General features: G+C 43.1%; 1 protein-coding gene across 1 annotated transcript; it reads left to right on the top strand.

Moving 5' to 3' along the window:
- The first annotated feature begins 5,233 nt into the window (after positions 1–5,233).
- On the top strand, positions 5,234–43,295 carry tgfb2 (transforming growth factor, beta 2). Its single transcript, XM_060922258.1, has 7 exons — positions 5,234–6,310; positions 21,528–21,691; positions 34,065–34,197; positions 35,251–35,361; positions 35,674–35,809; positions 35,916–36,069; positions 40,945–43,295. The coding sequence occupies exons 1-7, from the start codon at positions 5,965–5,967 to the stop codon at positions 41,101–41,103; spliced, it is 1,203 nt and encodes a 400-aa protein (XP_060778241.1). The 5' UTR covers positions 5,234–5,964; the 3' UTR covers positions 41,104–43,295.
- The last annotated feature ends 28,794 nt before the right edge of the window (positions 43,296–72,089 follow it).

The raw sequence follows: 72,089 nt of genomic DNA on the forward strand, positions 1-72,089 counted from the left end.
ACATGATTGTACCTTTAGAGGTACAGCAGCTTGTCACTGGGGCAGTACCCTGGAAGGTTCTTATCTGTACTCTTTATATACTGCTTGGGAACATGTATGTACCTTTTTGGCCCCACAACTGTCCAATAATGAGCCTGAGGGGGTACATTATACCTTGGGGCACAGAAATGGACTCCTGCTGTACCTCTATTTCTGACAGTGTATACTTTGTCCAAAATGTACATGTATGAAGGTTAAATTATATTGTGCGTGTGTCATAATTACCTTTTATATAAATATAGGAATATTGTTTGGAAAAACCTGAAGTACAAGTTGCTGTATCACTGTACGAATGAATTATTTTATAATTATATAAATTATATATTGTGCTGCTGGAAAAATGAGAGCTGTACTATTTTCAAAACGGAAATGCATCATATCTCGGTGGATATGATGCTTGACTTCTGATGAACATTTCAAATCCCAGCACCACCAAGCTGCCACTGCTGGGCCCTTAAGGCCTTTAACCCTCAACTCATCCTCATCTCATTATCTCTAGCCGCTTTATCCTTCTACAGGGTCGCAGGCAAGCTGGAGCCTATCCCAGCTGACTACGGGCGAAAGGCGGGGTACACCCTGGACAAGTCGCCAGGTCATCACAGGGCTGACACATAGACACAGACAACCATTCACACTCACATTCACACCTACGCTCAATTTAGAGTCACCAGTTAACCTAACCTGCATGTCTTTGGACTGTGGGGGAAACTGGAGCACCCGGAGAAAACCCACGCGGACACAGGGAGAACATGCAAACTCCACACAGAAAGGCCGTCGCCGACCCCGGGGCTCGAACCCAGGACCTTCTTGCTGTGAGGCAACAGCGCTAACCACTACACCACCGTGCCGCCCTTAACCCTCAACTGTTCAGTTGTATTAAAAAAAAAAAAGAGAGAGAGAGGGGAAAGAAAGAGATAAATCAAAGTTGCTCTGTATAAGGGTGTCTGCCAAATGCCATAAACATAAATGGAAATCGTCACACTCGATGTAAGTAGCCCATTGAGACCAGATACAGTCAATAGCTAAAGCCTTACTCAAGCACCCACAAGTGGCTCTCTGACCATTTTCAGATGACTAAGTCAAGCCTGAGAGATAACACGAATGAAGCCGGTAAACAAGATTAAATTGGACAAAGGGATTAACTGGAGCTTTTTCTTTCTAATGTATCCTCATGTATCTTGGTAGTTGTTAAAGCTGTCATAAATCAGTGTTATAAAATAATTATAAACTCAACTGCACCATAAATAATTGGAATGTGATGGCTCAGTGGTTAAGACTGAGCTAGTAACTGGAAAGTTATGAATTCAAATCTTGCCAGGGAATCACTGTTGGCCAATCAAGTGAGCTGCTTAGTCCTTTGAGAAATGATACAACGTGTAAGTCATTTGGGAGGAAAGTGCCTGCTGGACTATTACATGAGTGAATGAATAGTCTTGCATATGAGAGGAATAAGGGCGGCACGGTGGTGTAGTGGTTAGCACTGTCGCCTCACAGCAAGAAGGATCTGGGTTTGAGCCCAATGGCTGACGAGGGCCTTTCTGTGTGGAGTTTGCATGTTCTCCCCGTGTTCACGTGGGTTTCCTCCGGGTGCTCCGGTTTCCCCCACAGTCCAAAGACATGCAGGTTAGACTAATTGGTGGCTCTAAATTGACCGTAGGTGTGAATGGTTGTGTGTCTCTATGTGTCAGGCCTGCGATGACCTGGCAACTTGTCCAGGGTGTACCCCACCTCTCGCCCGTAGTCAGCTGGGATAGGCTCCAGCTTGCCTGCGACACTGTAGAGCAGGATAAAGCGGCTACAGACGATGGATGGATGGATAAGATGATTGTCTACTGTAGGTTAGCATTGTCGCCTCACAGCAGTGAGCCCAATGACTGACGATTGTGAAGTTTGCATGTTCTTCCCTGTGCCGGTTTCCCCTACAGTCCAAAGACATGCAGGTTAGACTAATTGGTGGCTCTAAATTGACCGTAGGTGTGAATGGTTGTGTGTCTCTATGTGTCAGGCCTGCGATGACCTGGCGACTTGTCCAGGGTATACCCCACCTCTTGCCCATAGTCAGCTGGGATTGGCTCGAGCTTGCCTGCGACCCTGTAGAACAGGATAAAGTGGCTAGAGATAATGGATGGATAAGATGATTGTCTAGGTTAGCATTGTCACCTCACAGCAGTGAGCCCAGGGACTGACTATTGTGGAGTTTGCATGTTCTTCCCCATGCCTGTGCCGGTTTCCCCTACAGTCCAAAGACATGCAGGTTAGACTAATTGGTGGCTAAATTGACCGTAGGTGTGAATGTGAGTGTGAATGGTTGTTTGTCTCTGTGTCAGGCCTACGATGACCTGGTGACTTGTCCAGGGTGTACCCCACCTCTCACCCATAGTCAGCTGGGATCGGCTCGAGCTTGCCTGCGACCCTGTAGAGCGGGATAAAGCGGCTACAGATAATGGATGAATAAGATGATTGTCTAGGTTAGCACTGTCGCCTCACAGCAGTGAGCCCAGTGACTGACGATTGTGGTGTTTGCATGTTCTTCCCCGTGCCTGCGCCGGTTTCCCCTACAGTCCAAAGACATGCAGGTTAGGCTAACTGGTGGCTCTACTGTAAACTGACCGTAGGTGTGAATGTGAGTGTGAATGGTTGTTTGTCTCTATGTCAGGCCTGCGATGACCTGGTGACTTGTCCAGGGTGTATCCCACCTCTCACCCGTAGTCAGCTAGGATCGGCTTGAGCTTGCCTGCGACCCTGTAGAACAGGATAAAGCGGCTACAGACAATGGATGGATGGATGGATGGATGGATGGATGGATAAGATGATTGTCTACTGTAGGTTAGCATTGTCGCCTCACAGCAGTGAGCCCAGTGACTGACGATTGTGAAGGTTGCATGTTCTTCCCCGTGCCTGTGCCGGTTTCCCGTACAGTCCAAAGACATGCAGGTTAGGCTAACTGGTGGCTCTAAATTGACCATAGGTGTGAATGTGAGTGTGAATGGTTGTTTGTCTCTGGATCATGCCTGTGATGACCTGGCGACTTGTCCAGGGTGTATCCTGTCTCTTGCCCATAGTCAGTTGGGATCGGCTCGAGCTTGCCTGCGACCCTGTAGAACAGGATAAAGTGGCTACAGACGATGGATGGATGGATGGATGGATGGATGGATGGATAAGATGATTGTCTACTGTAGGTTAGCATTGTCGCCTCACAGCAGTGAGCCCAGTGACTGATGATTGTGGTGTTTGCATGTTCTTCCCCGTGCCTGCGCCGGTTTCCCCTACAGTCCAAAGACATGCAGGTTAGGCTAACTGGTGGCTCTACTGTAAATTGACCGTAGGTGTGAATGGTTGTGTGTTTCTATGTGTCAGCCCTGCGATGACCTGGCGACTTGTCCAGGGTGTACCCCACCTCTTGCCCATAGTCAGCTGGGATTGGCTCGAGCTTGCCTGCGACCCTGTAGAACAGGATAAAGCGGCTACAGATAATGGATGAAAAGATGATTGCCTAGGTTAGCACTGTCGCCTCACAGCAGTGAGCCCAGTGACTGACGATTGTGAAGTTTGCATGTTCTTCCCCGTGCCTGCGCCGGTTTCCCCCACAGTCCAAAGACATGCAGGTTAGACTAATTGGTGGCTCTAAATTGACCGTAGGTGTGAATGGTTGTGTGTTTCTGTGTCAGCCCTGTGATGACCTGGCGACTTGTCCAGGGTGTACCCTGCCTCTCGCCCATAGTCAGCTGGGATTGGCTCGAGCTTGCCTGCGACCCTGTAGAACAGGATAAAGCGGCTACAGATCTCATCTCATCTCATTATCTCTAGCTGCTTTATCCTGTTCTACAGGGTCGCAGGCGAGCTGGAGCCTATCCCAGCTGACTACGGGCGAAAGGCGGGGTACACCCTGGACAAGTCGCCAGGTCATCACAGGGCTGACACATAGACACAGACAACCATTCACACTCAAATCTACGGTCAATTTAGAGTCACCAGTTAACCTAACCTGCATGTCTTTGGACTGTGGGGGAAACCGGAGCACCCGGAGGAAACCCACGTGGACACGGGGAGAACATGCAAACTCCGCACAGAAAGGCCGTCGCCGGCCCCGGGGCTTGAACCCGGACCTTCTTGCTGTGAGGCGACAGCGTTAACCACTACACCACCGTGCCGCCGCGGCTACAGATAATGGATGAAAAGATGATTGCCTAGGTTAGCACTGTCGCCTCACAGCAGTGAGCCCAGTGACTGACGATTGTGAAGTTTGCATGTTCTTCCCCGTGCCTGCGCCGGTTTCCCCCACAGTCCAAAGACATGCAGGTTAGACTAATTGGTGGCTCTAAATTGACCGTAGGTGTGAATGTGAGTGTGAATGGTTGTTTGTCTCTGTATCAGGCCTGTGATGACCTGGCGACTTGTCGAGGGTGTACCCTGTCTCTCGCCCATAGTCAGTTGGGATCGGCTCGAGCTTGCCTGCGACCCTGTAGAACAGGATAAAGCGGCTAGAGATAATGGATGGATAAGATTGTCTAGGTTAGCATTGTCGCCTCACAGCAGTGAGCCCAGTGACTGACGATTGTGAAGTTTGTATGTTCTTCCCCGTGCCTGCGCCGGTTTCCCGTACAGTCCAAAGACATGCAGGTTAGACTAACTGGTGGCTCTACTGTAAATTGACCGTAGGTGTGAATGGTTGTGTGTTTCTATGTGTCAGCCCTGCGATGACCTGGCGACTTGTCCAGGGTGTACCCTGCCTCTCGCCCATAGTCAGCTGGGATTGGCTCGAGCTTGCCTGCGACCCTGTAGAACAGGATAAAGTGGCTACAGACGATGGATGGATGGATGGATAAGATGATTGTCTACTGTAGGTTAGCACTGTCGCCTCACAGCAGTGAGCCCAGTGACTGACTATTGTGGAGTTTGCATGTTCTTCCCCGTGCCTGCGCCGGTTTCCCGTACAGTCCAAAGACATGCAGGTTAGGCTAACTGGTGGCTCTACTGTAAACTGACCGTAGGAGTGAATGGATGAGAGGAATAAGATAAAGATTAGACATCCTGTGACTGGTGTCATGAAGTATAAAGAACTAGAAATAAAGTGCGTTTGGTGCACTTCATCCAGCCGGCATTAGGACCTTGTGGCTTTTGGTTTTCTCTCTTTTTGCACCATGTCAACACGCGCTGAAATATGGATAATAAGACGCCGTGTGCGCGTGGGCTGGACTGCAGTGCTGTCGGTCTGAAGGCGATGACCACAAGCTCGGTGTGAAAGCGCGCGAGAGCACGTGGTGAGGCGCGTCCCCTTTATAAAGCTCGGTTTCTGTCCAGCCAGCCGCCAGGAGATGGTGCGCGCTGGCACGCGGCACTGCCGTTTTCCACAAGAGGGGATGGAGAAGCGCGTTAACGCTCTTTCCGTCGCGCCGGAGGGAAAATAACTTCTTTTACGTTCCGTAACGTTCCGGTCTCTCTGCGTCTTTCGTGTTTGCGCGAGCGCTCGGACTCAGCAGGCGGTGCAGTGGAGATGCGCGGCGGCGCGCGAGCGGTCCGTGCCTAGACTTAAAGCGCTGCGCGTGCGGCGCGTGCACTGGGTTTGGGGCGCTCGGATGCCTTGGATGCGCGCGCACCCGTTTATCGCAGAATTAAACTTCCCATGGCCGTCACTGCGACTCTGCGGCGCTTCTAAGGAGTTCTTGTTTTTTTTTTCCTTTCCCCCTCTTTTTATTAACAACTTCTCACGCCAAATGGATCTCCAGACGCAAAAACGTTCCATGACTAATGATGCTAGTATAGAATAAACTTTTTTTTTTTTTGGTTTGGCTGCAAAATGTATTTATCATCTCACTTTCTGTAAAAGTCCACGTGTGCTTTAATTAAAAAAAAAAAAGCTTATAATATAGCTCAAAAACCATTAAAAAAAAAACTGTGGAGGAACATAGACATCCTGCCCTGAAAATGAACCTCTTCGTGGTGAGCCTGGTCCTCAGCCTGGATCTCGTGGCCGTGACGCTCGGCTTGTCCACGTGCAGCACTTTAGACATGGACCAGTTCATGAAGAAGCGCATCGAGGCGATCCGCGGTCAGATCCTGAGCAAGCTGAAGCTCAGCAAGCCGCCGGAGGAGTTCCCGGAGCCTGAGGACGTGTCCCGGGATATCATCGCCATCTACAACAGCACCCGCGACCTGCTGCAGGAGAAAGCCAACGAGCGTGCGGCCACCTGTGAGCGCCAGCGCAGTGAGGAGGAGTACTACGCCAAGGAGGTGCACAAAATCGACATGCAGCCCTTCTACCCCACCGAGAGTGAGTGATGCACCATGGCATACCGGCTACTGAGTATGTTAATGTTCTCCAGTAGCCTCATTGAATGATGTAGGCTAGTTTTCCACATCCATCCATCCATCATATCTCTAGAGCTGACTCTGGGCGAGAAGCGGGGTACACCCTGGACAAGTCGCCAGGTTATCACAGGCATGACACAACCAACCATTCACACTCACATCCACACCAATTAACCTAACCTGCATGTCTTTGGACTGTGTAGGAAACCCGCCCAGAGAACATGGGCTGCTGGGCTTGAACCCAGGACCTTCTTGCTATGAGGCTACACCACCGTACCGCCCTGCCCTGCCCTGCCCGCCCCGCCCCGCATAAGAACCTGTCGGACACAAATGGTCAGATGATTCAAGAATCCAGGGCAGCACGGTGGTGTAGTGGTTAGCGCTGTCGCCTCACAGCAAGAAGGTCCGGGTTCAAGCCTGGTGGCCGGTGAGGGCCTTTCTGTGCGGAGTTTGCATGTTCTCCGCGTGGGTTTCCTCCGGGTGCTCCGGTTTCCCCCACATTCCAAAGACATGCAGGTTAGGTTAACTGGTGACTCTAAATTGAGCGTAGGTGTGAATGTGAGTGTGAATGGTTGTCTGTGTCTATGTGTCAGCCCCGTGATGACCTGGCGACTTGTCCAGGGTGTACCCCGCCTTTCGCCCGTAGTCAGCTGGGATAGGCTCCAGCTTGCCTGCGACCCTGTAGAAGGATAAAGCGGCTACAGATAATGAGATGAATGAGATTCAAGTGCACAATCCTAGCTGGGCTTTTTATTTTATTAATATATGTAAGTAGGCGGGCGGCACGGTGGTGTAGTGGTTAGCACTGTCGCCTCACAGCAAGAAGGTCCTAGGTTTGAGCCCAGTGGCTGACAAGAGCCTTTCTGTGCAGAGTTTGCATGTTCTACTCGTGCCTGCATGGGTTTCGTCCGGGTGCTCTGGTTTCCCCTACAGTCCAAAGACATGCAGGTTAGACTAATTGGTGGGTCTAAATTGACCGTGAGTGTGAATGGTTGTTTGTCTCTATGTGTCAGGCCTGCAATAACTTGGCAACTTGTCCAGGGTGTATCCCACCTCTCGCCCATAGTCAGCTGGGATAGGATGTAGCACAGGATGAGCGGCAACAGATAATGGATGGATGGATGGATGGATGGATGGATGGTTGGAAGTAGGCCTACATACTGTGTTTAGTTTTACAGCCTTATCTAAGATGAGTGGAATAACTTCACACTCAGTAAGCACTAGCATTTTAACCAACTCTTGTCTCAGTTACGGGCCTTTTGTGGCATCTGGTCTGATTTGAAGAATGCATGCAATGATCTTTGGCAAGAATGAAACTAAATCAAAGCCTATTCCAAAAGGCTTCTTAGTCCCTACGTACATATTCTGAGCACTTCTCAGCTGCAAGTTTTTATATAGATTACTTCTTCATGTTGCCGGAAATGCTGGCAAGTGCAAATGGTTTCTGCTTTCGAGAACGACATAGCTGAAATGTTAGCATATGCTCATGCATCAATACATTGATCGAAAAATAAGCTCGAAAGAGAGTGTAGGTGTAGCCTGTGTGTGTTACTTTTAATCCCCAGCATGAAGCCACTTTCATGTGCTGGATTACCTTTTTTTTTTTTTTACACAGGCCATTTCCACAACAATGTTTCAGTAAGTTCGTACTAATTTCATTAGACCCCTCCTTCATCTGCTGGAATAATATGCCACTGTGCACCTACACAGGCCTACTGTGCACGTTGGTGTTTACAAAGTCATGACTGTGTAAGCAAAATAATAATATTCAATGGACTTATTGTGCCATTAATTCCAAAATGGTTTTTACCCTCACAGATCAAATGTGAGGCTATACGTAACACAGATGGGAAAATATAGTTACGAGATATTTTATATTCCCCATGGTATAGTTTGCATTAAATATTATTCTTGGCCCTGTCCGTTGTACAAATACCCTAAATATGAATAGATCTGGCTTAGTGCCAGCCCCAGTCTGGAAGGTATTCATGGGATATAAATAATACTGTGTCAACACAGAGAAGAGAGGCAGGTTATTTTAGAATTCATCCGTTATTAATCTCTACTTCTGAGTGTGCTGATTTGGGAGAGTTGATTCTAAGCTCGCCTAAATGCACAGATTTATCAGCCTAATTTGGTTGGGCACCAGGAAGTCCGCACAGGCAGCACTGCGGGGCACAACGGTACTGGAAGCCACACAAAAATGCAGAGATCAGGAAGGGAGGGAACTGAAAGAGAGAGAGAGAGCTAGCAAGGGATGAGCTGTGCAGAGGAACGGAGCAGGCAAAACCCATGAAACACTCCTGGAGCACAGTAGAGGTAGCGTGCATATATGCTGGTCTGTGCCACATGCTCCATGGAAAATTCCAGCCAGAGACCCGCTGTTGCTGGGGTGTGGAGTGTGCTAGTCACCAGAGAGGCTTTCCCTTTCCTATACCCCTCTCCCCTCTTTACAAGTTGTCCAGACTCGCTCAGGCCTCTGTGCCCCACACACCTCCCTCTCTCCTCTCAATACACCTCCTTTCTAACCTGACGTACACTTTTGTATAACATAGATTCTCTCTCTTCCGTTTGTGTGCTAGTAATTTTCTAAAACTAAATATTTCCAATAGCAGCTATTTTTATGCTGAGTATTTTATTAGGCACACTCAGCACGACCCTTTTCCCAGCATTCGGAATATTTGCCTTATTAGTAAGCACACTGTGGCTATATCAGCAGTTCCAAATGTACTTGATGTCTCTTACAGGCTCCACATTTTGATACATGGTTTATTCTGCCACGTATTTTTGACAAAAAGTGGCAAGGTCAGGTATCCACACAGAAATAGTCGCGTCCCAAAGGAGCCGCCATTAACTCTAATGTAGCATACGCTTGGTCAGTTTTGTTTTCCCTGCACATACTGTACGCTGAGCTATTAAATGTCCATGCGTGCATAAACTTTAGCGTACCAATGCCTTGTCTGCGTGTTCGTAAATGCACGTCCTGCAGCCAGGTATAGAGCTGCCTTGTGGCTAAGTGCAGATGAACACAAGGCTTCTACTGTGTGCATACACGGAGTTAGGGCTCGGAAATATTGTAGTTACAGTCGTTTTATGGGGTTGCGCATGTCAGTGTGTGCAGTTTGTTATTGTGTGCACTAATAAGTTGTTTAATAGGGATTGCCGAAAGGAAGTGATTTCAAATTTGATTACACAGAAATGATATACTTCTGGTCTGGGAAAGTGCAACCAAATGAATGTGACCATTTATGATTGTAATTTGTTTTAATAAAGAGGTAAAAGTGGGCCCTTGAATGCATTGCCAGCTGTCAGGGGTACCTCTAAGTGGGATGTCAAACATTTACAAAATATTATACTTGAACCACTTAATAGGCATAAAGCACTCACATATTTGTGGTTGTGCTAAGTGGTACCCGAATTTTTCAAAACCCAAATTTGAGTGGTTGTTAAGAGAATTTTAATAGAGGTTTAAGGTCAGTTATTAACATAATAAAAAAAAATGTCATCTTAAGGCTTCTATTGTAAGTTCAGGTAACCAGAAACCAAATGGAGTAATTAGATTTTATTTACTGTTATTTTGAATTACGCTCCTTTTCTTTATGCAATACTTTTCCATTACATTATGTTCAGTAATAGCCATGTCCTGCATAATACGTTGTTTTAGCGCTGTCTAAATCTTTGCAAATAAATGTGAGGCCAGACGTAATGAAAAAAGCTCAGGTGGATTGTTAATTCTGTAAAGACTATATAACTATGTTGGCGTGTATAATGATAAGTTAGGTACTGTAGTATAAAGATGAATTACTCAAGGTGAACAACCTTATTAGGCGCTGTTAATCATATGTCTATAATAACTACTAGAAGGTATTATAAGTCACTGTAATAGATAATTTATGCAACCACACTATGAACATATTTCAGCAATGACAACATGTGTTTCTTGTACTTGTCATGTCTAACCTAAAGGGACTCGCTGGAACTGGAATCGCTATAGTGGTCTGAACAGTGTTTAAATTCATTGCATGTGTATAAATACAACTCGGTTGTGTAGGTCATATAGATTTACTGTGAAGTCAATGTATCTTGCTTCGTTTTTATGCATATTGTATGTATGAATTTATGGCGCTTGTTAGTGTTACAAATAACATCTGACTGATTTAAAACAGCACATCTCCTTTAACATCACCATTTGTATAGCCAAATCTAAATGCTACCAAACTAACGTATGTCCAGTGCACTGTCTATAAACATTCCTGATGCCTACTTAGGCCCGGTTTATAATTCTATGCCTGTGTGTTTGTGAACATGTGAGGGCAGCATTGTGGGTAGCCACATAGGTTTCGTGCTTTCGGACATAACATAAGCATGAAAATTTTTTTTTTTTTTGGGGGGGGGATGGCAAAATGGGAGTCTTGTGTTTCACCACAGAGAGAATGGAGAGAAGAAGCAGATCAATACTAGTTATTTTGTGGTTCTCACAGACGTATCACAGATACTGCATTACAGTTGACCTTTTAGGGAACTGTTTTGGATGTTTCTGATTTTCTGTGAAGAAATGGATGAACAAAAATGAGCATGCATTTTTGCATATTAAAGGAAATGTAGGAAATGTATATTAAGGGTCGACTGCATACCATTTTACTAACAAACTTTGAGCAAACGTTTGTCACCTACCCCAATATGTTTAGTTCGCTAACTAACCTCAACTGAAACACTATTTTAGTTCTACTAGTGCAGCTCGAAAAAATTAGAATATCGTGAAAATGTTCTTTTTTTCATAATTTAATTCAAAAATGTAAACTTTCGTGCATTCTATAGTCATTACAAGTAAAGTGAAATATTTCAAGCCTTTTTTTGTTTGTTATAATTTTGATGATTATGGCTTATAGCTCATGAAAATCAGAAATCCAGTATCTCAAATTATTAGAACATTTCCTGAGATCAATCAAAAAAATGATTTACAATACAGAAATGTCCAACTTCTGAAAAGTATGTTCATTTATACACTAAATACTTGGTTGGGGCTCCTTTACCACAAATTACTGCATGAATGCGGCATGGCATGGATGCAGTCAGCCTGTGGCACTGCTGAGGTGTTATTAAAGCCCAGGTTGCTTCAATGGCGGCTTTCAGCTCGTCTGTATTTTGGGGTCGGATGTTTCTCATCTTCCTCTTGACAATACCCCATAGATTCTCTGTGGGGTTCAGGTCAGGTGAGTTGGCTGGCCAGTCAAGCACAGTAATATCATGGTCAGCAAACCATTTGGTAGTAGTTTTGGCACTGTGGGCAGATACTAAGTCCTGCTGGAAAGGGAAATCAGCATCTCCATAAAGCTTGGCAGCAGATGGAAGCATGAAGTGCTTGAAAATCTCTTGGGCTACTTTGACTTTAGACTTGATAAAACACAGTGGACCAACACTAGTAGATGACTTGGTACCCCAAATCATCACAGATTGTGGAAACTTCACACCGGACTTCAAACACCTTGGATTCTGTGCCTCTGCACTCTTCCTCCAGACTCTAGGACCTTGATTTCCAAATGAAATGCAAAATTTGCTTTCATATGAAAAGAAGACTTTGGATCACTGAGCAACAGTCCAGTTCTTTCTCTCCTTAACCCAGGTAAGACGCTTCTGACATTGTCTCTGGTTCTGGAGTGGCTTGATATTAAGAATGCGATAGTTGTAGCCCCTTTCCTGAAGACATCTGTGCGTGGTGGCTCTCGATGCATTGACACCAGCCTCAGTTCACTCCTTATGAAGCTCTCCCAGGTTTTTGAATCGACTTTTCTTGATGATCCTCTCAAGGCTGCAGTCACCCCTGTTGTTTGTGCACCTTTTCCAGCCAGCCTTTTCAGCAATGACCTTCTGTGGCTTACTCTCCTTGTGGAGGGTGTCGATGATCGTCTTCTGGACAACTGTCAAGTCAGCAGTCTTCCCCATGATTGTGGTTGCGTGTACTGAATTAGACCGAGAGATACACTCTATTTATACTGTTTGAATAGTAATTTACTCAAAATGAGAGATTCTAATAATTTGAGATACTGGATTTCTGATTTTCATGCGCTATGTCATAATAATCAAAATAAAAAAAAGGCTTGAAATATTTCACTTTACATGTAATGAATATAAAATATGACAGTTTACCTTTTTGAATTAAATTACCCAAAAAATAACTCTCTCACATTTTTCAAATTTTTTGAGATGCACTAATATATGCTAATAATTACTTTGTATAAATAAAATGTAGTTTCATCAGAGCATGCATTTCATGCCCACAATATCTTACTGGTCATCAGTACTTTGAGCACATTATGCAGGATTTGCAGTCAGATTAAAGAATTACAGTGTATGGCCAAAAGTTTGTGGACACCTGACTATCACACCCATGTGGTTTTTCCCCAAACTGTTACAACAAACTTAGAAGTACCGGTGGCGGTGGCTGTCCATCGCTAGCGATGATGACTGCTTCATTAGGATGCGTAGAAACGCAGATGGGCCGCGAGGCCCGCACCAGAGTGACAGAGTCGCCCGCAGCGGCGGCACGAATGGCCCAGCCGAGCTGTCATAAAATGTGTGGCCTTGTGAGATTTCGCATACTCTTCTCCTCTCCTAATGAAGCACCTTGCACAGTACTGTAAGACAAATTATGTCGTGTCCCCATTGTGTTGTCTATCTGGACCTCCAGACCTGATGCCAAGTGGTGCACAAAAGTGCCACAGACCTGACGGGTATGGAAGTTGCCCTGCAGTGACCATTGACTTGCCGATTGATGCCATCCGTTGGCCATTTGAGTGGCTGTTCCGCATGCCATCAGGTGGTGTGCCATTGACCCTGTTGGGTTCATCTGCCACATTGCGCCGAAAAGCGCCCTGCTGCCAGCGCCTTATTGGTAATGTACTGTTTAACCCATAGCTGGAACCCAGGCAGGTGCTACCACTCCGGGTCAGAGCAGACCTGGGAGCAATGGTGATTAAGGGGTAACTCCAGTTTCCCCAATACTCAAGTCCTCACCACTGGTTGCAATTTAAAGTCATACAAAGGACTAAACTTATAAGCACACAATTGTATTGAATGTCTGTATGCTGTATCGTTACAATTTCTTTTCGCTGGATCTAAGGGGCCCGAATGTGTTCCAGCATGACCGTGCCCCTGTGCACAAAGCAAGCTCCATAAAGACATGGTTTGCCAAGATTGGAGTGCAAGAACTGCACAGAGCCCTGACCTCAATCCCACTGAACACCTTTGGGATGAACTCAAATACAAAGCGCACCCCAGGTCTTCTCCCCAGCGTCAGTACCTGACCTTACCAATGCTCTTGTGGCTGAATGAGCACAAATCCCCACAGCCAGCCTCCAAAATCTAGTGGAAAGCCTTCCCAGAAGAGTGGAGGTTATTATTATAGCAAAGGGGAACTCGATCTATAACGGTTTATGGGTGTGATGGTCAGGTGTCCACAAACTTTTGGCCATATAGTGATATAGACAATATTATTCTAATAGTCTTTTAATAAAACGTACAGAAGTGGGGTCACAACATTTCAAGACCGTGTTTCTGGGTATGTAGTGAAACATACCTGCCTGCCTGACGTGAAGTCAATGCAGATTCTTGTAATGCAGTGCATCATATTTACCCTTCTCCGCTTTGCAACAAAAATACATTTCAACACAGAAGTTTAAACCAGCAGTTAGGGCATCACAGGGTGCTGCTGGAGTTGGCGTTTCTCGGTTAGTGTTAATGCATTAATGGCAGTGTTCCTCCAGCAAGAACACACTGCTCACCCTGCCCATGAGCACTGAGAGAAACATTTGTCTAAATTTTCCTGCTTAAACTTTAATTAGCGCTTAATGGAAGAATTAGTCATGTTGGAAAGCTTAAATGCCTTCTTACTCTCATGTGCAATCATGGACATTTGAATTTTGACAAATCTTAATAGACAAAGTGAGAATAACTGTATTTAATGGATAACATGTTTATTAAAATGTCAATCTGTTGTCACTGTATCTTTTAACAATAGCGAGACCAGCTATTAATATCTTTATGAACGCACACTGTGATGTTCATTACTTGTGATGACTGTGTACAGTATACATACTATCATTAGAAAGAAAAACAGCTCAAAAGAGGCTGAGCGAGGTAGTGAGAGGCTGAAGTGTGTCAGTGTTTGTGCAGCTTAGAGAGAAGCCTAGTGCGTGTGCATGACAGATTATGTTTAGTGACTGCAAGAGAACACTCGAGCCCCTCTTCCCTCCTGCACTGTAAATAAACACTGTGGTGTGGAGGGGCTCTCCCAAAATCAACCCTGCACGCAGAGGCCTCCACATCCCTGCACAAGACTGCGTAAGGGGAAGCCTTCTCTGCTGCGCAACCCATCTGTGTGATATCAGCGGAAACAAATAGAGTTTGATCTCCAGCAACCCGCAAGGAGCGAACATGCATGTGATAACACTTTATTAACACAGGCCTGGAGAGCATAATCAGGGGGATGTGTGGCCAGCAACTGCATTCAATCTGTGGTTCTGTGCTTCGTGAGCTGCTGCTCTTCTTTTCCGAGTAATATGTTGCACATTGAAATCTGTGACTCTGATTTGATCTTCCAGCCTCTTTTCTATAGCTCGGTTTTGATTGTGTGGGCGTGGGTGTGTTTCTGTTTGTGTGGCTGATGAGCATTTCAGTGAAATGTGCCAAATCTGGACAATTTTCAAGGGCTAGTTTAGCCCATTACATACAGATGTTTAGTTTCCTGTGTTCTAAATCAAATAGGAAATCTTTCTTCTACTCGGTGAAGGTAAGAAATTAGTCCATGGGCACGCTGTGCATGGTGGAGTTGTTGTGAAAAGAGGGGCTCAGTAATCTTACGCAAGACCTGGACGCACTGCCGCTTTTCCAGCGGCCAAAGTCGATTGCGTAACTGGGGAGAGAGTAACGGGGGGGGGGAGCGCAAAAGAATAACAACTTTTCCTCCAACACTTTCATACTGTTTACAGCAAGAGCACAGGTCCTGCGTAATACGATATTCTAACACAAGTAAATCCTAGTGTGGGAAAGAGATCTGGAGCCCATCTATCTCTCATGGGTCTGTAGGAGTGAGGGATGCACTGGGCCTGGGAAGGCGTGTGGAGTATTGCCGAAGATTAATTAAGTCAAATGTCGAGGAGGCGGTGTGTGTGCAAGAGAATCTGCCAACTGTCACCCCCATTATTGTTTATCTGTATTGTGATTTCACAGTTCTGCAATTGGCAGTGGAGCACGCAGGATGTGACACTGTACGGACTCTGTTTTTCCAGCAGTGTTTCTTCACAAATGATCTGTGAGACCATGGCAACCACGCAGCAATTCTGAAATTTGATAAAGGAGTAAGCTTTGTCTATCTGGGCTGGTTTTAGCAGGGTCATTGGGAACACTCTTCTTTGCAGTTGCTTGTTTTCTGGTTGCCATACAACAGTTGAAGGGAAGCCTGGACAGAGTGCCAGCAGGACAACAGTCCCTTCCACATCAGCTATCTCTTACCTTCTTTCCCCATCATTGTTGTGTGTGTGTGTGTGTGTGTGTGTGTGTGTGTTGATTGGGCTGTTGCTGGGAAGGAACTGTGTGCAGACTGACAGGAGTTTATGCACGGCTCTTCAAAGCTTTGGGTATTTTTAGTTCCCAGGGATTATGCGCAGAGTTGTTTTCAATTTGCTATTGGCAGGTGAGCGACTGGGCGGAGGCATCTGCATGAAATGGCATAGGCAGGACAGAATTTGAGATTCTGTCTCGAATTCTTTCTCTTTTGTCAGTCTCTCTGTCTCCCCACCTTTCTCCAGTTCCTTCCTTGCACTAACCATTGCTTCTCATCTCTCTTCTCCTACTCCCACTCCTCCACCGTTTTCCTGCTCTCTTTGCTAAGACTGGATTCGGTTCCAGTTCTCCAGGCCTTGACTCAGCCAGTAGTGTTCTTAGACTCTGCAGTCTTGCCACGTAACAAAAGGAAGGATAGTCTGACCTCAGAGCAGTGCTCTACCTCTCAGTCTGTTCTCTCTTCAAAAGATCAGTGCTTTTATCTTGTCTTTTTCTGGCTGTGAGAAGGAGAGAACAGTGTGTCCTTCTGCAGAGGAAGCAGGGGGAATCCGACAGCATATCTGACAGAAGTGAGAAATGCTCAAAAGTAGGTCAGATACTTTCCCCTCTACTCGCCCTGAAACTTTTTTTCGCCCTGCCATACCAATGTTTGTTCTGAGTTTCCAATTTCAAGTGGTTAAAAAAAAACACCCTGAAATGTCTTTCAATTTGAACAAACTCTGATATTTTACTCATAAATCAAAGCTTGTTGAATTATGAATATTTAATAAAATTGGAATAAGACTTAATTTCCATTTTGTGGGTCCTTCCTCAGGAATGTGCTTTATAAAATAAAATCTATACCTCTTTACTTTAAAAACTGCAATAGCGGGAAAAAAATGATTTTCCTTTTATTTGTATGGTTATGGTTGGGTACATTTGAAGAGTCTGTGTGTATGTTTATGTTGGGGATCTATACGTGTGTAACTTTTTATCTTTATCTCTACTCTCCATTAAACAACCATAAAACTGTGCGTGTCCTCTGTGACTTTTATATAAAGAGTGGTTGATTGCCTGCTCAGCAACAACAGTTATATATGCACACTATATTGGAGAGAATCCATTGCACACGAAACAAATCTGGGGTCAGCAAACAAGTAAAGGACATCAGGAACGAATTCCTGGCACAGGTCTGCTGATCAGTGAGAAGACACACTGGCGCATATTGGAAGCTTGGCTCCAGTGTGCCGGAACAAATATCTACTTAATGTAATACCCCAAGATGCAAATCCTGGTTAGCATAAACAGATCTGAGCTTCTCTAGTATGCATATTATGTGCAGGGAAGCACAGATTACATCCTCTGTTTGCGTGTGTGTGTGTGGATGTGCATTTCTATGAGGGTGAATGAGGTGAGGCTTATGTGTTTTGGGTGGTGCAGAGATGTGTTGGCTTCGAGCCGGTTGAGTGCAGGCTGAGCAGTGGTGGCTGATTATCAACAGACCAAGAGAGGATCATCTACTGCTGTAGCACAGGCCTTCAGGCCAAGCAGGAAGAGGAGGGAAAGGCATCTGCATGAGTGTTCTCCTTCAGGAAGGAAGCTCTTGCTTGATGGTTTTAAGAGTTCACGTTTCCTCCTGTTCAGGTCTAGTACTCCTCACTCAGGAAGCCATTCAGGATCTATTAACCAAATGTTTGTAATGGCCCGAGATAGAGAGGCTTATGATGGAGAGAATGAAGACAAGGCATGTGCAAATGCTGATATTCAGTGTTGTAGCAACTTTTGTAATTGTAGGTTTTACTGGCTTATATAAAATTTGTATTACAGTATATTTCATTCATTCAGCTAAAGTAACTGCTTTATTCTGGTCATGGGCATGGTGGAGCTGGTGCCTTGGACGGGAACACTGGGTGTGAAGTGGAAAACCCTGGATGGGATGCCTGTCCTTCGCAAGGCATCATGCACACACACTTCGGGGAAACTTAACATAGCCAGTCTGCTTACTAGCACGTTTCTGGGAGGTAGGAGGGAACCAGATAAGCTGGAGGAATCCCATATAGACACAGATACCCCTTTTCCACCAAATCAGTTCCAGGGCTGGTTCGGGGCCAGTGCTGGTGCTGGTTCACAACTCGTTCAACTTGCGAGCCAGCTGAGAACCAGTTTGCTTTTCCATAGCTCACGGTGCTAAGGGAAGCCACGTCATTATGTCGCTGTATACGTCAGTTACGTCGTTGTATACGTCAGTTACGCCGCTGTATGCGTCAGTTACGTCGCTACGTTTGCATAAACCTTGGCGCGAATATCGAAGCAAAAACAACACGGAAGAATGAGCAGCAGCAACAACAACAATAATAATGGATGACTTCGCGTTTGTACAGTTGCTGCTTCTCGTCGCTTAAAAATGGCGATCTTGTTATTGTTGTTGGTCTTAACAACTCCGCCCCCCCGGTTCTTTCCTCTGGCCCAGCAGAGAGTTGGTGCTAGCCTGGAACCGGTTTTTCTGGCCCCAGAGCCAGTTCTTTGTCAGTGGAAACAGAAAACCCGGTTCCAAACTAAGCACTGGCCCCGAACCAGCCCTGGAACTGCTTTGGTGGAAAAGGGGCAAGAGAGAACAGTAAGCCAGAGACCATGGAGCCATGTTATGCCACCATGCTGCCCTCATTGTCTGTCTGTCTGTCTGTCTGTCTCTCTGTCTATATCTCTTGATGATCTGAAAATCATGGTTCACCCTTATTGTGAGTGGTGCATACCTTTACAATAATCTAGTGATCCATTACCCACAGTCTTCTAATAATAATCATCTGCTAGATCAAAGAAAGATCTCAGCATTTCGTCACGGGGTCTTCAATCTTAAAAGAGTGCTGGTGTGACTGCAGGTTCTCACTGCAGCCAAATACAGGAATATACTACTTGTATAATCGACTCTCGAATAAATACTCGGGTGATTTATAGGAAATCGCGCAGGCTTATTGCTTGAGAAATTCAGACTATTTCTCAATAATCACCTCGAGCGACTCGGCAAAATGGCGGCCAAGCGCTTTGTCACCATAAGTGAGAGAGAATTACAAATGATGAAAGAAAATACTGCCTAAAAGCGCTAAAGATGCTATGAAGTTTGGTCTAAAACTATCCAAAGGTAAAGTGGAATTGTGATTTATTTTATCTATTTCAAAACAAAGTAGCTTCTGTGACTTAGCATAGATAAGTGACACAAATCTGCGTCGCGCCATTATTACATTTGCATGCCGCTTTTAAAGTTTGAAATACATTATTTTTTAAATACATTTAAAAAAATGTTTTTTTGAAATACTCACCTGTGTATTTATACCGAAACAATATCCACCTCAGGCTCAGTGAATATCGGTGAATAATAACCTCGACTTCATCTCAGTTATTATTCACTGATAATTCACTTTGCCTTTGGCGAATAATTGTTCAATAAAGTGTACAGGAAGCGCACTTTATAGGTGATTGGACACCAATATGAACTAACTGAGCAAGTGGAATCAGGTGTGGCTCCTGCTTAGGTAGAATGAAAACCTGCAGTCATGCCAGCTCTGTGTGCATTAAAGACTGAAGAGCCCTGACTTGGTGTATAAAGCTGGTAGCCTAAAGGAATAATGGAATAAAATTCTCACAACCTCAGTGAGTGCTAATTGATGAGTACTTACTCTTGAAAGATAGCTGCAGTCCCTTTCTGAAGCAGGGCAAGGGAGCGTTCAGACCACAGTGGCGCCAGTTGTGGTGGATCACGTTCATGTCGCATTCATATAAATCAGCGGTAACGTGGTTACTCTCCTCTTTGCCTCTCAACCTCAGTAAATCGGTGGTTTGCTTACTGAGTCAGCCCAAATTCCCCAGCGAATCAGAGTGTGACAGGAAAAACATGGCATATTGGGATTAAAGGAGTGAATTTTTTTTCTTTGTGTGCCTGCACGTGATGCAATTTGTGTGTAAACACACAATAGTGTGTGTTCATCACAGCAGTGTGCGTAGTTCTCGGCTAAAAGTCTCCAGCGCAAAGCTGAACACAGCAGAGTCATTCATAGAGTCAGGATGCCTGGGAGAAGTTTATATAAACTCTGCTCCGTAAGATGGCCTACTGGAGGTTTGAAGTGTGATATATTTTTTTTTTTTTCCTGTTGATGGATGGGAAAGAAGCTAGCAAGAGCTTCGTTAGTCTTGGCCCATATGTCCTCCTGGTCATACAGTGAAAAGTTAGTATTGGCTGCCTGCTGAGAGAGAGAGAGAGAGAGAGAGAGAAGGGCTTTCAAAGGCCTGACTTTGGGAAACAGTTTGAAAGTTTGATTAAGTATCATTTGCACTGCATTATATTGTCTCAACGACACATATTTCTGCTAGACTTCTATCACAAAATAGGCCAAAACTCATACTTTTCTATGTAGTTTCATTACTGCATAGAAATCCATGGACAAAGCAGCCTCAGTCTTCTTCAGTTCAACCCCCCTACACACACACACACACACACACACACACACACACACACTTATTCCCATGAACTAGAAGTTAGTAAATGGATTTTTCCCTGAAAATCGTGATTGAACTCCCTGTCATGCTGACTCTAGAAGCAGCTGCTAAGCATTTTTTTACTCTCTGGTTGGACATCCTGCTTGTGTAGCCTCTTTAAACAAACCACCGCAGTTCCTTAATCCCCGGCTTCTGCACACCCTAACAGTCATCAATTTGGGGCTTCAGGCTGCGTCCGACACCGCTGAGCAGGCTGTAGTACAACCTACACAACTACACACATGATTTCTGCCTGCCTGGCCATACTAAGCACACACAGCTTACACATGGTTAGGGGTCAATTATGGTAGGGATAGCGGTATGTAAAGCCTTAGGCTGTGGTTGTGGCAAACTTTTATGTATATAGATGGCTACCATGCTGCCTGCCAGTAAACTACACTGTGATTTCAGAACTGCAGTGTGTTTGGCGTTTTTGAAAATTTTTACCCGTTTGCAAAAAGGATGTTCATATTACACAGTTTGACAGTTCACTGTGCTGTTGCTACACGGTGTACAAGGACCGGTAAAAAAACACAGCTGTCACACATGGTTTAGAGTATTATGCAAGTGTTGTTGTACTGCTGGGTTCATACAGGCACCATATTCCCAGCTGTCTCTGATGTATTTACTCAAACCTCCATTTTTAAAGGATTTTTTATGGGATCATGACAAATTCATTAGCCTTTGTGAAGAAAAGAAGGAAAAAAGCGCATTTGCTTATCCTAACTCTAATGTGTCTTGTCAAAATGTCTGTGTAATATCAAGTCTTGGTTTTTACTTTCTGATATAAACTTAAATATTAGTCAGATACATTGTTTGAGTCAGGCATTCAAACATCAAATCCAATGTCCTCCAAATAACCCGGGGCTGAATAACTGATGAGGTGTGTACTACAGGTGCAATCCAGAGGTCTCCTAGAACAGTCTGGGTCATCCACCATATGGCTCTTCTATCAAGCCTGTTTATTTGGCAGCAGCCTCTAATCGCTAGTGAAAAAGCCCCGCCAAGAACATAGAAAAACAGTGTAGAGGATGTTAAAGATCTCTGCCCTGCACACCTATGACTGTCTTTGATTGTCAGTAAAACTAAGAGTCCTCTCTGTCTTCCAGATTATATCCGTCAGAACAACAACATTCCCTACTTCAGACGGCTCTGGTTTGACGTAAGCTCCATGGAGAAGAACGCCTCCAACCTGGTGAAGGCCGAGCTGAGGGTTTTCAGGCTACAGAACCCAAAGGCCCGTGTGTCTGAGCAGCGCATTGAGCTTTATCAGGTGAGCCATATACAGGCCAAACAGGTCGTTTTTAGTGCCTCGAAAGCAAGACGTAATCTTGTATAATTTTGTATGAGTATAATCTTGAAGATGCTATTGCTATGTTTGTCAGTACAAACTACTAATGTTTACCATTCCAGCACATTGAATTGAATCAATTTTAAAGGTCCCATGGCATGAAATTTTCACTTTCTGAGGTTTTTTAACGTTAAAATGAGTTCCTCTGACCTTCTTAAGTCACCCCAGTGGCTAGAAATTTCATAATGTGTAAACCAAACTATGCCCAACATTTGAGAATGGCGCGTCAAAACGGCGCGTTGATAAACTCTTCCCTTTACTACGTCAGCAAGGGAGATGATCCCCACGCCCCCCCCTCTGGATTCCCACCCACTGTATGAATTGCCCGCCCAGTTGTAGTGAGGAGACCATAGAGGACACAACAACATGGCATCACCTAAGCGAGCGAAACATGGAAGTTGCGCTGTACATGGATGTGACAACACAGAAAAGAGTCTGTTTTTACTGCCGACGGGAGAGCCCCTGAAGACGCAGTGGCTTAATTTTATTTAGTTCAATAATACGCCGTCGAGTCTACCTAAGACGGTGTATGTTTGTCGGAAGCATTTTCCTGAGGAATGTTTCCACAACTTGGGACAGTACAAGGCAGGTTTTGCACATCACCTGTCACTGAAGCCTGGGTCCGTACCAAGCATCCCTGCCGCATCAGCCACAAACAGCGAACAAGTAAGTGTATAACTGTTAAGTCGTTTTGCCGTGTTTTAAAATCGGTACCACGTTAGCCTTGCAATGGCTACATTAGCTGTGCAGCTAACCGCTTCCTGCAGTTAGCCAGGTACTCTGCGCTACAAAACCAAAAAGCATGCAGCATGCTCTGTTATAATAGCCAATCAAAACAGTTTTTACAAAGACACCCACATTCTTTTTTTTTAAGTCACTCGTTCATTTTATTTATTTGTTTGTTCAGTAAAAACCCAAACATTTGTTGAATTTATTTTATTTCCTCGCGTCGCACCTTAATGACGTCAGCGCGCTGTATTTTTCCCTTCGCGGTTTGTTCCTTCTCTCTCGCCATAGTAAGACACCCACATCCGCTTGTTCTGACCCACTGGAGGTAGCGTCACAGTGCTGTTAGCCAATCAGAGGTAACACGTTTACATGTCATGAATATTAATGATAAGACCCGCCCCCACCCTCTACCCTTCCCCGCCTCCTGCTTCTCATTAGCAAAACGACACACTGGGAAAAGCGCTGAAATGGGGCTTTCTCCCAGGAGGCTATATCTACGTGCCGAGGGTTCATTTTGAGAAAGGCTGCGGATATAACATCCGGAAACCTCCACGAGCCCGTTTAAAGCATCAACAAACCACCATGCCATGGGTCCTTTAAATATTATAGAATCAGTGAAACCCCACAAATATGTGGCAAAATATATTTGTGAATATAACTCAAGCCAGGTCACCTTGACTTACCATTACTCGACTCCCATCTGTGTTAGTTCATCAATTACCCCCAGTGTTATTAAGTTCTTTCTATAGTCCTTAGTGTAGATTGTCCCAAACAAAAGCCTGTACAGCAGGGGTGTAACACAATGCCATTGTCCATATGTGTATATGTTTAGTACATCAGTTATCCGTATATATGTATTTCGAATTAAACCTGAAGTGGACATGGCCTAAATGGAAAAGTTTAGCACACATTTTCTCACTAATTTAGTTGGTTCTATTTCCCAAAATGTTAACTAAGGCTGGCGATACATGGGGCAACTTTTTGGGCAATGTTGCCAGCAACGGGCAGCCAGGTGAGGTACAGAGCAACTAATTAAGGGCAACAGACAATTCGCAACAACCAATCAGATAATAGCAAATCTATTGCCAGGGAGACAAACACCGCAGATGGACACTGAAACATTTGCAGTTGTCACTTTTGTCTTGGCTTCAGCTTTTATTTCGCTCAAGTAAGTATCACTTCTGGAACAAAACTGAATAGATACTCTGGTCAAAAGATAATTACCACATTATTCTGTTAATAAAACACTTTTTTTAAATCTGTTTAAAAACGAAGAAGAAGCCTTTATTTGTCATACGTACACTCAAGCACAGACTTAAGCACGCAGTGAAATTCGTCCTCTGCATTTTAACCCATCTGAAGCAGTGAACACACACTTGCACACACCAGTGAGCAATGAGCACACAAACATACCCAGACCAGTGAACAGCTATGCTACAGCACCTGGGGAGCAGTTGGGGGTTAGGTGCCTTGCCCAAAGCTTGGGTGCCTCAGCCCAAGGCCGCTCCATGTTAACCTAACTGCATGTCTTTGAACTGTGGGGGAAACCGGAGCACCTGGAGGAAACCCACACAGACACGGGGAGAACATGCAAACAGCACACAGAAAGGCCCCCATCGGCCACTGGGCTCGAACCCAGAACCTTCTTGCTGTGAGGCAACAGTGCTAACAACCAGTCTCAATTGCATATGCTGTAACTAATAACTGACATGTACATCACAAAAACCTAATAGCAAAAACATAATTGTTTAATTCTCAACTCAGCAAAAAAGAAAAAAGGATATGGACCAGGAGATGGCTGCTGAAGAGGAAAAGGGGGTGACCAAGCTCCTGAAAGGCTTTTGTTTTTAGATCCCAAAGTTTGTACTGTTTTGCCCTTGGGTTCCACAAGTAGTCGTGCTCTGTATGTGAATTAGATCAGACGATAAGTTAGACAATCTGGATTACAACTCAAAAAAAAAAAAAAATCATGAGCTGCCCATCACTTTTAACTTGACACGAGAGCTCATGTTATCCGTACATAGCTAGCAATAACTTTCAGCTAACTATGTTAGTAAAAACCACCGCTAGTTAGTTAAATCCCATTCACTCTTTAGGGAGCGGTGGTTAGCTAACGGCAGTTTACACTTAGCTGAAAAAGTCAATGTCTTAATTACAACCTGAGCACATAAAAATAGATGTCTGTCGGTTTTCTAAGCATTTGATGAGGTAAATTCACTACTTTGGGTTCACACATAACAACTTACCGGCATAAAGAGATATAAGTTGTCTCTCTTTTTCTTCGCTCCACTGCCGGAGACGCCACCATCTTTGTTGAAAAATTCAGAAGCTCTCAGTTGGTCATGTGATTTGCTGCTAGCACTCTGACTGGATGATCTTAAAAAGTTGCCCAAAACGATCAAAATTGTTCAGACAGAAATTATGTTTCCCGATCTCAATGGGAAGGTGTCGAAGCGCAGTTGCTCGGCAACATTGCCCAAAAAGTTGCCCCATGTATCATCAGCCTAAGAAGTAGCCTAATTTAATCAACATGACCCTGACCAGGGAATTACTAAGAATAAATGCTATAAATCTATATTATTGAACATGGTCTTAGTGTGTCTGCTATCCTTCACATCTGATCACTTGCTTGCAGTGCACACAATACACACCAAGTCTTAACCAGATTCCATGGGAACTTTTCTGGAAGATTTCTCAAAAAAAAAAAAGAAAAGAAAACCCAGACACCAAATAACGTGTCTATAGAGGTTTTTCACCTGACGTCACAGGGTCACGTGATGCCCCGGTGTCCGCCATTTTGAAGGTCAAGCTAGCTAATGTCAACAACATAGTAGCTGGTATGTTACTGTAGCAATGTTTACGTTCAATCATTTGGATGACTGTTAAAACCTTTCAGTCTCAAGTTTTTCCTTTACTGTATTTACTAGTTTACTGAGCTAGCGCGCTCGGGCAGGCTGGGAGCTAGCGTGCTCGGGCAGGCCCGGGAGCTAGCGCGCTCGCTCCCAGCCTTCCCGGGAGCTAGCGCGCTCGCTCCCAGCCTGCCCGGGAGCTAGCGCGCTCACTCCGTAAACTAGTAAATACTGTAAAGGAAAAACTTGAGACTGAAAGGTTTTAACAGTCATCCAAATGACTGAACGTAAACATTGCTACAGTAACATACTAGCTACTATGTTGTTGACATTAGCTAGTGCTAACAGCTAGCTGCTAGTACACTGCTACAACTACACCGACCCTAATAATACAGTTCTTGGTCATTGCCTGGTAACAGCAAATTTATAACGGGCCATGTCTCAACAAACTAAGAAGTTATTTCAATGACATTTAATAACATTTTGTTTATCCTGAGGACCGAAAGTAAATGAAAATGTGAACAAACCTTAGCTGTAATAAGATGGCGACCACCGGCTCCAGGGACGACCCACTGATGTAGGCATGTTACCCAGCCTGACACAAAATATTTGTAGGCATCCAAACTCTTATACGCTTTCAGATCAATACCTGTGTATGGCGATGGGTTTTTAACGACATAGGTATACAGATCATGTGGGCCGAAGTCAGGTAAAGACGAGGGCTTCGTGTACTTCCGTACGTCAGTGAACAATCCTGGTGGAAGCAGGTAAATGTCGTTCTCTAAGCCTGCTAACCTCAATTTTTGCAAATACCTCTCCCTCTGCTCACCCTGTAAATGCCCTACGTCGCTGGATAGTGAAGGTGTTTTCTGCATCTCGCTCCTTTTTCTTTTATGTTTTTCATTTGTCGCCTTCCTCTCATTCAAACTGATTCGAGCCGTAACCTCCAAAATGGCAGCCTCACATGACTTGGTCACGTGGGTGAAAAACCTCTATTGGTATCTGTATCCGCTTGTTAATCTGTGACCTAACGACCATATTTCCGGGGCCAAGCCTCATCTTATCAACATGCTGCAGTACCGTGTCCCTCAATTTTTGAGTAGATCTAGTCCAAAAAACTATGCATTTGCCTAGAAGGAAAATGGTTCCTCACTTTTAGTGCTTATAAAATGTCATATATCCAGAAGAAAGTTAAAAATGAAAAACAAAGAGGCGAGAGGGTGAGACAAACAGTGGTGGTCAGTGATTGGTCGTGGGGCAGGACCATGGTTGTCAGTGAGTAGTTGCAAGCACAAGTCAGGTGTTACACTGTGAGATGAGTGAACTTGTTTTCTAAACTCTTATAACAGCGGCTGTGATGTGAGCTGGAAAGCCATATCAAGTTCACTATTTTCTTGAATAGACAGTCACTAATGTGTGCTGAAAAAGTTGCTAGATTTGTCACTAGGATTTTTTAAAATTAAAGTCATGAAAGGGGTCTAAAAAACCCCCACCAAATCTACCATCAGTCTCTATGTTGGCAACATGGAAGGGGCATTTAGTCCCAGAAATGGCTGTTGATGTCAGACTTAACAAGTGGATTTGGATCTGTTGAGAAGACATTCTCTTTATTCTGCATAATGTGTTTGTATTTAGTTTCATTCCATCTGTACAGTCACAGCCCCACCATTTGCAGTGGGCCAGTGTTTAACACTTATGTGGTGGTGGTAGCTCAGTGATTAAGACTCTGAGCTAATGAGCTGGTTGTAAGTAAGGTTACAGGTTTTTTACTGGGGATGAGCCCATGGAAAGGCTCTTGATTTGTTTTTTTGTTCTATTATAAGCTTGAATTGTTAGCCTGTCACAAATAAGTCATCAGTGGAATCTTTTACAACTATCAAAAAAGTCAGAGTCCCCCTCACACCAGAATCTGGTCTTCCCAGGCAGTCTCTTGTCCCAATACTAACCAACTCTTTAAGCCATACGGGTGCAGCACCAATCTCCATTTCGATAGCCGTCGGCCTCTCGCCTATACAGCTAGGGTTACAGTGGGGGGCTAGTCCTCTGATAACCGCGAGAGTTTGACTCCCCACTCACAACTGTATTGTAGTGTGCTTTGCCAGACGGTAGTAGGTACCATTTTTATGATGGGCTTTGGTACAACCCGACCACGCGTAGAACTCTCGATATCCCGGTTGAGAGGCGGACACACTAACCACTAGGCCAACTTGCGGTTTACAACTATCAAAGATCACACTAAATAAATCACACGCACACACTTTAATGTTGCACATTCATCATGCTACACTTTCTTTTTCTTTCAGTCCAGCCATGTTCAAGCATCTGAAAACAGTAAAGTGTATTGATCCAATAAACAGCTCTCCTTCACATAGAAAGCAGTGAGTGTGAAATATCGTGTTTTCTTTTACATTATGGAGGGTGATTTTGAAAATACCAAATTTGTGTCTCTGGCTCACACTTGCACTTCTTTGGCCCCCTCCACACTATTGTGTTTATAGCTAAAGGCAGCCATGACAGGTGCAGTAAACACTAGCTAAGCTGGGATTCACTCTCCCTAACACACAGATTATGATGATGTATGTGATATAGAACGTGCGAAGGGAGAACATTTTTCAGCCTTGAAATCCCTTCGTGATACAAAGTAACCCATAAGCCATTTATAAGACATATTTTATAAGACATGTTTTATCCTGTCTTACTCTGGGGGGTATTTAAAAAAGGCAAAACAGGAGTTTATGGTTTATTTCAGAATAAACCAGACACACCTTCCAACTTATTGTCTATAAATAGGAATGTCATTACATCATAACTCAGGTACATTTTTTTTTTTTTATTCCTCCCTTCTACACTTACTACAGTTTTTGCAACATCTTGCCAATGAGTTTTACGGTATCACTATCTCCACTGGTGAAATCAAACTACAGGTCCCATAGCACAGCTATTTTATGAGTTGATCAGTACAAGGCCCTAGTTCCTCCTTCAGATGCTTGTAGTGTAGCTGTGGGTCTCTAGTGTATACTCTCTGCTGCTTAGACCCAGCATGCGCCTCATGTCTAACATTTGCCACGGAGGCGAGGCAGGCCGAGTTTCTCAGTGTTGCAGACCAAGCAGTGTTTTACACATTAAGGAGTGCGTGGTCCAACGTAAACACACAGCCATGAAGGACAGAGCAATAACAGCGTGGTCCGGCCAGCATCTGTTTCCGCCAGCACAGCTCCTCCGAGCCTTTTTCCCAGACCTGGCTAATCGATCAGGGAGCCTCCAACGGGAAGGGGCGGAGTGAAGACGGAGTAGGTGGAGAAGGTGGTGGGATGTGGATGGGGGCAGGGGGCCTCCTCTAGACCTGTGCAGCTGAACTGTTTATAACTTTGGCTTTAACCAGCAGGCAGAGGGCCAATCTGTATTTTGCACTCACTGGGACATGGCAGGAATGAAAAAGGAAAGAAAAATTGGGGAAAGGTTGTAAAGTTGGAAACTGTTTACTTCCGGGCGCCAGAGAGGTCGATGGCCTCAACAGCTCTCTCCCTACTCTCTTTTTTTTGTGTGTGTGGATTTTGTCTGCTTTTTATTTAGTTATTGTCATGTACTGTGTGGGTTTTTTTTTCTTTTTTTTTTGCTGCAATGTTTTAGCTGTAGCTTTTTTTTTTTCCCTGTGCTTTTCTTTCGGGCAGTGCTCACTTACACCCATGATGAGCTCTTGTTATACTGATATGGAGCCGGTGTCCCCTCTGCTCACATACCTGAGGAGATATGGAGACACTCTGCCAGGGGAAAAAGAGCTGGAGTGAAGGTCCGAGAGAGGACTGAGAGAGAAATAAGAGTTAAATCATTTCTTCCTGTGGTCATTATGGGGAACATGAGGTCTCTTGTTAACAAGGTGGATGAACTGTCAGCTTTAGTGACCAATCAGCGGGTCTACAGGGAGCGTAGTTTGCTTTGTTTCACAGAAACATGGCTGCATGGGAATATACTGGACAGTCTGCTCAAGCTACCCGGCTTGTCGCTAGTCAAACAGAGCGGTAAGAAGAGAGGAGGTGGTCTTGCTGTCTCTACATGGTGTAATCCCAGACATGTAACGGTGAAGGACTGTATCTGCACCCCTGATATTGAACTTCTGGCGGTAAGTCTGAGACCATACTACCTACCACAGGAGTTCTCACATACTATTGTTGTCATTGTCCCCCCCCCCCCCCCATCATCTGTGGCAGTGAAGATTGCAAGTGACGTCATTCACACAGTCACCGCGGGACTTCAGACACAACATCCCAGCGCCTTATAATGATCAGTGGGGATTTTAAGCATGACTCCCTCTCTCCTGTCCTAATCAACTTCAAGCTGTATGCCAGCTGTACAGCGAGAGAGAACAAGATCCTGGACCTCTTTTACATGAATGTGAAAGGGGCATACAGCTGCTCTACTCTTCCCCCTTGGAAAATCTGACCACAGCCTCATACACCTTGTGACCACCTACAAACCACTGATTTGGTGACAGGGGGCCAGCACAAGCACTGTGAAGGTTTGGTCTAAGGACGCTAAGGAGCACCTCCAGGAGTGTTTTCAGGACACAAGCTGGGAACTGTTCCAGGGGGACTATGGGGAGGACATCGATGGCCTCTCTCGTTGCATCACGGAATACATCCATTTCTGCGAGGACACCATTGTACCCACCAGGAAGGTGTGCTGCTATCACAACAATAAGCCATGGATAACCAAAGAAATCAAGGGCCTTCTTAACAAGAAGAAGAGGGTGTTCATGGTTAAGGACAGAGACGAACTTCGAGATGTTCAAAAGGAGCTTAAGAGGAAGCTGAGAGAGGCTAAGAACAGCTACAGTGAGAAGATTGAGGCAAAGATGGGACAGAACAACACAAAAGAGGTGTGGAATGGGATGAAATGCATGACAAGATGCAATCTGCCTTCACCTGGAATGCAGGGAGACCTAGCGTTTGCATCTGAACTCAATCTGTTTTTCAATAGGTTTGACACAACCCCCACTTCTGTGTCTCCAGACAGTGAGGCTAGGTCTCCACTCAACACCCCTACACCCATTAACACCCCTGCTGGAGCCCTTGCTCCCCTTTCCATTGACACCACCACTCCCCTCCCAGCAGACTTCTGACCCCAGAGGACAGCCCACCCTTGCCCTTCAACCCCCTTCAAGGCAATATTAGTATAACAGTGGACCAGGAAACCTCATCATTCCCCCCCATCCCCTCCTATAACCAATCACCCACAGCCAGGAACTCACAGTTCCCTGCAAACCCCCTTACCATCCAGCCCCACATTCACCACCGTCCAGGTACAGCGGGAGCTCTCCAGGCTTCAGAGGAGCAAAGCCAGTGGACCTGATGACATCAATCCCAGGATCCTGAAAGTGTGTGTGCTGGGCAGCTGGCAGCTCCTCTACAGCACCTCCTTCAATCTCTCTCTGTGGTTGAAGAATGTGCCCACACTCTGGAAGACATCCTGCATAGTTCCAGCACCAAAGAAGAGTCATCCCAGTGGTCTGACTTAGTGATGGGGACAAGACCGCTTTTGCTGAGTCCGAATCAAGACCGAGTCTTTGAAGGGTCGAGACCGAGTCTGTTGGTTTTCAAATACAGTCGAGTCCGAGTCAAGACCGAGTCTTTGAGGAAGCAAGTCCGAGTCGAGACCAAGTCCTTTAGGAGTTGAGACCGAGTTGAGACCAAGACCATAAAAACATGTCAGTTTTCATATTTATGATTTAATATCACCCCAGTTAATAATCAACAGTGAGGCCTACAGACTGAGCTAGATTGGGAATTGTTTATAGGAGCAGTCTTAACATCTTAATATGGACTATGCTTTTACTATCATTAAAAAAATCCCTACCACATGCATCATCTTCTGCCTATTTTTCTAAACTGCTTCAACAGTCACTGACACTGACCTACTGACACTCACCGGCAGAATCTTTGCATTGCACCATGGGATGTCATTTACAAATAATGCCCGTCAACATTGCATTTTATTATTATTGTTGTTATGTGTTGTGTTTATTTTTTATATGAACATAAAAAAATGTGTTCGTCTCAAGGACTCGGTCTAAAATTACGAGTCCTTCTCCTCCCACTGTGGTCCGAGACAGAGTCAAGACCGAGTCTTTGAAGGAACAAGTCCGAGACGAGTCTGAGAAAGCAGAAATCGGTCTCGAGACCGGTCTCGAGTCCGAGACTGGACTCGAGTACTACATCACTAGTCTGACTATAGACCTGTGGCTCTGACATCACACGTAATGAAGACCTTTGAGAGACTGGTTCTGCAGCACCTGAGGACCCAGCTTACAGCTTTCCTGGACCCTCTGCAGTTTGCTTACCAGCCACATATCGGGGTGGAGGATGCTATCATCTACCTGACACACAAGACCCTCTGTCACCTGGAGAAGCAGGGAAGCACTGTGAGAGTTATGTTCTTTGACTTCTCCAATGCTTTCAACACCATCCAGCCTGGCCTACTGAGAGAGAAGCTGCTGGAGATGCACCTGCACCCCGACACCACTTCCTGGATCACGGACTACCTCACAGGCCAGCTACAATCCATCAGGGTGGATGGCTGTGTCTCTGAGTCTGTGATCAGCAACACCGGCATACCCCAAGGAACTATACTGGCACCATTCCTCTTCACTCTATACACCTTGGATTTCTGCGACAACTCTGGTTCCTGCCACCTCCAGAAGTTTTCCAACGACTCCTCCATTGTTGGATGCATCACTAGAGACAACAAGGAGTACAGAGGTCTGATTGAGAGCTTCATCACATGGTGTAGCAACAGCCACCTGAAGCTCAGCATCAGCAAGACTAAGGAGCTAGTGGTAGATTACCAGAGAAACAGAAACCCCCTGTCCCTGTTTTCATTCAGGGAGAGGAAGTGGAGAGGGTGGACTCCTACACATACATTGGGGTGCAGATCAACAGTAAACTGGACTGGAAACACAACATTGATGCCCTCCACAGGATAGGACAGAGCAGGCTGTTCTTCCTAAGGAGGCTGAGGTTGTTCAGTGTGTGCAATAAACTCCTGAAGGCATTCTACCAGTCTGCAGTAGCCAACGCTCTCTTCTTTGCCATGGTGTGCTGGGGCGGTGGCATCAGGACTGGAGAGGCCAACAAACTCAGTAAGCCGGTGAGGAAAGCCAGCTCTGTGGTGGGTCTGGAGCTGGGCAGTCTGGAGTCAGTGGGTGAGAGGAGGATGAGGGATAAAATCGGAGCTATCCTGGACAAACCCGCTCACCTTCTCCATGAGGAACTGTGGCAGTTGGATGGCTCATTCAGTCATCAGCTCATTCCACCTAAGAGCAAGCTGGAGTGCTTCAGATGCTCATTTGTGCCCACTGCCATGAGACTCTATAACAACAGCTGAGAATATTGACTGCCATCATGCTGACACACACACTCTTTCTCCTGCACTGGATTCATGTGGAACATTGCGTGCGTGCACTCTCTCTCTCTCTCTCTCTCTCTCTCTCTCTCTCTCTCTCTCTCGTGCACTGGACTCACATGGGACATTGCACAGCGCACATATGTACCGTATATATTCTGTATATTTTGTCCTTTTCTCTTTTGCCATAGCACTATCCCCCCTCCCTCTTATCTGCACTATTATCATGTACATGTATCATGTATCATGTATTTATATGGCTCACATGTTGCACTATTATTGTTACAGTTCCACCATACCTACGGTGACCTCACTTCACTGTGTCACTTTATATGGCTCTACAGTACTAGTTTGCGCACACCACTAGTGTATGCAGTGCCACTACCAATTCTTTTTGAGGTTTTTTTTTTTTTTGGGGGGGGGGTGTGTTAGGTCTTTTTGAGCAATTGTCCTTACAGGGTTAGTCAAAATTATGTTAACACTTAAATGCTAGAAACCATTTATTCACAAAACATTCATCATATGTGCAAGATGATTTACAGCATGGTCTCAACCTGTTCGCCATCGTGTTCAACATACAAAAACCAGCGAGCAGCAGCACCATTTCATCTGTCACCCCGGGCGTACGTCTATCTGCAGGAGAAAAATAATCCATTAGTGTTAACAGAATTTTGACTAACCCTGTATTTAGCTGTCTTTACTCTATTATCTCATCTCATTATCTCTAGCCGCTTTATCCTTCTACAGGGTCACAGGCAAGCTGGAGCCTATCCCAGCTGACTACGGGCGAAAGGCAGGGTACACCCTGGACAAGTCGCCAGGTCATCACAGGGCTGACACATAGACACAGACAACCATTCACACTCGCATTCACACCTACGCTCAATTTAGAGTCACCAGTTAACCTAACCTGCATGTCTTTGGACTGTGGGGGAAACCGGAGCACCCAGAGGAAACCCACGCAGACACGGGGAGAACATGCAAACTCCGCACAGAAAGGCCCTCGTCGGCCACGGGGCTCGAACCCGGACCTTCTTGCTGTGAGGCGACAGCACTAACCACTACACCACCGTGCCGCCCTATATTATGTTCTATTATAGTTTATTACATTCTGTTATATTTATATCTGTCTTTATTCTACTATATTTTATCCTAATATATGTATAAAACTTAGCCTACATTCATCTGTATTTTACTCTGTACTTGAGCTGCAACACCTGAATTTCCCCTCATGGGGATCAATAAAGGAATAACTTAACTTAAAGGGTTTGAGAGCAGTTAGTTGTGAGTGCTGAAGTTTTTTCTGTTTCTCTTTATAGATCCTGGGCCATAAGGACCTCACATCACCCACACAGCGCTACATTGACAGCAAAGTGGTGCGTACTCGTACAGAAGGGGAGTGGCTGTCCTTTGACGTAACCGAAGCAGTCAGCGAATGGCTACTGCACAGAGGTAAAGGGGAAAAGGGAGCAGTTTCGTGTGTGTGTGTGTGTGTGTACTTGTATATCCTTTACCCAAATACAAATACGACAATTTATTGCCCTTCAATATACTGGCTAGATTTTCTTACTATTTAGTAGTCCCATTTAATCAGTTGTGGTTGTGAGGGAGAGCTGTGGTTGTGGTTAAGAACATAATAGCCCATCAATCAAATTTAAGACAGCAAAATATAAAATTAAAACATTTTTATATTGTGTGTGTGATATTGTATTGTATAGTCCACTGATAATGTATTGTCATTTTTATAGTATATAGATTTTTGCCATTTTCCTATATGGCAGATTATATGGATAATATTGGCCTGCAGAATTTTACGTTTCACATATATTATAGTGTGTAAATACAGTATGATAATAATAATGTATAAAGTATTATATACTGTATATGTAAAACATACATGGTAAGTAGGCTATTGCATAGAGCAATGCATATGAGCGTGTATATTTTTAGTTAATCATATTTATTTGAGAGTGAAAAAACATTTAAAGCAAAACTGAAACTTGGTGCCGACAGAAGAACAAAAAGTGGCATAAAGCACCCACGTTATGAGATAAAATAGAACAGTTAAAAAACAATATATGTATTGAAAATACCCTGCAAAAATGTATATATTAGTAACTATTTACAATTTTCTGGACTATACAATAATATATTTTTGCTGTGTGAGAGCTGTTGTAAAGTATTTTGTCCAACATTCACCAAACATTCTCCACACCACCACAGACATCTGTTTAAAAATGAAATCTCAAAGAGTACCATTGTATTGTGAGAGTGCGAGAGCAGTGTGTGCACCGAGTGTTAGTCAGCATTGTTGGCAGGCCTGTGATGAATGCAGAAGTTGGCTCTGTTTGCATGGAGTCACTGGTGGCTTTAGCTGTACCTCCACACAGCAGAGAGAAGGAATGAGTTATCTTAGTCACCCAAATCCCATGCCAGCTCTAGGGTGAGCTCACCGATCTGCAGTAGGTTAGCCAGTCTGACTTCTTCCCCCATTCCCTCCTCCAGACAGAAACAATGGATTCAAGATCAGTCTGCACTGTCCCTGCTGCACATTTGTGCCATCAACTAATTACATCATCCCAAACAAGAGTGAGGAGCTGGAGGCCCGCTTTGCAGGTGGGTTACAGTGTGGGAATGCTTGCATGTTTGTGAGGAGAGGAAATTGAGAACGTGTGTCATGTCTTCCTGCAGTTCAGCAAGGTTTTTTTTTTTTTTAAATGTTTTCTTTTTAATCAGTCAGAACAACGTTGTTCATACATCTGCAGATGTTCTACATATTTGTTTCTATCTCACAGCAGGACACCTAATCTTCTAAATCCACCTAGCTGATTAAAATGCTTACAATACATTCCATGTTCATTGAAGTAAAAATGTTCTCACTTCCACTTCCTGGCTTTGCTAATCAGTTTTGGGGATGCTGCTTGACAGGGATTGATATCTCCATCCACCCTCACAGTGGCCAGTCTCCACACTTGCTGCTCATGTTGCTCCCATCCTACCGTCTTGAGTCCCAGCACAGGAGCCACAGACAGAAACGAGCCCTGGATGCTGCTTTCTGCTCCAGGTCAGAATCCTTATAGTCTCCATTTAGATCTTAGAAAGAGTGCATAGTGTTTTACCATTTGCCATTACGCATCTGGGCAATCGAAATCTGTGCTTGTATTTCACAGGAACGTTCAGGACAACTGCTGTCTGCGCTCACTATACATTGATTTCAAGAAAGACTTGGGATGGAGGTGGATCCATGAGCCAAAAGGTTATAATGCCAACTTCTGTGCTGGAGCATGTCCTTATCTCTGGAGTGCAGACACCCAACACACCAAGGTAAGAATATCTAGCACAATAAAGTGTACTCAATCCAGGCCAGACGTTTAGGAGGTTAAAGTTTTGGAAAATATTTTACAATTAATTTAATTTGCCAACCAGAACTACAACAAGATGTTTTCTGGTCAAGGTGTATTATGTAAAATGCTCTTCTGAGATTCACCTGAGTACCCAGTGAGAAAGGGCATAAAGAGGTTCTGGAGTGCCATACCAAAGCATTCCTGCTAAAACTAAATAAAGGCCGTCATGAAAGCTGAAGAATGAGATTGTTACACAGGCAGAATTTAAGCAAAAACAAACAGAATGAAGGCATTGGTGATCTGTTATCTCCTAGTAAAAAAGAAAGTGTTTATTTTTACATGTGCACTTATTTTAAAGGAGAACTGAAGGCAAATGTTTTATTATCAAAATTCTATTTATCTCATTGTATTAAATATCGGAATGCATTTTTGATCGCTATTCTGTCACTGCTACAGCAAGTTATGAGTGTTTGAAATATGCTCTGTAATATATCAGTCCATATGTCAAAGCAATGGCCATAAACGAGATTCGTTGAGACCTGTGCGAGACATCGTAGGACGGAAGTAAAACGTACAGCGGAAATCAAAGTGACCAACATCTGCCAACATTGTCAAAAGGCGCACGCCCTCTTTCGAATGCTGATGTAATCAAGCCGGAAGTTTTGTTTGTTTTGATAGCAATCAGGAAAGTTTGAAAAAAGTAGGCAGTAATCGTCATTTAAACTCGTTTTTGTGCAATATTTCGTTTGGAAAACAGTTTTCAAAATGGCGGCACCGACACCTGGCTGACACTTCACGTTTCGAAGTCTCGCACAAGTCTCGTGAAGATCGCGCGGATAAGCGACGCCTGCCGCGGACCAAACGAACTAAATTCAACATGGCTAAAATCCAAATAGGCCGATAAGTATAATATTTAATTGCAATTAGTTGCCAATACGAGTCACGATATAAGGTTACTGAAACCGAAAACGTAATTGAATAATACGTTAATTAAGAAATAAAGCAAGTTTAAAAATGACTTCAGTTCTCCTTTAATTGCTTTCAAAATGTAGGTCTGGAGTATAACCTTGAAATTACCTTTGCTATCGCAATCCTCACCTTGGATAATTTTTCTGAGAGGTCGGTTACTATTACATAATTCATACAGACTTAATAAGCCATATCTAGCTCAATTTAATGTCAATCATAATTGTAGCATGGTCGATAACCTAAGTAGACTCCCTTATGTATTAAGAATGATTGAGCAATTATAGTAATAATGTCATTATATGGCTATTCTCAAATCAGGAACAGATCAGATATTCAGATATTCCCCTTGCTACTCCATAACTAAGAACCTGGACCATCAGTTATTAATGGTGCGTGTGCCCAAATATGTCAGTAAATTGTGTGTAGGAATTTTTCAGCACAAAATTTATCAGAAGATAATTTTGCTTACATTTGTATTTACAAGTGGAATGTGGAGTTGCTCAGGAGTGCTTTACATTAGGGTTTATTGAATCGTTGGTCTGGACTGCGAAAAACTATGAAGGCCTTTATTGCTTTTTAATTAAATGTAAGTAAGGTTCAATGCAGTCTATTTGTGGTTATGCCCAAATCCTGTAAAAGGTTATCAGAGTGCACATGGTAAACACACATCGCTCATTTCTTTGATGATGTGTGTCGTGCCATTTGGATAGAGCGCATACCCAGTGCACATGCACAAACAGGACAAATAGTCAGTCACTGGAACTATTGGTTGCTCTCATTTTGCAATTAAAACATCATCAGAAAATTAAATATGTTTATTGTAAAGGTTTCCATACCTGCAGATTTGCATCACATACGAGTTATTGTAAAATATTACATTAAAAATTAATCCAAAACACAAAAAATGTTAAATAGGACATCATAATGTCGCTTAACTTTACTTATTAAAATGTTATCCTTACTTCAGAAAGGTTTCTTTCTTTTGTTTGTTTGCTTGCAAAAAGTGTTTTCTTACCATATAGCATTAAATGTGGGTATGTCATTATTTAAATAACAAACAACTGGTATCTATTAAGCAATCAACTTTATAAGGCTTCATTCACCTTATTTCGAAAGTGGGAAATCAGAATTATGTCATTTTTGACTTCAGAACATTCGAGCTACAAAGTGGGGGAAAGAGGCACCTTCATGTTCGGCTTTTGTTAGCAACAAGTTAGACAGAAAGCTGTGATCAGTGCTGTATATTTACCTCCACAGAGAACAGCATAGTCAGTGATATGGATTTAAACAAGCTAATTTGTTTTTTGATTGTATATTAATTGAGTTAAAGGACATACTTGTATATACAGTATAACAAATACAGTGGTGCTTGAAAGTTTGTGAACCCTTTAGAATTTTCTATATTTCTGCATAAATATGACCTAAAACATCATCGGATTTTCACACAAGTCCTAAAAGTAGATAAAGAGAACCCAGTTAAACAAATGAGACAAAACTATTATACTTGGTCATTTATTTATTGAGGAAAATGATCCAATATTACATATCTGTGAGTGGCAAAAGTATGTGAACCTCTAGGATTAGCAGTTAATTTGAAGGTGAAATTAGAGTCAGGTGTTTTCAATCAGTGGGATGACAGTCAGGTGTGAGTGGGCACCCTGTTTTATTTAAAGAACAGGGATCTATCAAAGTCTGATCTTCACAACACATGTTTGTGGAAGTGTATCATGGCACGAACAAAGGAGATTTCTGAGGACCTCAGAAAAAGCGTTGTTGATGCTCATCAGGCTGGAAAAGGTTACAAAACCATCTCTAAAGAGTTTGGACTCCACCAATCCACAGTCAGACAGATTGTGTACAAATGGAGGAAATTCAAGACCATTGTTACCCTCCCCAGGAGTGGTCGACCAACAAAGATCACTCCAAGAGCAAAGCAACTGAAGGCCTCTCTCACATTGGCTAATGTTAATGTTCATGAGTCCACCATCAGGAGAACACTGAACAACAATGGTGTGCATGGCAGGGTTGCAAGGAGAAAGCCACTGCTCTCCAAAAAGAACACTGCTGCTCATCTGCAGTTTACTAAAGATCACGTGGACAAGCCAGAAGGCTATTGAAAAAATGTTTTGTGGATGGATGAGACCAAAATAGAACTTTTTGAAAGTGTTATGTTTGGAGAAAGGAAAACACTGCATTCCAGCATAAGAACCTTATCCCATCTGTGAAACATGGTGGTGGCAGTGTCATGGTTTGGGCCTGTTTTGCTGCATCTGGGCCAGGACAGCTTGCCATCATTGATGGAACAATGAATTCTGAATTATACCAGCGAATTCTAAAGGCAAATGTCAGGACGTCTGTCCATGAACTGAATCTCAAGAGAAGGTGGGTCATGCAGCAAGACAACGACCCTAAGCACACAAGTCGTTCTACCAAAGAATGGTTAAAGAAGAATAAAGTTAATGTTTTGGAATGGCCAAGTCAAAGTCCTGACCTTAATCCAATGGAAATGTTGTGGGAGGACCTGAAGCGAGCAGTTCATGTGAGGAAACCCACTAACATCCCAGAGTTGAAGCTGTTCTGTACAGAGGAATGGGCTAAAATTCTTCCAGGCTGGTGTGCAGGACTGATCAACAGTTACCAGAAACGTTTAGTTGCAGTTATTGCTCCACAAGGGGGTCACACCAGATACTGAAAGTAAAGGTTCACATACTTTTGCCACTCACAGATATGTAATATTTGATCGTTTTCCTCAATAAATAAATGACCAAGTATAATATTTTTGTCTCATTTGTTTAACTGGGTTCTCTTTATCTACTTTTAGGACTTGTATGAAAATCTGATGATGTTTTAGGTCATATTTATGCAGACATATAGAAAATTCTAAAGGGTTCACAAACTTTCAAGCACCACTGTATTGAATTGAATTTGAATTGAATTGCCTTTATTGTCCTTGTAAATGTATACAGGAAAATTAAAATTGCCACTCTATGGTGCCAACACAGAAAAACAGGACATTTAAAAAATGAAAATTGTGACACTGGAAATTCATCTCATCTCATTATCTGTAGCCGCTTTATCCTGTTCTACAGGGTCGCAGGCAAGCTGGAGCCTATCCCAGCTGACTACGGGCGAAAGGCAGGGTACACCCTGGACAAGTCGCCAGGTCATCACAGGGCTGACACATAGACACAGACAACCATTCACACCTACGGTCAATTTAGAGTCACCAGTTAACCTAACCTGCATGTCTTTGGACTGTGGGGGAAACCGGAGCACCCGGAGGAAACCCACGCGGACACGGGGAGAACATGCAAACTCCGCACAGAAAGGCCCTCGCCGGCCACGGGGCTCCAAACACTGGAAATTAAACTAAATAATCTTTATAAAAATAAAGTGCAGGTGCAAAGCAGCATGAATGAATTATAAATTAAATATAAAGGTAAGAGGTGCCACTTTCATGATTTACCGTTCATGCTGTGAGCAGCCGTGTTAAGTTGATGTCACTTGCTGAATTCACGGTTGAGGAGTTTGTCCCAAGTTCATAAGTAGGAATTCCCAGTTGATGGGGAGTGGAGTGGGGGTTTCTTTGTTTTTTCCTAGTCGGAGGTTGGAAACTATGAATTACAACATTTTGGTCAAATTGTTTTAATTCATTTGGTCAGAATTACACATGGGCTTGTGAGCTGATATTTGATGCCTCCCAATTTGATTGAGCATACAAAATTTTAAAATGTTATCCATAAGAAGCAATTTACAACTATTTCTATGTTAATAAATGAGACACACACACACACACACACACACACACACACACAAAATAAAAACAGCACTGAAATGAAGTCTACAGGATGGATTGCTAATGGCATTTTTTTGTGTTCTCTCAAAGGTCCTTGGTCTATATAACACCATTAATCCAGAAGCATCAGCCTCTCCGTGCTGCGTGTCCCAGGACCTGGAACCTCTTACCATCCTTTACTTCATTGGCAAGACCCCTAAAATTGAGCAGCTTTCCAATATGATTGTAAAGTCCTGCAAATGCAGCTAGGAACTGGCTAAAGCTGCACACAAACACACACACACACACACACACACACACACACACACACACACATGCACACACTCACCGCACTCATACAGTACATTATAAATTTTGATACAATCACAAACTGTCTCATTCACACAGGTAAAGAAATTGTCATGCAGGCCGGGAACAGAAATGTACATTTCCTACAACCAGCATAATGTATTTGTACAAAGTGAGCACACAAAGCAGCACATGCAGAGTTTGCAATTAAGTGTGTGCATACGTGTTTGTGTGTGTGTGTATGTGTGCTGGGAAAAATGGCCCTTTTAGTACATCTCATCTCACACACTCATCACACCAGGACGTGAGTATGGCAAACACTGGAAGTACATGATTAAGTTTCTACATGTGAAGTAGTAGAAAAGAGAATCCCTTATTTCAGCAAGCAGTTACAGCAAACTCTGTTTCCTTCTTTTCCTTCTTTACCTATGCATCCCTCAAAACTGTAGTAACATTTGTTTTTCGTTATTTTTAAAGCTGGTTTTGATTCTTAGAAATTGTTGAAACCTCACTTATTTAACGTCAGCGGGGCTTGTTAGTGACTTTCCTGGCTAAGATATGACGAGAGCAATGGGGGAAAGGAAAGGTGAAGAGATTTTCATGATACAGAAAGACACCAAGGGACTGAAAATAGTTTAGCTAAATTCCATTGCAGCTGAACAAGAGGTGAACAAGCTATTCCCAAAAAAAAAAAGCAAAAAAGCATGTGACTGACTGAGAGTTTGGAAAGCAACAGGTGTGAAGTCTGCCTCATGATATGTCCAGAGTTTAGGAATATACTATAAAATGATGCTTTTTGAATTCAGAAAGTGTGCAAAGTATAACGTTAGAGGTGCTGTGAATCATGCAGTTAAACTGAAAAAGTTGCCTTTCTGTTTATCATTTGTAATGCCAAGTAATCATGAGTACACACTACAGAACATATTATATACTACAGAACATCTGTCATGATTACATTAAAAAAAAACCTTACATGCACACCCACACGTTCATCGCAGGGTTGTTGGTTTTTTTTTTGTTATTTTTTTTAAATGAGGAACAATATATATATATATAGGAACTTAAGCGTTCCCATAAAGCTGATCGTGCTGATCAGCTACAGTCATGTCAACATTCTATGAAGTACTGAGATGAGATGTAATTAGAGTGGGACAGAGAGCAGGGTTATGGTAGGTGACAATGTACTATGGAAGACTTGGAAAGGAGGTTGTATCAGAAAAGTCAGAGGAAGGACAGAACAACAGCAGAGGGATATTTGCCAAGTGATTAGAGGCATGTCGAGCAGATGTCTGACAATGTCTCTGTGGCTGGCTGTAGCAATGAGAGTCAGTAAATGCCTGGCACTTCCAGCTTATCGAGTTTCAACATGTGGCATGAATGGGGCCAGGCCAGCCTTATGAGTGTACTTGAGTAGCCATGGATGGATATGTGCCATTGAGAAACTTTGTACTGCACTCAAATCTGAGAGCAAAGCCCCTCCTTTTTTTTGTTTTGTTTATTTTCCCGTTCCAAGGAACCGAGATCCTTTGATACAAAGAATTGCACTGACTGTATTTTATTATTAACTTTTTTTTTGTAACTTTTTTGTTTGTTGGATTTTTACTTGTAGTTCATGCCCCCCAACATACCACAAGTGTTAACGACGTGACTTCAGTAAGGAAATTTGGCCAGGCAAAAAAGAAACAGCTCAGACCAATGTAGAATGATCTCTTCCAACATTATATAATATGTAGGTGACAGTATACGACGCCCTACCCCCAGCCCTCCTCATAGTGCTAGTGGACTTCCTTAAGACACAGGAAGTGCAAGGAAGCACAACCATTGTCACATTAGAACAGGGGTTTCTTTATTCCGTCCTCAAACACCTCCTGCCAAGCCACTTTTGTTGTTCCTTTCCAGTTTCTGATCATATGAAACCATGTAAGGGAGAACTGTGCGACTCTGACTTCCTGGTTCTGATATGATCTGGGATAGAGTGTGGATTGGCCGAGGGTGGTCGAGGACCATATCAGTGACCCCTGCGTTAGAGCTGTATATTGTTAATGTTGTTTATGATGATGTTGATGTTGTTGACCCACTACGACGTATTGTAACACATTATTGTTATGGTGCTCTAGTGGTAAATAAATTATTTAAATAACAACGGAAAATAAGCATGTCCTGTCTTTTTTGTCATCTTGTATAGGCACTGTTACAAACAAACACACACACACAAAAGGAAAACAGAACAACTGGCCCCTATTCATTAAAACTGTGTACGATCAACTGTGTAAGCATTAATGAGAATGTTCAAATGTTATTGTCAACATTCATTGATATATCCTTTCATGGAAGAGAATTTTTTAACTTTTGTTCATCTCATCTCATCTCATTATCTCTAGCCGCTTTATCCTGTTCTACAGGGTCGCAGGCAAGCTGGAGCCTATCCCAGCTGACTACGGGCGAAAGGCGGGGTACACCCTGGACAAGTCGCCAGGTCATCACAGGGCTGACACATAGACACAGACAACCATTCACACTCACATTCACACCTACGGTCAATTTAGAGCCACCAGTTAACCTAACCTGCATGTCTTTGGACTGTGGGGGAAACCGGAGCACCCGGAGGAAACCCACGCGGACACGGGGAGAACATGCAAACTCCACACAGAAAGGCCCTCGCCGGCCCCGGGGCTCGAACCCGGACCTTCTTGCTGTGAGGCGACAGCGCTAACCACTACACCACCGTGCCGCCCACACTGTTTTGTTCATATTTAAAATTTTTATTTCACTTTTATTTCCAGGTAAATTTTCATTATATCCAATAATACCAAGTACTACAAAGTAATATATTTAGGTATTCCTTTGATGACAGTTTTAAGGCTAAAAAATGAATCAAGAAATGACTTCAGACACCAGCATTTTGCCTGAAGGTGTTTAAAAAAATTTTTTATTGGTTTTATAATCAGATAGAAGCCCTGCACATCATGCATCATCTGTTTATCTGATTGTCCCTGTTAAACAAATGCAGCTTTCCAAAAAAAAAAAAGTTTATATCCGATACACACTTTTGATTTGTCCCTCAGAGTTACTGCTGTGTTGTCATAAAAACTGTCCTGTGCCTATCACAAGACTCTTATCTGTTAAACATCCTTTCAACATACTGTACTTAGTACTGTTTGCTTTTATAATTCTACACTTAATGTGTAACGTAATCACTTGTAATCCTGCTATGCTGTATCGTCCAGAAGAAGATGGGTTCCTTTTTGAGTCTGCTTCGTCTCAAGGTTTCTGTCTCCTGTCATTTTACACAGACTCTGTTGCCTCTGGCTTGCTCATTAGAGATCTAAATCTACATAGAGTTCTATAAAGCTATGATTGTGACCAGGTCTATTGTTAAAAATTGAATTAAATTGTTTGCATCGTTGCTAAATAAACTTACTGAGTAATGGTCAATGCCTCAGTGCTTATGTTGTATTACTGGTCTTATGTTTAAACAAATTGCCCCGTTTCTGTCCTGTGTTGTTCCTGTGAACTGTGTTGTAGTGTGTATTGTACCATAGTGCTGGAAGAACAATATTTCATCCCACTGTATACATATACAGCATTTTTGCAATGGTGCAGAATGTTGCTAAGAAAGGCAGAAAGCATCCTGTGAAAGTATTATGTGGCACGTTTTCTGGGCAATCGTTTGCATAAATAAAGATGGTGTGGTCTGTGCTCTGTGTGCAGGCCAAGGCGACTGCAGAACCTAATATAGACTCTGGCTCTGCAACAGACAAACAGCGCTGCCAAAACAAATCCTACACCTTGCAAATTGATTCATTATTTACACTCCAAAAAGGCGGTGACTCCACTAATACATAAAGGCAGAGTTATGAAATCTCAAAGCAAACTGGGAAAGGTCACTGAATGGTACGCCCAAAAAATTCATTTCCGTTTACTTTTTCTTCTTCTGTTTCGCATATACAAACAGGTCTTTACACACACACAAGACTGCCTTATATGCCCTTTGGCTTATTTCGAGGATCCTTTGATACCGTATATCCTCCAGTGGCCCCTCAGTCCTGGAACGGTGCCAGCCTCGTTAGCTGTAAGTTTGTGGTCCTTTATTTAGGAGTTAAGCTGTGGATTGGACTATGCTCTGGAGACTGTCAATTTCTAAGTGCATGTACTTTGATTAACTCTGAACTCCACATTCTAGAGATAAATGTACCACAGGCCGATGATGTCACACATATAGGCTGTGTGAGAGTCAGTTTTTATAAACTTCCTGGAAGCCTTGCCTCCTCTGGTCATTTTCAGCACAGGCTTACTATCAGAATCCTCGATGAGACTTCTTCCTAATTAAACACAGCTTAGTTGGCTAATACATCCCAAGAAGGAAATCCATACAAGATTTCTTAATTGAGCAGCTGCAGGGAAGTGGATGTGTTTTGTGGCAGGACAGTATCCTAGCCTCACTGCTTTAATAAGAAGCTACCAGCGTTGTCATTTTTACTGGACTTCATTTCTATTGGACTCTTCAGTTGCAATGAGTGCAGTCTCTCTCTCTCTCTCTCTCTCTCTCTCTCAGAAACACTCACAAAGGCACAAACCAAAGGCCTGAGAAGATGAGGGAGAAGAGGGAGGCTTGGGGTTAAAGGTTTGGCAATACTGCATGATCACAGCCATTTGAGGGATTTGGTAATTCAGCTGCAGCTGCCCGAGCACAACAATATGAAATGAGAAAGAGGCATTCTCTCAAAGGTGATGTCACTTTGCAACAATGCAGGGAGCCCATTAGCACAGACAACAATTTCGAGATAAATTAGAGATGACAAAAACTTTACTGTGTATGTGTGTGCGTGTACTTTGCTTTATATAAGGACCAAACATAGTCATAGGAATACATGACAGTTTTAACCTTGTAGGGACATTTGGCTCGGCCCCATGAAGAAAAGTGCTTGCTTGCTTGCTTGCTTATTTATTTATTTGTGTGTTTATTTATTTATTTATATTTAAGAATAACCAAAGAAAGACCTAAAATATTTCCTTATGTGGACTGAAATCAAGGTTAGGTTTCAGTGTCTAATTTTTTTTCATGACTGTAAAAAAAAATTAGTGTGCTTGTAAGTTTGATGCCATTTGTTCTCTCTCTCTCTCTCTCTCTCTCTCATGTGTCAGCAGTAATTGCCCCGTAACCAGAGTCTTGTATTGTGTCTGTAATTACACAGGAAAGCCTGTTCTGTTGAACTGAGGATTAGTAACTCATTGTGAGGGCACTGAAGAGCCAAAAAAAAAAAAATCCATCTAAAACTGGCAGACTGAAGTATCAGTGTATCCAGGTAAAAAGTGATTCCCTCTATGCCCTCTACGTCCCTCTCGGGTTCCTCTTGACAGGCATTTTGGAGATGTCAGGATGGAGGAAGGTTGGAAAAGAAATGAGAAATGCAGGGCCTCAGGCATTCAATCCCTTTGGCATTCAATTGCATGCCTGTAGTTTGGGCAAAATGAACCAAGCACTCTGCCACATATCCCCACATTCTGTGCCTGCCCTACTTAGCGTGTGTGCGTGCACACACACACACACACACACAAAAAAAAAAAAAGAAACCACACATCTATCTTATTGTCCTTGCCATTGGAATAATTAATGCTATGCCTACATCTAAACCTAACCCTAACCTTATCCTCAATAAGCACAATAAACAAAAGACAATTTTTGGTTCTCTTTTTTTATTTAAATAAAATCTTTTTGTGAAAGTTTTTGCAAACAAACACAAAAAAAAACAACATGGCAGACAAACAAGAAAAAAAGTTTTCCTCATGAAGAACAGCCAAATGTCCACACAAAGTAAAAATTGTCAGATATTCATATTCTCATGTCCATCAAGATATAAAAAGATGCCCTCCCCACAGAGAGAGAGAGAGAGCTTCTGTACAATAGCTGACCATGAATTCATGCTCACACTCAGTATGTCCTTGCTCAGAAAACGTTTACCTGCATACAGTATTCACATTATATAGAAGCGTTTAGACACACTCATAACCTAAGCAATGCAGTTACAGCTGCCTCAACATATACATACTTATATTGGTTAGTTTGATGTTTGTTTGACACCAAAGACACTATTAAAGAAAAGTTCGAGCAAGAGCTTCTAATAGTAAACATGCACAATACAGGCTTTTGACCAGAAATTTGATCTTTTTTTTGTCATGTGCAATAACATGATTGGCTGACAAACTATCACTTGGTGTAGACCTGGACACGATAATTTGGTTAAGAGTTTTACTGAATATACAATTTGCAAATTCTTTAGCCTGAGGCTTACCCCTTCATTTTGCACGCTTATTACAGCTTACTTTATTTGCCAATATCAGGCAGAAGGGAGCTCAGGTGTGTTGTGTTTGTCATTCTGATTTTTATGGATTTCAAATAAACTCATATGGCCCATGACCACCCACAGGCCCAGGGCCTATGGCCATGTTAATTCAGTTATGACCAGACACATCTCCATATGAGCAGCTTCTAAATGGATATCAATGGAGATAATAAGAACTCAAGAGGCAAACATTGTTATTACAGGAAAACTTAATTAGCCCAAATACTCCTAACACGGGGTGGCACGATGGTGTAGTGGTTAGCGCTGTCGCCTCACAACAAGAAGGTCCGGGTTCGAGCCCTGGGGCCGGCGAGGGCCTTTCTGTGCGGAGTTTGCATGTTCTCCCCGTGTCCGCGTGGGTTTCCTCCGGGTGCTCCGGTTTCCCCCACAGTCCAAAGACATGCAGGTTAGGTTAACTGGTGACTCTAAATTGAGCGTAGGTGTGAATGTGAGTGTGAATGGTTGTCTGTGTCTATGTGTCAGCCCTGTGATGACCTGGCGACTTGTCCAGGGTGTACCCCGCCTTTCACCCGTAGTCAGCTGGGATAGGCTCCAGCTTGCCTGCGACCCTGTAGAAGGATAAAGCGGCTAGAGATAATGAGATGAGATGAGATGAGATGAGATGAGATGAGATGAGACTCCTAACACGTATGTATTTCAAGTCAAGTTTATTTGTATTGCGCTTTTAACAACAGACATTGTCGCAAAGCAGCTTTACCGAAAATTAAAGACTTTAAACATGAGCTAATTTTATCCTTAATTTATCCCCAATAAGCAAGCCTGTGGTGACGGTGGCAGGCAAGGAAAAACTCCCTCAGACGACATGAGGAAGAAACCTCGAGAGGAACCAGTCTCAAAAAGGAACCCATCCTCATCTGGGTGATAACAGATAGATAGCATGATTATAAATAACTCGCTTCTATAACAGTGTCCTATATAGTCACAAAGTATAACTGTGTAAACAGGAAATTCGTTATAGTTTTAACATTAAGTCTGTTTTGCTGAAGTTGTAAACTGTTCATTGGTGGAAACTCGAGTGCAAAACTGTTCATGACAACTGCAGTCCTTAAGTTAGCAAGTCAAATGAAGTCCTTAGACATTAATACCAATATTCTAATTAAACATTTTAATACCAGTTCTGAATAACAGTCCTACAAAAAAAGACATTTAAAAAAAGGGTCATCCATGTCATCACATCTCATGTGTTTTGGGCATCATGCATTTGAGCTATCCTGGGACAATACTTACTAACTATATACGTATATTTCAGTATAAACGTAACTCTATAAACTTCACTTTGACTCCTAAATTTCACATCACTGCATTTTTTTTCAAACCACTGGCGAACTTTATCATGATCAGTTTAAAGAGATGCAGTTATTACCTTATGCAGTATTCATTGTTTCATGCTTCTCATTCTCAATTCAAAAATAAGTCAAAAAATACATTTTCATGACTTTCTGCCATTATTTCTCAGCTGTCTGTTCACGGCTCTTCACATCTCCATTTCCATTACAGGTTTGAGCGCAGTGGAAGCAATATTTTTAAAATTTTGACAGAACGCAATAGTGAAAGCTTCGTGTTTCCATTGAATGATGTTATGTGATTAAAGCTGGGTTTTCTCCTTTCACAATAGATCTTACAGAGTGCTCTTTTTTCAGAAAGGTAATGTTTCCATTTGCTCTTCTTGTCATGCATGTGATGATATTTGAGAGTTTTTACTAAATTCATGTGTTTCCATTACTTGTTTTTAAGTTTGCTATTTCAAGTTACTCATTAAACAGGTTAATAGAAACATGGCTTATGAGTTGATTCCCAGTTTTCACAGGAAATCGCATCATACACCAACTCAGATCACTCCCCAGTTTTAGGCATGAAATAAGTCTGACTACGCAGTGACATGCAAGAGCCAACAGCCAATCAGAAGTGAGAGAGTGAGCAAGTGCATGAATCCAGTATAATCAGTATGAGGAAAATGGATTCATGTGTGGTGTTTTAGAATTTTTCTTCTAGAAGAGATAAGACATTTATTTGGTCTCTAATTTGGCATGAATCTTGAGAGTGGTAGTCCTCTGATATAGCCATCCATTATCCATAACCACTTATCCTGTTCTACAGGGTCGCAGGCAAGCTGGAGCCTATCCCAGCTGACTACGGGCGAAAGGCGGGGTACACCCTGGACAAGTCACCAGGTCATCACAGGGCTGACACATAGACACAGACAACCATTCACACTCACATTCACATCTACGGTCAATTTAGAGCCACCAGTTAGTCTAGCCTGCGTGTCTTTGGACTGTGGGGGAAACTGGAGCACCCGGAGGAAACCCACACAGACACGGAGAGAACATGCAAACTCCATACAGAAAGGCTCTCGCCAGCTGCTGGGCTCGAACTCAGGACCTTCTTGCTGTGAGGCGACAGTGCTAACCACTACACCACCTGATGTGCTACCCTGATGTATCCTCATTGTGGAATATCTATTGTTATTCAGTTGGTATGGTATGTAAATCTGACAACACAACTGCCGCCATGTTTTCTCAGTCAAGCACATTCTGAGAGGGCAGGGTCAATTAGCATATGAACAAAACATGTTCGATATTTATATTTACATTGAACATTTACATGTTTAAAATGTTCTGACTGCAAAGTTGAATTCTGGGCAAAATGTTCTATTTCTATAGCTGTTGGAGTTTCGAGATGTTTCGCTTCTGCACACACTGTGTATCCTCTGTGTAAATGTTTTGCCAAGATACAATGCGTCCCGCGGCGGCACGGTGGTGTAGTGGTTAGCGCTGTCGCCTCACAGCAAGAAGGTCCTGGGTTCGAGCCCCGGGGCCGGCGAGGGCCTTTCTGTGTGGAGTTTGCATGTTCTCCCCGTGTCCGCGTGGGTTTCCTCCGGGTGCTCCGGTTTCCCCCACAGTCCAAAGACATGCAGGTTAGGTTAACTGGTGACTCTAAAATTGACCGTAGGTGTGAATGTGAGTGTGAATGGTTGTCTGTGTCTATGTGTCAGCCCTGTGATGACCTGGCGACTTGTCCAGGGTGTACCCCGCCTTTCGCCCGTAGTCAGCTGGGATAGGCTCCAGCTTGCCTGCGACCCTGTAGAAGGATAAAGCGGCTAGAGATAATGAGATGAGATGAGACAATGCGTCCCGCATTTTACGATTCCGGAGATTGCCGATGCAAGTGAGCAACAATATCACGTGACCACCATGGGGCGTATTTTACCTACTTTTAACCAAAACAAGTTGGTGTGGGCAAACATGGCGGACTCCGCTCTCCCGCCAGCTAAAAGCCAGTAGGAAAGAAAAGGAAAGCCTTCCTAGTGAGTGCAACTGCAAGATAGAGCAAGGTTAGATGACCTGCCATTTTTCTGGGCAGATAACCAAATCATTCTAGCTAGTGCTTAGCTACCTTAGCCTGAGACTGCATGGGCTCAACTCTACAGTAGCGAGTATGGAGTTATACACCTAATGTTTTGATCTTACAGAGAAACAAATGATAAAAGCAGTAACTGAGAAAAGAAATATTCGTCTTTTGTTTCATAGATCTATTCATGAATGTCAACCACAAATTACATCCCTGCTTCTCAAACTTCTCTGAGGTTCATGCAGTCACGATGTTTTCTGCGCATCGCCATCTTGGTGTGATGCAGTTCCATAGTTATGCTAATTAGTTAAAGCTCCTCACATTTTGCTGTTTCCATAGGGCCATAGTCAGTGCGTTTACATGCACATAGAGAAAATCGAATTTCTGCCGTAGCTCGACTGAAATCGAAGTTCTAAATGCCATGGAAACACCTTAGCTCGGCTGAAATCGAACCAAACTGGATTTCTCGTAATCGAGCTACGCGACCTAGATTATGCGATTGTAGCTGAGCTACTTAGTGCATGTAAACCCTGTCGAGCTACTTACTTCAGCACTGCCCCTTCCGGAAGTGACGAGTGACGAGACCACAAGCGGGAAACACAACAGCCTTGGTCGGCATGACAACAGTAGTAGTAGCGAGCAGCAGAAAAGGGCAGGAGGAACAAGGAGAACGAACGAACACGGAACTGATAACTTTGTTTATACTCTTGAATAGCTCTTCTTCATGATGACAACCGGAAGTGTACCAACACGATGGGGCGTGTAGCGCCACCTGTGGCTCGGGTGCACAATGTACCTCACACAATAGCTCGATTTCCTTGTGTGCATGTAGGATTGGATTTCTCTGGCACCCCTGCTGGGACCCTTAGCTCGATTACCGACAGTAGCTCGATTTGGATGTGCATGTAAACGCACTGACTGTCTACCTCAAGAGGTAGGATATTCGGTCTCAAAACGGAGAATAGTGACCCTCAGCACATCAAAATGATCACATCTTGTCCACATGATATCGTTCTTGCGAGACATAGGAAAATGCCATGCACAATAAAAAAAAAATTTAAATTTCAGATGATTTTGCAGTCAGAACCTTTAACATTTGATTTACACATTAACATTTAACATTTACATATAACACATTGCTTTTACATTTAAATATTTATCTTTAATATTCTAATTAAACATTTGAATTTACATTTAACTTTTATGTTTGCATTTATATTTGACATTTGCACTTAATATTTACATTTAACATTTACATATAAACACATTATTTAAATTTACAAAGGAGTAATTTTTCAAGTCATTTTATATGGAAACAATGTGAGGAAATGGAAAACATTTTGCATTAATTTATCTCTAAATGTATGAAAATTGTGCTAACTGATGAAAAAAATGGTTTAACTATTTGTACAAACATTGTCCAATAGTTTATGTACTGTTTATGACACCACGGCATGGCATCAGCAATTCTCCTGAGCAGCGACAGTGTGAGCTAGCAAGGTGACGGTCAGTAAAAAAAAGGCTCTTTGTGAAATAAGAGGGCTTTTTTTTTAAACCTAATATTACCTTATAGTAAATGTGATAGTCATGCTGATGTTCACAATAACATTTCTATTCTCATAACACTTCAGTAATACCATAATGGCAATAGTTTATTTATATCCTCAGAGTTGTGAAGACTTGGGCCGCATTCCAAACTGCATACTACTGTAGTAAATAGTATGTCAGTACCTCTTTGGTGTCTTTACTATTTAGCTGCACTACTTAAAGGTCCCATGGCATGAAATTTTCACTTTCTGAGGTTTTTTAACATTAAAATGAGTTCCTCTGACCTTCTTAAGTCACCCCAGTGGCTAGAAATTTCATAATGTGTAAACCAAACTATGCCCAACATTTGAGAATGGTGCGTCAAAACGGCGCGTTGATAAACTCTTCCCTTGCCTACGTCAGCAAGGGAGATGATCCCCACGCCCCCCCTCTGGATTCCCACCCACTGTATGGATTGCCTGCCCAACTCAAAAGTTGCTGTTTGTCCTACCAAGCCTACTGCGCATGCGCGAAGCCTACTGCGCATGCGCAGAACACATGACTACATTTTGTAGTGAGGAGCCCATAGAAGACACAACATGGAAATTGCGCTGTACATGGATGTGACAACACAGAAAGGAGTCTGTTTTTACTGCCGACGGGAGAGCCCCTGAAGACGCAGTGGCTTAATTTTATTTACTTCAATAATATGCCGTCGAGTCTACCTAAGACGGTGTATGTTTGTCAGAAGCATTTTCCTGATGAATGTTTCCACAACTTGGGACAGTACAGGGCAGGTTTTGCACATCAACTGTCACTGAAGCCTGGGTCCGTACCAAGCATCCCTGCCGCATCAGCAACAAACACCGAACAAGTAAGTGTATAACTGGTCGTTTTGCCGTGTTTTAAAATCGGTGCGTTAGCCTAGCAATGGCTACATTAGCTGTGCAGCTAACCGCTTCCTGCAGTTAGCCAGGTACATGGGCTCGAGTTGTACCATTTTTTTAGACAGGGCGGACGGACCAGGGCATTTGCCCGCCTGGCCGTGCCCGACGAGGAGCGCTCTCGGCCGGCTTGGGAGGCAGACGGAAGCCCCTCCTGGAAGTGCAGTTTTACCATGGGCCTCATGCGGAAAAAAATGACAAAGTCCCACTGCTCAGTTTTACCATGGGCCTCAGGCGGGAAAAAATGACGAAGTCCCAGTTTTACCATGGGCTCGAGTTGTACCATTTTTTTAGACAGGGCGGACGGACCAGGGCATTCGCCCGCCTGGCCATGCCCGACGAGGAGCGCTCTCGGCCGGCTTGGGAGGCAGACGGCAGCCCCTCCCCCTCCCCCCATGGCACGCCCCCACCGTCTACCCTTCCCCGCCTCCTGCTTCTCATTAGCAAAACGATGCACTGGGAAAAGCGCTGAAATGGGGCTTTCTCCCAGGAGGCTATATCTACGTACCGAGGGTTCATTTCGAGAAAGGCTGCGGATATAACATCCGGAAGCCTCCACGAGCCCGTTTAAAGCATCAACAAACCACCATGCCATGGGACCTTTAATGTGCAGTATGCTGTTTGGAACACAGCCTTGAATTCTCATTAAATGTGTATTACTTGGCACTTGCAGCCATATGATTAACCCACATGCTACAAAATGTTGTTCCACAAATAGCTTTCAGAAGCTATTTTTATACCAAAAAGGGAGAAATTTCTAAATCAGCAGCTTTAATTTCTACTTGAGCCCCATTTCCCACTCTGGACAGTATGTACATGTGCACTGATAAACACATACAAACCCACATGAACCCACAACACATAGCGTACAGATGGTACAGAGCCAGAGTAATGAGGAGTATGAGAGGAGGGTTGGAGTAGTCTTGAAATCCTGGCTGTTTCTTCATAGCAGGGTTTGTATTTCACAAACCTGACAGTGATTTCTCAATAACCGTACAGTGTGGATTGCTATGCAGGGGACCCTTCTCAATGCACACACACACACAAACACAAATGAATTGTCAAACATTATCAAAGTGCATTGCTTGTTGATCCCTTTCTGGAGTCCGTATGAGACTGGTAATGTAGTATTTCACTGCAGCGTGACCTTTGTAAGAACGAGCCATCTCGTTCTCTCACACTTGACTGTACTGTGAAGGGAAAATCCACAAAATGCAAGACATGCAGGCAGCAATGACCACTGAACAGGACTGGGAAACATTTAGGATCCTGGTGGGACATTCTGACTTTACGTATAAAAACACAACCCACCATAATAGCAAATAACAATTAAAACTCAACGGCCCCTGAAAGTAAACAGGCTTCCTATTGGATGCTGCGAAGGGAGAAGTGGATGGGAATGTGGAGGGTGGATAATGGGCATTCATACTGCTGGTGATAATAGCAATCTGGTATTGTCATTATGGGGAACTGCCAAGACATTCAGAGAAAGCTGTATAAGGTTTAACTCTTACCTCGGACTGTACACTGCTGCTGGCTGGATCTCTCACTCTGTACCTTTTGAGACATTCCACACAACCATGTTACTTACGAACACTTAACACGTAAGCAAACACTGCAGCTCTTGTGCGGGTGGGGTGTGTGGGGGGGTATTGGATGGTATTATAGGTCAAATGCGCTTCTTTATTAGAATTACTTATTTGGTGCACACGTGTTCAATTTAACTTGTGCGAAGGGTTGTCCTAAGTAAGCGAGATTGACCTAGACCCCCTGCAGAGGTTAAGGGGGGGTGACGGAGGGTGAGAGGACTGTGCCACTTGGTTCTTTAGCTTAGGGAGAAAAAGTAAAAGAAAGAAGGACTAAGAGAAGAAGGATATGGCAGCGAGACTTTATGGAAAGTATGTGCATGGCTCCTCTTCTACTCACATCTTTACCACAGTGTTTCCTGCACCAGAGTTTTTTTTTTTTTTGCTCTCCCCCCACTCACTCCACTCTCTTTCTTGCTTTCTTTTTTCTTCATCTTTTTTTAGAGGCAAATTACCTATCCAGCACTTTCTTAGGCCCTCAATAAAACATCTGTGGAGGTGGGAGCAGGAAGAGCAGTGCCTGGAGCAGACAGTAGTGCACTTCACTGAGATACTCGGCAGCTACATGACTTTCCCATGGTTCTGTTCTCCAGGTAGTAGGCATGGTTCCAGAGGCGTCCTGTGCACTTCTGGAAGTCATGCAAAGCTCTCCATGGGGTGCTTTTACATCTGGGAGACTCTTCTGTTAAATTGTAATATTAAAAAAAAGAAAAGAAATGAAAAAAAAAGTCACTGGAAAATCATTTTGCGTTTTCAAGAGGGAACTTTTGACAGTAAGGTAGACTATTAAGTTAGCAACTAGGAACAACAAGAAACAAATAAGAATTATTTTAACTGTCACAAAAGTGTGGGATTTGTTGATTAATGTTCGAAGTGCTTACTTGGCAAAGTTCTTGAGATGCAATTTCACACAGTGTTTTCATGTTCAAGTTGCTGCATCAACAATCCCTTTATGAGAGATGCTGAAAGGCACTGGGGGCTATTTTTTTTTTATTATCCCATATGCATGTTCGGATTGTTATTCAAGAAATTTCCACCATTGTATGTTACCCAACTCTTCACTCTGAAGCACTGTATATGAGAGGGGAATTATTGTTGAGGGCTGTCTCCCCCACATATCTTTATTTGATACAGGTGGAGGAGGCGAGGTTATGCCAGCAGAGTAACAATTGTTCTGTTTATGCTTTGCTATCTTTACTGGAGCTATTAAACCGCACTTGGTGTTTTCTGGAGATGTGATTTTTTTTTGGACAGTCCAAAGCTGGTTCTGACCAGTGGACCAGTGCAGCAAGCATCCAAGCCTGACTTCTAAAGATTAATGGTGCATAATGTGTCACACCCAGCTAGCAGAGCTTAATAGTACATAATGGCGTGCTCCAATCTGCAAGATTGATGGCACGTAATAGGTTGTAATCTCATCTCATCTCATTATCTCTAGCCGCTTTATCCTTCTACAGGGTCGCAGGCAAGCTGGAGCCTATCCCAGCTGACTACAGGCGAAAGGCGGGGTACACCCTGGACAAGTCGGTAATAGGTTGTAATGCTGAGCATAATCAAGCTGTCATTAACTGCTGTGAGCAATAACATGGCCGATGTCATTTTTCACACATCCTTCAAAACTCACCAACTTTCCTTCCTCCTCTGCCTCCTCATCGCTCATCGATGCAAAGGTTAGCCACATCTCCAGAGACCTGTATGAGATTGGGTGAGCTCAGCTAGGTCCTCTCCACGGTGTCCAGGTGGCATGCTGTACGTGTGTGTGTGTGTGTGTGTGTGTACATATACATTTTTGCTTTGATGTAGTATGTCACAACTATCTAAATGACTAATCCAGATTTGACCATTTGCATATGGAATAATGACTGGTTCCTAAATTCCAGTACATGGCATAATAGAGGCCATTTAAGGTCGCAGCATCTCACACAGTTCAATCAGGCCATTCGCATTTCTTTCAAGCACTGATAACATCACTCTAAGCCTAAACCCAAGGCTATAAAAGCAAATGGAGAATGCCTTGCATTTTTTTGCCATTTTGTCGAGAAGGGAAAAAAAGACTGTTGGCTACGGAGCACGCCAGCGAAACTGCTTCACAAGCCACCGTGTCTCTACATCATCCTGTAAGTGGCAGAATCACTTTTGATGGTTAATCACTGTGACATACAGCACTACTGACAACTGTTGCATTTGTTACATTTATGAGAATCAGTACATCAGGTCACAGTACAGAAGCACAATGCTGCCCATAAAATGCCTGATGCCAATTCACATTGCATGCCCTGTCAAGTTCATAGAAACAGAAAGTGACACATCCAGTACACAAACTTAAGTTCATTGACATGAGCACAACAGTACGTCATAACACCAGGCACGCGCATGCGCGCGCACACACACACACACGCAGCATCAATTGGCGAAAGTTTGAACAAATGAAACAACGCCATATTGAATAAAGCAAAGCTTCCATGTGAAATGGGCTCTTTATTGAACAAAGTGCCTCTCAGGCAGAATGCCAGCCTTGGGCATTAGCCAGGAAACTCAACTGTCCCTGTCCATCAGTCTGATGAGTCTAATCAGAGGTAAACCCACCGACCCGGCCACAGTGTGTGTGGGAGTTTGGGAAGGAGTGTTCGTGTGGCAGCCTCATTAAGCTCGCTCACATTCTCAACAATGCTGCCTCTTTCTGCACAACAGTCTCGCTTGTACCCCAAGCCCACTCACAGCGAAAAACTTAAATTTTCCGTTATTATGCAGTAATGTTGTCCTGTGGGAATGGGAGTACAAAGAATGGCAAAGTCAAAATGTTAATCTACAAAGCTTATTTTTCATGGACATACATTCTATAAAGTTTCATTTATAAACTACGCACAATATAACATCAACAACAGTAACGGATACTAAAATAAAACAATTATAACAATATACTGTAAAAAAAAATTCTGTGAATGTGGTCTCTCTCTCTCATGAACAGGATTCTGACATTTCCACTTCATATTTTTATCATGATTGAGGTGCAGAGATGGATGCACGTGTGTAAACCTTTTATTTACACAGGATAGTCAAAGCAACAAAAAACACCACGCATGAAAACACAGCAGTAGAAGTGACGACCACAACAAGCATCAAATATATAGACACCGTGGATATAAAAAGTGTACACACCCCGTTAAAATGATAGGTTTTTCTGATGTAAAAAAAAAAATAAGACCATGATAAATAATTTCAAAACTTTTCCCACCTTTAATGTGACCTATAATCTGTACAATTCAATAGAAAAACAAACAAATCTGTTAGGGAGAAAAACTTTAAAAATAAAAAATGGTTGCATAAGTGTGCACACCCTTAAGCTAATACTTTGTTGAAGCACTTTTTGATTTAATTACAGCATTCAGTCTTTTGGGGTTCTCGCCTGCCATCAATTAAAATGACTCTGATTAACCCCAAATAAAGTTCAGACATTTACTCAGTTGCATCCTCCAGCAAAAGCCAGGGTTCACAGAGAGCTTACAAAGCGTCAAAGGGATCTCATTGTTGAAAGGGATCAGTCAGGAGAAGGGTACAAAAACATTTCCACGGCATTAGATATACCATGGAGCACAGTGAAGACAGTCATCAAGAAGTGGAGAAAATATGGGACAACAGTGACATTACCGAGAACTGGACGTCCCTCCAAAATCGATGAAAAGACGAGATGAAAACTGGTCAGGGAAGCTGCCAAGAGGCCGACAGCAACACTGAAGGAGCTGCAGGAATTTCTGGCAAGTACTGGTTGTGTACCACATGCGACAACAATCTCCCGTATTCTCCATATGTCTGGACTATGAGGTAGGGTCAAAGGAAAACATCCAGGCCTGGCTAAATTAAAAAAAAAAATACATCAACTCTCCCAAAAGCATGTGGGAAAATGTGTTATGGTCTGATGAAACCAAGGTTGAACTTTTTGGTCACAATTCCAAAAGGTATGTTTGGTGCAAAAACAACACTGCGCATCACCAAAAGAACACCATACCCACGGTGAAGCAGGGTGGCGGCAGCATCATGTTTTGGGGTTGTTTTTCTTCAGCTGGAACAGAGGCTTTAATCAAGGTGGAGGGAATTATGAACAGTTCTAAATACCAGTCAATTTTGGCCCAAAACCTTCAGGAGTCTGCTAGAAAGCTGAAGATGAAGTGGAATTTCATATTTCAGCATGACAATGACCCCAAAAAAGTTTTGGAATGGCCCAGCCAGAGCCCAGACCTAAATCCAATTGAAAATCTGTGGGGTGACCTGAAGAGGGCTGTGCACGAGAGATGGCCTCGCAATCTGACAGATTTGGAGCGCTTTTGCAAGGAAGAGTGGGCAAATATTGCCAAGTCAAGATGTGGCAGGCTGATAGACTCTGACCCAAAAAGACTGAATGCTGTAATTAAATCAAAAGGTGCTTCAACAAAGTATTAGTTTAAGGGTGTGCACACTTATGCAACCAGCTTATTTTATGTTTTTTTTATTTTTTATGTTTTTCCCCCTGACAGATTTGTTTGTTTTTCTATTGAACTGTACAGGTTATAGGCCACATTAAAGGTGGGAAAAGTTTTGAAATTATTTATCATGGTCTCTTTTTTTTTTACATCATAAAAAACTATCATTTTAATGGGGTGTGTACACTTTTTATATCATATATATATATATATATATATATATATATATATATATATATATATATATATATATATATAAAATGAGTGAGTGAAGCAAACAAGTGATGTATTTATCAGCACGAGAAGATAAACTTCAAATCTTTGTGCCACAGTGTAATATTCTGTATATTATATGGACACATCCACAAAAAATATGCAAGTTAATCAAAAGAATTTTAATTTTCAACCAGTTCGCTATTTTTACAATGCGTGTCTAGTCAGCAGGAAAACACTGAGAGACGTCATTGGAGTGAAATATCGGGAAATATGTCAGTCAGATCCGCAATGTATTTTGTATGAAAAATACGGGTTTTTCAACACGAGAAGATAAACTTCATATCTTCAAGCCAGCATGTGATTTTCTTTTCATTATATAGACACATTCACAAACAAAAAGTACCCAAATTTATCAAAACAATTCATTGATTTCCTCACAAGTGACAGATAGAGATTTATGGCCCAGTTTTAGTTCTCCATATCCCAGATGTAGCTCATGTGAAAAATACGAGTGGTGTATTTCTCAGTAAAACACTCGTGTCCATATTCCATCCATCCATCCATCCATCCATCCATCCATCCATCCATTATCTGTAGCCGCTTATCCTGTTCTGTGTCCATATTCTCATCTCATCTCATTATCTCTAGCCGCTTTATCCTGTTCTACAGGGTCGCAGGCAAGCTGGAGCCTATCCCAGCTGACTACGGGTGAAAGGCGGGGTACACCCTGGACAAGTCGCCAGGTCATCACAGGGCTGACACATAGACACAGACAACCATTCACACTCACATTCACACCTACGGTCAATTTAGAGTCACCAGTTAACCTAACCTGCATGTCTTTGGACTGTGGGGGAAACCGGAGCACCCGGAGGAAACCCACGCGGACACGGGGAGAACATGCAAACTCCACACAGAAAGGCCCTCACTGGCCATGGGACTCGAACTTCTTGCTGTGAGGCGACAGCGCTAAGCACTACACCACCGTGCCGCCCCGTGTCCATATTATATAATAAAATAAAGACAAATGCAAGACAAACTAACAGAAGCTGGGGTTTATATAAGGCAAGTAATAAGTGTCTAAAGTGAAAGCAGGTGTGTGTGTGTGTGTGTGTGTGTGGTTATGTGGGAATTGTAGTTCAAGGGGTAATGCTTGAGCTAGTTAGACAACTCCCTCAACAGAGATATGATGTGGCTCGATTCGTGCCATGTTGCTAAATAAGTAATGTCTCGGCTTGGTCTTTTTACAACAATGGACTTGCCGCCCCGTGAATTATACGTATGTCATATCCGGTCTCGCATGGTTGGCACTCTGTAGCATTTCGTTAAATACAGTCAGGTAGAAATGCACAAAATCCATAACTTTTCTGGTCTGGATGAGAAGAGGTTTCTACCACTGGCCTTTTGGAGTGCACCAGTGACTTTAACAGTGTAAAAATGATAACCTAAATACATGGTGTAGGAGCATAATCAAATTATAGTCCCTGCTTTGAAAACTATTGTATAAGTAAACTATATACTCATCTCATTATCTCTAGCCGCTTTATCCTGTTCTACAGGGTCGCACGCAAGCTGGAGCCTATCCCAGCTGACTACAGGTGAAAGGCGGGGTACACCCTGGACAAGTCGCCAGGTCCTCACAGGGCTGACACATAGACACAGACAACCATTCACACCTACGGTCAATTTAGAGTCACCAGTTAACCTAACCTGCATGTCTTTGGACTGTGGGGGAAACCGGAGCACCCGGAGGAAACCCACGCGGACACGGGGAGAACATGCAAACTCCGCACAGAAAGGCCCTCGCCGGCCACGGGGCTCGAACCCGGACCTTCTTGCTGTGAGGCGACAGCGCTAACCACTACACTACCGTGCCATCTAAACTATATACTGTATAAATAAATTGTAAATTTTACAAGTAAACTTAGTAGTTTAAGTTGAAACTATAAGGAATAAAACTTGTATTAAAGTAGCACTTTTTTCATACAGTAAATTTGTGGACATACATTTTTAATGCATTGGAGGTTTGGTTCAATTTGTTCACGAGAGAGTCTTTAGTTTCACCCAACAAATGTTGTCAAATTAAGGTCAACTGCAACTCAGAGGGACAAATTTATGGGAGAAACTAGTGATTTGACAGAAACTGGATATCACTGCTCACATACTGAAAAAGAATTTTGCTCCCAGAATGTAGACTTGAAGTGGTACTGCATTCTTTGTGTGTTGAAAAATGTGGTCATGTGAAACATGATAACTTGCAAAAACATGTGGTAAGTTGTGGTTGTATCAGCGTCACCTAGCTAGCTAATCTGCCTTCTTTATGAGGTAATGCATTGAGTATACATTTAGTACATTTAGTAAAACACGAGTTTAGGATTTTTTTTTTTTTACTTGAATGGGTTTAATCTCCCCATCATTACTTGTTCTGATCTGGTGTAATGAATGTAATACTTTTCACAAATACTAACTCTTACTCATGTATTTACTGAGATGACTACTTAAATTTATTTTAAGTAGTAGTATTTCTTTCCTTTTTTTTTGGCTACACTCTATCTCTTCACCTCCCCTGAATCTAATACATCAGCTACTGCTTTATGTACGGGGCTAAATAAAATCAAGCCTTTGCATGTTCTTCTTTTAGACAGACATACACTTCCAACCATTTTATTAATTGCTGATTATCTTGTACTTTGTAAGTGAAACTGTTCTGTAGCACTTGTTCGTTGGTGCTCTGTGTTTCCTCCACAGTCTCACTGCTTTAACCGTGCCATAACTCACACTGTGCGCGAGACTCACTGACTCCGGCTCTGACAGACTCGAGCACTGCTTCCTGGGTGGTTTGATCTGGGTGTAGTACCTGCTGGCTGTCTTCCCTGCCTGCCCCGAGCCGACAGTATCCCTCCTGCTGATGATGTAGTGTACCTGTGAGTCTCAGTGGGTGGCTCATGCAGTTCAACTCCTGACCTCAAACACTAGAGGTACCGCCTGTCAGGAAGCTGGAGTGTAGAGGCAAGGAGATAAGCAATGGTGAACAAAGAGAATGAGAAGATGAGACTAGGTGAAGTTAAGTGTATGGTTAATACGGGTATTTTGTGTTTCATTCATTCAGTATTTATGTATTCATTCGTTCGGTAATGACTTTATCCAGGTCAGGGTTACCAGTGATCCAGAGCCTGGTCTAGTTCCACTGGACATGAGGCATGGATATACCCTGGATGGGACACCAGTAGAGCAGTATAGCATAGCACAGTATAGTATCACATTCTTGGCTATCTATATAGAATTATCTCATCTCATCTCATTATCTCTAGCCGCTTTATCCTGTTCTACAGGGTTGCAGGCAAGCTGGAGCCTATCCCAGCTGACTACGGGCGAAAGGCGGGGTACACCCTGGACAAGTCGCCAGGTCATCACAGGGCTGACACATAGACACAGACAACCATTCACACTCACATTCACACCTACGCTCAATTTAGAGTCACCAGTTAACCTAACCTGCATGTCTTTGGACTGTGGGGGAAACCGGAGCACCCGGAGGAAACCCACGCGGACACGGGGAGAACATGCAAACTCCGCACAGAAAGGCCCTCGCCGGCCACGGGGCTCGAACCCAGGACCTTCTTGCTGTGAGGCGACAGCGCTAACCACTACACCACCGTGCCGCCTATATAGAATTATATTTCACCAAATTCCAACGATTCAGTGGACCATTCAAACCATTAGATCAACCATTCAAACCATCATATCATCATGCTTAATAGAAACCGCTATGACAAATCTCAATGAATAAATTTTAACATTCTTTTTTTCAGCAAGCAGATGATGATGATGATTGACAAAATTTTGATAATGATGACAACAGTGACACCAAGTGTATTCCTGTGATTTGTGTGACTGTAACTGCCACTGTGATTTGTGTGAGTGTTAGTGTCCCTAGCTAAACCAGGAATGCCCTGTGTGTGTAGTGAAATGAATGTTCTGTGTATTTCACTCTAAAATACTGGAGGCTCTTAGTCTGGCAAGGACAGCCCTTCTCTTTCCTATCTTAAACAAACATACAGTCCCATGCGCTGTGTCTCGGTGTCTACGCCATGGCCAACCCAACAGACAGAACATGTGTGGGAGTAAGGCAGACAAGAAAGAGAGGGTATGTGATAGATCCTGTGTGTGGGTGTGTTTGCTCAGAAGTGCCGGTGTGTGTCTGCTACACTGTCAGCAAATGCTTTCTGCATCCCGTGTGAAGAGCTGAGCATAGCTCTTCTTTCCTGCTGTGCTTTCCGGACTGAGTCAAGAGTAGCATTGAAGGCATATTTGTCCACACTAATAGTTAGTCTCTCTCTCTCTCTCTCTCTCTCTCTCTCTCTCTCTCACAGTCATGGTTAGGGGTCTCTCTGACAGCAGTTTCTTACCTCAGAGCCACGTCTGGTTTTGAGAGTGAGATGGTGCCCTGTCACATGATGCCAAGGCCACGTTATTCTTTGACATTGTGGATACTAAACAAGAACACAAGCTGTGTGAAAGACACATCTTCCATGACTTTAGGTTCTTTCTTGATGACATTTTACCTTGCCAGATGTTATTTTTGTGGCCGCCTGGGTCCAGCACAATGGAATCTCTTTCTTCTGTTGTAACATGCCACAGCCTCTTTTTCTTTTATATACCATTTTCTGAGACGTGCTCATAAAATAACAAATGAAGGGTGTCATTCTGCTGGTAAAATTGTGTCAGTCCTACATAAAGGGAAATATGCTCCACCATAAACAGACAATGTCCACCATGCTTGATCTTTGTGGCTAGAAGAAAAGTGTTTCTCCATTGACAAGCACAAATTTGTCTGCACTTATTTGAGCACACAGACTGATGCCATCAGAATCGTGTGTTTCTAGGATGTGCTCATGCCCCAAGTTTAGACATTAGATTATTTCCATTTTTGGAAATTATGAGGCTCAAGGCCTATTAAAGACTCATTTCATCTACTCATTGAATCAAGGAGGTTGTAACACAATGTAGAATCAAGCACTTTCCTCTCTCTTAAAAAGCTCTGTTGTTCATTATCTCTATATAGCAGGTTAATAGTGTCAGTATTTTCAAGCCGTGCTCTCACGCTCACCCACACACACACACACACTCCCACACAAAGAAAAGCTGTCTTTCCACCACCCACTTTTTAAATCACCTTACTCTTCCTTACACTAACACTCATAGAATCTCATTCCCTCATTCCCACACACATTAATAGACTTCTTTGAGTACAGAGCTCTTTTACTCTCTCTCTCACTCACTCACTCACTCACTCACTCACTCACTCACACACACACACACACACACACACACACACACACACACACACACACACACACACACACACACACACACACATCCAACCCAATACAGTGAACCACTGGTGAACCCTGTAACTTCAGAGGCTGTTTCTGGCCCAGTCAAGCCAGTGGCTCCCTTCTCACTTTCTCGGAGCCTTATGAAAACAGGGGGAAAGAATGTGAAAAATCTGCAGCATTTCAGCAGAAAACAATAATCTTCCAGGTATGACGGGGGTGTGGGTGATGGAGCAGACCATCCATAGTGGAAGAATCTTCACTATGTGTTCCCTTAAGTGGATACCGGAGGTGCCGTAACTCATCCTGCACATTGTCTTTAATTCTGGAGACAGAGAGTGGCTTGTTTTTTCTTTCTTTCTTTTTTTCATGCAAAGCAATTCATGGCAATTGGCAAAGACAAGAGAAAGAAAATGATGATCCCCAGGGATCAGTTTACTAAAGTCCATCATATGACTCAGTGTTTGTGGTCCAGGCCAAAGTCAGCTATGATTTCCTAAAAACAACATTATAGTTTAAACCATTTTTGCACTTTCCAATAAAGCCACAATTTTCCTAACAAAACAGTACTGTTCATTGTTTCACCAAAGGTAATATCAAAATCTTGGTCATTAACAAAACACTTTTTTAAATGATGCTGTGTTCATTGATGCAGTAATTCAGAGAACATATAATCCTTTTCTAGTCTTGTTTTCAAGGTTTTGGCATCAATACAATGCTAGAATAAAAACATTAGACCAGAACATATTTTTTATATTACATGACGTTAATGGCATTTAGCAGATGCTCTTATCCAGAGCGATGTACAACATACCAAGAGCAGCCTGGGGAGCAGTTGGGGGTTTGGTGCCTTGCTCAATGGCACTTCAGCCATTCCTGCTGGTTCAGGGAGTCAAACTGGTGACCTTTTGGCTGCTTCTCTAACCATTAGGCCATGGCTTCACCCGGATGTGAGCGCCTAATTCCTAATATTAGGAAGTGAACTAAAGGATATAATACTATCATAATACTTGAACACATTTTTAAGTGCTTTTACATTTTGTCCATGCATTTTGGTTAATGCTGGAACTTTTTTTTCTATACAAATGCTGTGCATTTCTCAAAGCTGCAGGACTTTCTATGCTAGCACTGTCACTTTTATCCCAAACATACTGTTACACTAGTTATATTAGTTATTAGTATAAATGCGCAGATGATTATAAGAAATCACATGTGCTGATTGTTCAAGAAATTTGGAGTATTTCTCGATAATCACCTCGAGCGACTTGGCAAAATGGCAGCCAAGTGCTTCGTCACTGTAAGTAAGGAAGAATTACAAATTATGAAAGAAAATGTTGCTCCGGGTGGCATGGTGGTGTAGTGGTTAGTGCTGTCGCCTCACAGCAAGAAGGTCCGGGTTCGAGCCCCGTGGCCGGCGAGGGCCTTTCTGTGTGGAGTTTGCATGTTCTCCCCGTGTCCCCGTGGGTTTCCTCCGGGTGCTCCGGTTTCCCCCAAAGACATGCAGGTTAGGTTAACTGGTGACTCTAAATTGACCGTAGGTGTGAATGTGAGTGTGAATGGTTGTCTGTGTCTATGTGTCAGCCCTGTGATGACCTGGCGACTTGTCCAGGGTGTACCCCGCCTTTCGCCCGTAGTCAGCTGGGATAGGCTCCAGCTTGCCTGCGACCCTGTAGAACAGGATGAAGCAGCTAGAGATAATGAGATGAGATGAGAGATGAGATGCTGTTCCTCAAAACACTAAAGATACTACAAAGTTTGGTCTAAAACTATTCAAAGCTAAGGTGGAATTGTGATTTATTTTATCTATTTTAAAACAAAGTATTTTATGTGACCTCCGCTTCGTCTTGGTTATTATTCACCGATATTCACCTTGCCTTTTGCGAAAAATTGTTGAATAGTTGAATAGTATAATTTGGCCAAAAAGATTCAGAATGACCTACTTGTGCTATTTATACTAAATACTATTTGCAGCTTATTTGAAGGATTTAGTAGCACAGGTGTATAAACTAGGGTTAGGCAAAAGAGTAATATAATATAAGTCCTTTTTCATGACACATATTACATGTCATATTTAATTTGGATAATAATAATAATAATAATAATAATAATAATAATAATAATAAAACATTTAGCTAAACAATAGTTCCATAAGTCCATATGTCCCAGTTCCAGGTCCCAGTCTGATCCTGAGGTCAGGTCTATCTGGTGTTTCAGTGCATGTTATCCCCATGCCAGTGTGGGTTTCCTCAGGGATCTTCAGTTTCCTCCCATCTCCCAGCAATATGCAGGGAGTGGGATTGGCTATGTTAAATTGCACTAAGGTTTGAATGAGTATGTGAGTGATTGTGTAAATTTGTGTGTGCATGGTGCCCTATGATGGATTTGCATCCATGGTGCCCAGGATAGGCTTCAGATGCACTTTCTTTCTTTCTTTCTTTCTTTCTTTCTTTCTTTCTTTCTTTCTTTCTTTCTTTCTTTCTTTATTGCATTAGATAAAATCACATATCCTATGTTACAATATATAAAAACTAAAGGCAAAAAGATTACAAAAGAATAGAAGATTTCTAATATAATATGTAATACTATAATTGCACTGCAACCTTGTTCAGGATAAAGCTATTGTTGAACAGTGAGTGTAGTTGGGGCAAAGAATAAACTGCTTCGCATCTGTAGTCTGGTGTGGTAACATTGGACAGAGCTGTTTCTAAATCAAGATTTAAAACTGCATCTGCATAGAAAGAACATTTGTTAATAAATTTCCTTGTGTGTGTGTTATCACACTTGGCCTAAATCTGATTCTGATCTCACTGGATACAGTCTCAAGGACTACACAGTCTGGCACGATAGCAAGAGGACAGCGTAAAGGAAATGAATTACTGCTTCAGCCTATTTTTGATCATGTGGCAAATATAGTGTTATTGATAATACCAATTATTGGTGCCAAAATGAATCATATTATTATGTTAATGTTATTAGTTATTATTAGTTAAAATCTTACTAGTTAAATATTTCATTCACTTAATTTCATATTTCATCCTTTGATGAAAATCTGAGGGCGGCAAGGTGGTGTAGTGGTTAGCGCTGTCGCCTCGTAGCAAGAAGGTCCGGGTTTGAGCCCCGTGGCCGGTGAGGGCCTTTTTGTGTGGAGTTTGCATGTTGTCTGTGTGGGTTTCCTCTGGGTGCTCCGGTTTCCCCCACAGTCCAAAGACATGCAGGTTAGGTTAACTGGTGACTCTAAATTGACCGTAGGTGTGAATGTGAGTGTGAATGGTTGTCTGTGTCTATGTGTCAGCCCTGTGATGACCTGGCGACTTGTCCAGGGTGTACCCCGCCTTTCGCCCGTAGTCAGCTGGGATAGGCTCCAGCTTGCCTGCGACCCTGTAGAACAGGATAAAGCGGCTAGAGATAATGAGATGAGATGAAAATCTGAAGCCTGGAATAAATCTTCTAATTTTGAGTTCACGCTACTTCTACTTCTGAACATTCCTTTTTTTGTTGCTGCATGGCAAGGCTGATCAAGTACTCTCAGTCACCAAGGTGGTTACAAAAGGTCATTACACCAGCTACTGTTAAAAAAAAAGCACTGATGGCGTGGCTCCATGCCCTTCTGTTGTATAGAAATGAAGCCAAAATTCCTCCGCCATGTTGTCAAATGTGGAGCCAGTTTTTGTGAAGTAGTCTGCATAGTAGAAACAAGAGTCGCAGTCAGGTACACCTGTTTATTTGGTAGGCCTGCTGCCTCCTCCCTATACCAAGGTCCAGTAGGTCACAGAATGTCTTCACTGAACTTGCAATGGCAGAAACGCAGCAGACTAGTTTACCTGACAAAGTCAACTACAAACTCATCTATTATATGTAATGAACAGACAGGGCCTGATGCAGGTGCTGCAGCCAGTATCTTCCAGCCAAGGCTGCTGTCATGAACTCTCCCTCGTTCTGAGTACTGAGCTGCATGCCTCATGCAGGCGAGCAGCTACTTCCGGGTTTGCAACGTTGAACTGCATGGCCCGACTTCAGTTTCCAGGATGCACTGAAGATCTGCTCATGCACCTGTTAATTATGCGCAGCTGTTTCACATTCCGGCTCATTACAGACCCTGTATTTAAGGACTTACTTTGTGAGGTATTGTATGTCTTCTGTGTGTCATAGCTTTCCAGATAATTGTTCATGATCATATTCCTTGGGGGGTTTTTTTCAGGGGAAACCATTTCCTAATAAGAAGAAAAAGAGAAAGGGAAGCCTTAATTTGTCACATGCACACTCAAGCACAGTGAAATTCATCCTCTGCATTTAACCCATCTGAAGCAGTGAACACATGCACACACACCCAGAGCAGTGGGCAGCCATACTGTACTACAGCACCTGGGGAGCATTTAGGGGTTAGGTACTGTACCTTGCTCAAGGGCACTTCAGCCCAAGGCCGCCCCACGTTAACCTAACAGCATGTCTTTGAACTGTGGGGGAAACCGGAGCACCTGGAGGAAACCCACACAGACACAGACACAGGGAGAACATGCAAACTCCATACAGAAAGGCCCCCTGTCAGCCACTGGGCTCGAACCCAGAACCTTCTTGCTGTGAGGTGACAGTGCTAACCACTACACCACCATGCCATGAATCCCTGAACCAGCAGGAATGGCTGACATGCCCTTATGCAAGGCACCTAACCCCCAACTGCTCCCCAGGCTGCTCTGGGTATGTTGTAAGTTGCTCTGCTAAATACCTGTAATGTATTTTATGTCTTATACCTTCTTGGATTATTGTCCTGTTCTAGAAGTTTGCTGATTATGTGAACTCTGCCTATATACCATGATCTATGCTTCAAGTTCTGGATGTGTTTGACAGTGTATATATTGTAAATAAACCTGTTTCACCTGCACTTGCATCGTGCCTCACCTCGCCTACCAGTCCATTACATGGCAGCTGTCAGTCACTTCATTTCCAAGTGTATCCACTTCTTACTGTTATTACATGTATCCCTTCTTACGGCTTAGTAGAATAACATTTTAAAAACTAATTTCTGGAGGAAATTTAAAACAAAAATGTGTAGATATCAGCATAGGGAAAACTGTTTGAATTAGACATATATAGATTATATACAGATGTTATGTACAGTCCTGGGTATGACTTTAAACTGCAACCGGTGGTGAGTTTCAGGTCCAGGAGGACTTGAGTATTGGGGAAACCGGAGTTACCCCTTAATCACCATTGCTCCCAGGTCCGCTCTGACCTGGAGTGGTAGCACCTGCCTGGGTTCCAGCTATGGGTTAAATAGTACATCACCAATAAGGCAGCAGGGTGCTTTTCGGTGCAATGTGGCAGATCAACCCAACAGGGTCAATGGCACAGAACCTGATGGTGTGCAGAAGAGCCACTCAAATGGCCAACGGATGGCATCACTTGGCAAGTCAGTTGTCACTGCGGGGCAATTTCCATACCCATCAGGTCTGTAGCACTTTTGTGCACCACTTGGCATCAGGTCTGGAGGTCCAGAGAGATAACACGATGGGGGCACAACATCGTTTGTCTTACCATACTGTGCAAGGCACTTCGTTAGGAAAGAATTACGCATGGCCCATCTGCGTTTCTGTGCATCCTAATGAAGCAGTCATCATCGCTAGCGATGGAAAGATGATGATATAGACACAGATGGAAAGACAATTTAGATAAAAAAGTGACATAGAACATGAGCTATTTTGTCATTTAAACACATGGGAATGGGCGGTGCTATACATTATATTGCAGCCAGCTAGCAGGGGTGCTAGTCCTCTGGTTGTTTCACTTTTTAGAGATGCTACGCTGTCCATGTTTTGGACAGTCATACAGTCACTGGACAGTACACTATGCTTATTCTAACACTATTCATATACATAGACTAACTGTCTTTTTTTTTATCTGTGCTTGGACAAATATTTTTGTGCAGTTTTTCAAATCCAATTCCTCAGTCACTGCATCAAAGACACACAAACTGTGTTTTGGAGAGAGGAAAAGCATTTTTAAAGGTTTTTTTTAATCAGTCCAGCTATGCACATTTTCACTTTCCTTGTGGTCCTGCAATTTCATTAAAAAATTATGTAAGACTTTTGAACAACAATTAATAACAGCTTTCCATCTCAAGAATGGGAAGCACTACAATTTCTTGGTTCAGGCAGTCACTGTGCCTCTGTGCCTGCTCTTTATCAGTTGGAAGATCCTTAGTAGACCGCTATTTTTGCACTGATCAGTATCTTGTTGTACGATACATTCCCCCCATTCCCCAGCCCCTGATCAAATTCTAACCATTAGGATTAGAAACCTCAAATCTGGACTTGGATCAGGGGAGAAGATCAAATTTGAAAGATAAAGAGTTGAGTGAGTTTCCCAGCCCTGGCAACATTATCCTCTCAAAAGAATGGAATACAAGGAGAAAAGAGAGAGAGGGAGATTGAAAGACAGGGGTGAGAGAGCGAGAGCGAGAGAGAGTCTGCGTGACAGAAGTGTCTGCTGAAAGAAGATCAGGCTCGGGTAGCGTGTGAAGCCTATCTGTCTGTCAGATCAGAGGCTGTCGCCTCTCCCCAGTGCACTGTCTGACGTGCAGGCACCTGCTGCGCTTCCACACAACAACCTCAACACACGCACACACATTTTCCTTCAGGCCACAGGCGCCACCTGATCCTATAGTCCTTCATAATCCTGGACAAAGTGTTCCCCATTTCTGCTACAGGACCTCGCTAGAGAACATTAGACCCATGCTGCTTGCTGCTGTTCCCTTATTTTGCATGAAATATGGACAAATGATCTTATAATCAGGTGTGGAAATGTGTTTGGACTTGCTGGGAGGCCTCATACAACTATGCACACCAGTGACATGTACTAATAGCTCTACAGATGTGCTTTCGTGTTTTTGTGCTATGCATTTTCAAGGAAGGTTTCACAAAATGACTGTGTTTGTGTTATAAGCATACATTCAAGTATTATCATTATGGGGCGGTATGTGTGTTAGGGTGTGTGATTATCTTGGATATTTGTGACAGCTGGTAACATTAACCAGAGTATGTGCACTAGAAAGATTAAGGAGATCAGAAAAGTACAAGAGCCCCCTCTCTGTTCTTCTGGGTTATTTGAGATATTCGTATCACATTTATCTGTCTCTTGTTCTCTCTCACTCTCTCACTCTCTTTCTCAC

The sequence above is a fragment of the Neoarius graeffei genome, chromosome 5, assembly GCF_027579695.1.
Source record: "Neoarius graeffei isolate fNeoGra1 chromosome 5, fNeoGra1.pri, whole genome shotgun sequence".
In the NCBI taxonomy this organism is placed as follows: domain Eukaryota; kingdom Metazoa; phylum Chordata; class Actinopteri; order Siluriformes; family Ariidae; genus Neoarius; species Neoarius graeffei.

Bases quoted from the DNA above. Each gene is read 5' to 3' on its own strand.
- tgfb2 (XM_060922258.1), top strand. From the start codon at position 5,965: ATGAACCTCTTCGTGGTGAGCCTGGTCCTCAGCCTGGATCTCGTGGCC. The intron at 6,311-21,527 runs GTGAGTGATGCA...TCTGTCTTCCAG, and splicing joins GCCCTTCTACCCCACCGAGA to ATTATATCCGTCAGAACAAC. The intron at 34,198-35,250 runs GTAAAGGGGAAA...TCCCTCCTCCAG, and splicing joins CGAATGGCTACTGCACAGAG to ACAGAAACAATGGATTCAAG.